This window comes from Mixophyes fleayi, chromosome 5 (genome assembly GCF_038048845.1).
Source record: "Mixophyes fleayi isolate aMixFle1 chromosome 5, aMixFle1.hap1, whole genome shotgun sequence".
Lineage (NCBI taxonomy): Eukaryota > Metazoa > Chordata > Amphibia > Anura > Limnodynastidae > Mixophyes > Mixophyes fleayi.
In genome coordinates this window covers 2,710,119-2,782,207 of record NC_134406.1, presented here as the reverse complement: position 1 = coordinate 2,782,207, position 72,089 = coordinate 2,710,119, and the positions used below count along the sequence as shown (strand labels likewise).

At 44.2% G+C, this 72,089-nt stretch overlaps 2 protein-coding genes and 1 long non-coding RNA gene across 5 annotated transcripts; 2 read left to right on the top strand and 1 right to left on the bottom strand.

Annotated features, from left to right (window-relative positions):
• Positions 1-20,536: 20,536 nt before the first annotated feature.
• LOC142158032 (uncharacterized) lies at positions 20,537-32,801 on the bottom strand. Its single transcript, XR_012692711.1, has 2 exons — positions 32,079-32,801; positions 20,537-23,393 (listed from the first exon to the last, which is right to left on the bottom strand). It is a non-coding gene; the product is annotated as an uncharacterized LOC142158032 (long non-coding RNA).
• A 450-nt stretch (positions 32,802-33,251) lies between these two features.
• LOC142158021 (uncharacterized) lies at positions 33,252-57,774 on the top strand. 3 transcript variants are annotated; one of them, XR_012692710.1, is made up of 3 exons: positions 33,252-33,421; positions 56,976-57,084; positions 57,759-57,774. XR_012692710.1 is itself a non-coding variant. In XM_075211598.1 (2 exons), exon 2 carries the CDS (start codon positions 35,732-35,734, stop codon positions 36,926-36,928), a length of 1,197 nt encoding a protein of 398 aa, XP_075067699.1. In that variant the 5' UTR covers positions 33,253-33,410; positions 35,662-35,731; the 3' UTR covers positions 36,929-37,739. The 3 variants fall into 3 exon arrangements, 2 of the variants coding, with proteins under 2 accessions (XP_075067699.1, XP_075067698.1); XM_075211598.1 differs by lacking the exons at positions 56,976-57,084; positions 57,759-57,774 and adding an exon at positions 35,662-37,739 and having other exon boundaries at positions 33,253-33,410; XM_075211597.1 differs by lacking the exons at positions 56,976-57,084; positions 57,759-57,774 and adding an exon at positions 35,662-37,739 and having other exon boundaries at positions 33,253-33,421.
• A 483-nt stretch (positions 57,775-58,257) lies between these two features.
• On the top strand, positions 58,258-66,573 carry LOC142157960 (fucolectin-1-like). The gene is made up of 4 exons (XM_075211462.1): positions 58,258-58,284; positions 59,269-59,377; positions 63,926-64,211; positions 66,308-66,573. Exons 1-4 carry the CDS (start codon positions 58,258-58,260, stop codon positions 66,492-66,494), a joined length of 609 nt encoding a protein of 202 aa, XP_075067563.1. The 3' UTR covers positions 66,495-66,573.
• The last annotated feature ends 5,516 nt before the right edge of the window (positions 66,574-72,089 follow it).

Here is a 72,089-nt window from a genome sequence, read left to right as displayed (position 1 = left end):
GATACGTGAGAACAGGAACTCTCAGAAAGTTCCTCATGAAATTCTTTGCTGCATTTACAGACAAAGGAAAAATTCTACTGGTACTTTCTGTCGTACACTTTGTATGTTATATGTGACTCTATGGCCTTCTCTTCTGTTGTCCTATAATTAATGTGTATATAACAAGTGTGAAGAGCACTCCTGCTTACAAGTAAGAGGCAGCGTAACTCAATATGGAACATAAGGAGTTTAGTCTTCTCCTGATGCGGATCCAATTTTTCTCTTTTTTTCTGCATATTATCTGTGACATCAGACCTGAAACAAATGGAACAGGAATAGTGAGCGGCTAAATGGTTTATTGGAGTGTTGTCTGGTAAAGATACAAGACGCCTCCACCCTGCGCTGTGTATCTGAGGCTCATTCCCCGCAGCCTCTCAGCTATGTCTGTAATGTGATTTGACTCTCATCCAGTAATCAGAGATGGTGCCTCTCAATCTCCATTTCATTTGTCCAATTGATGTTATTGCTTTGTGGCTGGAAGACTCACTTGAGAAAAGAGGCGTCGTGTGAACGCTCTGCCAGAAATATAGTAAGCTGATTTACATGGTGATATAATGTGCTTTACGGCTTAGCTCTGCAGAGCTTTTCTCTAATGCATCAGTTCACAAGATCGGAATCTTAACAAGGTTCTGGGTGTAGCCAGAAGTTCCTCATCCACGGATGTAGCAAGTGTTATAAGAACACAACTATCGCCTTGCCAAGTTCATGAGGTTTGCGTATTGTTACCATGCTGATAGCGCAGTAATACATTAACGTTAGTGTTGTAGTACCACCACCTGCCACTTGATGGACTCTTTACTAGAGATGCTCAGGCTCAGTTCCCCGAGAACCGAACATAATAGATCCGAGCTCGGCTCGGTACTGAAATGCGCCGGATTTGAAAACGAGGCAAAACCTCATCATTACATCATCGGATCTTGCGAGTTTTGGAATCCTTTTTAAGATCCAACATAGCGTTCCCCTCCAGGCAACTTGTATTATAAAACAGAGCAGGAGCCTGAGCACAGTTCAGACTGTATTCCAATGTAAGCGGATCTCAAGATGTGCTATTCAGGGTAATAATAATGTAGGAACAAAAAAAGAGCAAAGTTATGTGATTTTAGCATATTTTAGGATTTTTTCTAAAAAATTTAAAACCAAAACACAAAGCTAATCCAGATCCAAAATCAAAACCAAAACCAGTTCACGGGGGTCAGTGAACATCTCTACTCTAGTCTTTACGCACAATGCAAAATGGAATTCCGCACTATTTGCATGGAATCTAATATACCTCGTTCCATAATGAATATAGAAACATAAAAACATAGATTTTAACTGCAGATAAGAACCACTTGGCCCATCTAGTCTGCTCATATTGTAACCTATGGTAACCACAAACTCTATTTGATCCTTTGTTCTTTGTAAGGATATTCGTATGTCTATCCCAAGCATATTTAAATGGCTCTACTGTATTAGCCTCTCCCACAATATGAGTTTCCCAGTTATACTGGGATTCAGTCATGACTATTTACTCTGGTGCTAGTTTCTACTCATCTGGGGGGGGCGCTGGCTCATTGACCCTGTGTTAGATGAAACCTGCTCTGGCTTTAACTCTACAACAAATACATTTATTCGATTCCTTTCAAAATGATTTCCATTGCACACAGAGATAGATTGCCACAATATGACATCTGGTGGTAGGGATAGGGTACTGCATGTAAATAAAAGGTAACTGAAGCTTAGGCCAGCGATTCCCAAAGTCTGCGCCGCGGCTCCCAGGGGTGCAAATTAATGAAGGATAGGGCAGAGTGTGTGTGCGGATGAAGGAGGGCACAGAGTGTGAATGAAGGATAGGGCAGAGTGTGTGTGCGGATGAAGGAGGGCACAGAGTGTGTGGAGATGAAGGAGGGCACAGAGTGTGTGGATGAAGGAGGGCACAGAGTGTGCGGATGAAGGAGGACACAGAGTGTGTGGATGAAGGGGGCACAGAGTGTGAATGAAGGAGGGCACAGAGTGTGTGCGGATGAAGGAGGGCACAGAGTGTGTGGATGAAGAAGGGCACAGAGTGTGAATGAAGGAGGGCACAGAGTGTGTGCGGATGAAGGAAGGCACAGAGTGTGTGGAGATGAAGGAGGGCGCAGAGTGTGCGGATGAAGAGGGCACAGAGTGTGCGGATGAAGGAGGGCACAGAGTGTGCGGATGAAGAGGGCACAGTGTGCGGATGAAGGAGGGCACAGAGTGTGTGCGGATGAAGAAGGGCACAGAGTGTGTGGATGAAGGAGGGCACAGAGTGTGTGGATGAAGGAGGGCACAGAGTGTGTGGATGAAGGAGGGCACAGAGTGTGTGGATGAAGGGGCACAGAGTGTGTGCGGATGAAGGAGGGCACAGAGTGTGTGGATGAAGGAGGGCACAGAGTGTGTGGATGAAGGAGGGCACAGAGTGTGTGGATGAAGGAGGGCACAGAGTGTGTGGATGAAGGAGGGCACAGAGTGTGTGGATGAAGGAGGGCACAGAGTGTGTGGATGAAGGAGGGCACAGAGTGTGTGGATGAAGGGGCACAGAGTGTGTGCGGATGAAGAAGGGCACAGAGTGTGTGGATGAAGGAGGGCACAGAGTGTGTGGATGCAGGGGGCACAGAGTGTGTGGATGAAGGAGGGCACAGAGTGTGTGGATGAAGGAGGGCACAGTGTGCGGATGAAGGAGGGCACAGTGTGCGGATGAAGGAGGGCACAGAGTGTGTGGATGAAGGAGGGCACAGAGTGTGTGGATGAAGGAGGGCACAGAGTGTGTGGATGAAGGAGGGCACAGAGTGTGTGGATGAAGGAGGGCACAGAGTGTGTGGAGATGAAGGAGGGCACAGAGTGTGTGGAGATGCAGGGGGCACAGAGTGTGTGGATGAAGGGGGGCACAGAGTGTGTGGATGAAGGAGGGCACAGAGTGTGTGGATGAAGGAGAGCACAGAGTGTGTGGATGAAGGGGGCACAGAGTGTGTGGATGAAGAAGGGCACAGAGTGTGTGGATGAAGGAGGGCACAGAGTGTGTGGATGAAGGGGGCACAGAGTGTGTGGATGAAGGAGGGCACAGAGTGTGTGGATGAAGAAGGGCACAGAGTGTGTGCGGATGAAGAAGGGCACAGAGTGTGTGGATGAAGGAGGGCACAGAGTGTGTGGATGCAGGGGGCACAGAGTGTGTGGATGAAGGAGGGCACAGAGTGTGTGGAGATGAAGGAGGGCACAGAGTGTGTGGATGAAGGAGGGCACAGAGTGTGTGGATGAAGGAGGGCACAGTGTGCGGATGAAGGAGGGCACAGTGTGCGGATGAAGGAGGGCACAGAGTGTGTGCGGATGAAGGAGGGCACAGAGTGTGAATGAAGGAGGACACAGAGTGTGTGCGGATGAAGGAGAGCACAGAGTGTGTGGATGAAGGAGGGCACAGAGTGTGTGGATGAAGGAGGGCACAGAGTGTGTGGATGAAGGAGGGCACAGAGTGTGTGGATGAAGGAGGGCACAGAGTGTGCGGATGAAGGAGGGCACAGTGTGCGGATGAAGGAGGGCACAGAGTGTGTGCGGATGAAGAAGGGCACAGAGTGTGCGGATGAAGAAGGGCACAGAGTGTGTGCGGATGAAGGAGAGCACAGAGTGTGTGCGGATGAAGGAGGGCACAGAGTGTGTGCGGATGAAGGAGGGCACAGAGTGTGTGCGGATGAAGAAGGGCACAGAGTGTGCGGATGAAGAAGGGCACAGAGTGTGTGCGGATGAAGGAGAGCACAGAGTGTGTGCGGATGAAGGAGGGCACAGAGTGTGTGCGGATGAAGGAGGGCACAGAGTGTGTGCGGATGAAGAAGGGCACAGAGTGTGTGCGGATGAAGGAGGGCACAGAGTGTGTGCGGATGAAGAAGGGCACAGAGTGTGGATGAAGGAGGACACAGAGTGTGTGGATGAAGGGGGGCACAGAGTGTGTGGATGAAGGAGGGCACAGAGTGTGTGGATGAAGGAGGGCACAGAGTGTGTGGATGAAGGAGGGCACAGAGTGTGTGGATGAAGGAGGGCACAGAGTGTGTGGATGAAGGAGGGCACAGAGTGTGTGGATGAAGGGGCACAGAGTGTGTGCGGATGAAGAAGGGCACAGAGTGTGTGGATGAAGGAGGGCACAGAGTGTGTGGATGCAGGGGGCACAGAGTGTGTGGATGAAGGAGGGCACAGAGTGTGTGGATGAAGGAGGGCACAGTGTGCGGATGAAGGAGGGCACAGTGTGCGGATGAAGGAGGGCACAGAGTGTGTGGATGAAGGAGGGCACAGAGTGTGTGGATGAAGGAGGGCACAGAGTGTGTGGATGAAGGAGGGCACAGAGTGTGTGGATGAAGGAGGGCACAGAGTGTGTGGAGATGAAGGAGGGCACAGAGTGTGTGGATGAAGGGGGCACAGAGTGTGTGGATGAAGGGGGGCACAGAGTGTGTGGATGAAGGAGGGCACAGAGTGTGTGGATGAAGGAGAGCACAGAGTGTGTGGATGAAGGGGGCACAGAGTGTGTGGATGAAGAAGGGCACAGAGTGTGTGGATGAAGGAGGGCACAGAGTGTGTGGATGAAGGGGGCACAGAGTGTGTGGATGAAGAAGGGCACAGAGTGTGTGCGGATGAAGAAGGGCACAGAGTGTGTGGATGAAGGAGGGCACAGAGTGTGTGGATGCAGGGGGCACAGAGTGTGTGGATGAAGGAGGGCACAGAGTGTGTGGAGATGAAGGAGGGCACAGAGTGTGTGGATGAAGGAGGGCACAGAGTGTGTGGATGAAGGAGGGCACAGTGTGCGGATGAAGGAGGGCACAGTGTGCGGATGAAGGAGGGCACAGAGTGTGTGCGGATGAAGGAGGGCACAGAGTGTGAATGAAGGAGGACACAGAGTGTGTGCGGATGAAGGAGAGCACAGAGTGTGTGGATGAAGGAGGGCACAGAGTGTGTGGATGAAGGAGGGCACAGAGTGTGTGGATGAAGGAGGGCACAGAGTGTGTGGATGAAGGAGGGCACAGAGTGTGCGGATGAAGGAGGGCACAGTGTGCGGATGAAGGAGGGCACAGAGTGTGTGCGGATGAAGAAGGGCACAGAGTGTGCGGATGAAGAAGGGCACAGAGTGTGTGCGGATGAAGGAGAGCACAGAGTGTGTGCGGATGAAGGAGGGCACAGAGTGTGTGCGGATGAAGGAGGGCACAGAGTGTGTGCGGATGAAGAAGGGCACAGAGTGTGCGGATGAAGAAGGGCACAGAGTGTGTGCGGATGAAGGAGAGCACAGAGTGTGTGCGGATGAAGGAGGGCACAGAGTGTGTGCGGATGAAGGAGGGCACAGAGTGTGTGCGGATGAAGAAGGGCACAGAGTGTGTGCGGATGAAGGAGGGCACAGAGTGTGTGCGGATGAAGAAGGGCACAGAGTGTGCGGATGAAGAAGGGCACAGAGTGTGTGCGGATGAAGGAGAGCACAGAGTGTGTGCGGATGAAGGAGGACACAGAGTGTGTGCGGATGAAGGAGGGCACAGAGTGTGTGCGGATGAAGGAGGGCACAGTGTGATAATTTTTGTACATGTTGGTGTTTTATTTTTTGATCTTATTCCTCTTAGTATTAGCTGTAAATTATTATTTGACACAAATGAAGGAGGGCACAGAGTGTGCGGATGAAGGAAGGCACAGAGTGTGTGTGGATGAAGGAGGGCACAGAGTGTGTGGAGATGAAGGAAGGCACAGAGTGTGTGTGGATGAAGGAGGGCACAGAGTGTGTGGATGAAGGATTGCACAGAGTGTGTGCGGATGAAGAAGGGCACAGTGTGCGGATGAAGGAGGGCACAGAGTGTGAATGAAGGAGGGCACAGAGTGTGTGCGGATGAAGGAGGGCACAGAGTGTGTGCGGATGAAGGGGGCACAGAGTGTGCGGACAAAATAGGGCACAGAGTGTGCGGATGAAGGAGGGCACAGTGTGATCATTTTTGTACATGTTGCTGTTCTATTTTTTGATCTTATTCCTTTTAGTATTAGCTGTAAATTATTATTTGACACAAATGAAGGAGGACAAAGAGTGTGCGGATGAAGGAAGGCACAGAGTGTGTGCGGATGAAGGAGGGCACAGAGTATGTGGATGAAGGATTGCACAGAGTGTGTGCGGATGAAGAAGGGCACAGTGTGCGGATGAAGGAGGGCACAGAGTGTGAATGAAGGAGGGCACAGAGTGTGTGTGAATGAAGGAAGGCACAGAGTGTGTGCGGATGAAGAAGGGCACAGTGTGCGGATGAAGGAGGGCACAGAGTGTGAATGAAGGAGGGCACAGAGTGTGTGTGAATGAAGGAGGGCACAGAGTGTGTGTGAATGAAGGAAGGCACAGAGTGTGTGCGGATGAAGGAGAGCACAGAGTGTGTGTGGATGAAGAAGGGCACAGTGTGCGGATGAAGGAGGGCACAGAGTGTGAATGAAGGAGGGCACAGAGTGTGTGTGAATGAAGGAAGGCACAGAGTGTGTGCGGATGAAGAAGGGCACAGTGTGCGGATGAAGGAGGGCACAGAGTGTGAATGAAGGAGGGCACAGAGTGTGTGTGAATGAAGGAAGGCACAGAGTGTGTGCGGATGAAGGAGAGCACAGAGTGTGTGTGGATGAAGGAGGGCACAGAGTGTGTGCGGATGAAGAAGGGCACAGTGTGCGGATGAAGGAGGGCACAGAGTGTGTGCATGAAGGGGGCACAGAGTGTGTGCGGATGAAGGAGGGCACAGAGTGTGTGCGGATGAAGGAGAGCACAGAGTGTGTGCGGATGAAGGGGGCACAGAGTGTGCGGACAAAATAGGGCACAGAGTGTGTGCGGACGAAGGAGGGCACAGTGTGATCATTTTTGTACATGTTGCTGTTTTATTTTTTGATCTTATTCCTTTTAGTATTAGCTGTAAATCATTCTTTGACACAAATATAATTGAAAAATATATATGAAAATATTATTTTCCCTTGGATTTATGTGTATTATTTTTGCAAACAACTTACTAAGTAACTGTCCTGACCTAAATATTTATTACGTTATTTTGACTCAACTACTTATAAAACGGGACTGCTCTGTAATTATTTTGGAGGGGTGTCTTGAAAAAATTATGGAGACTCTAAGGGTGCTGCCAACTGAAAAAGTTTGGCAACCACTGGTTTAGGTCCTTTTCTCCCTTGATAAACCTGATATTTTATTATCATGATAATCTGTTATCACCGTAATTTATCAAAAGATATCACCAGGGAAACTGAACGGTACTGGCCCGGAGCAGTAAGAGGTAACTTAGCGGGCCAGTCTCAGCAGATACGCTTGCTGTGGAACTGGAAGGCTTTCAGTTTAAATAGTTTAAAAAAATAAATAATTCTAATAGATATAATTATGGAAAAAAATATATATTTAAAACTTTTTTCACATAAAAAAATGCTTTACTCAAAGGATAAATTATGTTTTAAAATGACCTGTTATTGCCATCCTGAGGTGCCACTGCCATACTTGGTAGCTGTGGTACAGACCTGGTAAAGTTAGGAAGCTGCACAAGACAGGGACCTCCCGACTTCCCACGACTATGGACAAACGCTAATGAACATGGGTGAAGCGCTGGGCTCCACCTCAGCACGGACTGTGCACCTAGTTCTCAGGCTGATCCTGACCTGCAGCATGTGGTATGCTGTAGGTATAATCCCAAGGAACCATCTCCTTTGTGTGTGAGTTCTTCTAAATACTTCATGGAGGGATGGTGCAGGATTGTCCCTTATCTCATGTTATGGGGCGGATCGGCAGATTGGTGACTCCATGGTATAATCACATAGTCACATCCCTCAAAGTGTGCTCCAGCTCTGAGTAGTGGACAACACCTCTCCTGCCACTCCTTGTAGGAGGGTGAGCTCCTTACCCACCGGGCATCGCACTAGGTGTATGCATCAGTCTATGTTTGGTGAAACTGGCCCTTTGTCTACAGACGCCGACGATCCTTCCCTCTCTCCATCATCACCAGTAAAGAGAAGCGACGGTAAGAGTTAGAGGGAGGACGTTTTACTTGCTCTCATGCCATCAATACACTGGTATACACAGGTTGCTTTATCTGTGACAGTGATGAAAGTGGGGGATATACAGGGGCATGTCATACCGCCACTTCTACTGCTACATTGTAACACTATCACATTCCAGTCACTTACATTGTGTGTGTGTGTATATATATATATATATATATATATATATATATATATATCAGTGGTGGAGGAGGGGTATACTGGGTGTGTCATACGGCCACTTCTCCTACTGCTACATTGTGACACTATCACACTCCAGTCACTTACAGTATGTATACAGAGGTATGTCATACGGCCACTTCTCCTACTGCTACATTGTGACATTATCCCATTACAGTCACTTACATTATGTATACAGAGGTATGTCATACGGCCACTTCTCCTACTGCTACATTGTGACATTATCCCATTACAGTCACTTACATTATGTATACAGAGGTATGTCATACGGCCACTTCTCCTATTGCTACATTGTGACATTATCCCATTACAGTCACTTACATTCCCATTACATTTTTCATACTGTAACATCTAAATTTCAACTTTGACCGATGGATTCTGTGACACAATGTTGCCCGGAGCAGACTGACTCTTTTACCAGCATTTGTACATATAACAACTTAATAGTCACAGTTGGTCACTAAGCACCTGAATAGCTTTTTTTTATCTGCGCCTTCTGCTCCTGAATGTTCATCCAATAGAGATTCACCTTGTGGGCGACCTTAAATTTCACCTCAAGTTCTTTGTCCTTCTTTCCCTCCCTCATCCTGTTGTCAACATGGACAATCAGGAGTTCATAACGGTTGGGCGACGAGGCCTCTGTTAATTTGCTGCTGGAAAGACCTCAGTTTGGCCCACGCTTCTGTTACTTCCCCATTAATCCTTTGTTCCAACTAGTTTCAATATCTCCGTATTTGCTCTTCTCCTCGGATTCTGTTACACCATCAGGTGAAGTTAAACTCCTTTCTCGATCTACCAACTAATTTGCCAATTACCCTGTTGTTGTCATTTTAAAATATTTAGTTCATTTACCTGTACATCATTTCCATTCCAATACAGATGATCATTGTGGTTGGATCTTCAACACTGACCCCAGAGGAAGGTGAGAGCTAACACTAAACATTCATTTATGAATTTTAAAACTGTAGTGATTTTCAAAATGTCCATTTATTCTGCATAATGAAATCTAGAATCCAGCTGTATTTATTTGCCATTGTCTAGATATCAATGTCAGTAGGTTTCATCCATCCGGGTTGCATGTGACAATGATGAAGTTGTCGATGGCTCGTTGTTGTTCATGAGGCCCCACAACCGAGTATAATGAAAGTGCTATATACCATATGGTTCAACTTGTACATTGGTGGTGTTTTCCTAAAGTACCATGTGACTGGCCGGACCTTTTGCCTGTGTAGGATCAATTAAAGCGGAAACTAATTTTATAAACCAGCAACAAAAATGGATCGCACATCTGAAGCTCTGTATACTGGGGGTGGTGGTGGTGGTGGGGGGGCGGTTAGGGGACTGTAAACTAATATGATCCATTATCACATTAACACCAACCCCTCAATGGAACTCATTAAGAAAAAGCTGTACTTGCTTCATTAAGTTTATAAAGGATTTTCCCTGAATTGATAGATTAATCCAGTTTAATCCAATCATGTAGAAAACAAAAATGTTAAAAATGACAAAGGAGTGAAGACTTCTTTATAGGTACTGTAGGGTATATGTATATATATATATATATATATATATATACAAGTTAACCCGTGCATGATACTCATGCATTCTAGTCAAATCAAGCTACTTAAGGTGTTAAAAAGGTTCTTGTCATGCATTTGGGCCTAGCCCAGGTCTCCTCAGGGGAAGAGCGTTACTTCCCGACGCAAGCGCCCTTTTTAACGTGGTTTTGTCCACATGTCACCACCTCATCATTTTTCTCCATCACCTCATCCTTCATCTTCATCGCCACATCCTTTATCAAGCTACTTAAGGTGTTAAAAACTCCCCACTGTCACCCCCGGCAACCACCAACCACTCCCAACTGTCACTTCTCCTTCAAGAAATATATAGGTCAGTGTATAACTCTGCCCAGCAGGTGGCGCTGCAGCTTGGGGTTTTTTTTCCACACACGCCACTAGGCATTTATATAGTAGACAAGTTAACCGGTGCATGATACTCATGTATTCTAGTCAAATCAAGCTACTTAAGGTGTTAAAAAGGTTCTTGTCATGCATTTGGGCCATAGCCCAGGCCTCCTCAGGGGAAGAGCGTTACTCCCCGACGCAAGCGCCCTTTTTTAACGTGGTTTTGTCCACATGTCACCACCTCATCATTTTTCTCCATCACCTCATCCTTCATCTTCATCGCCACATCCTTCATCAAGCTACTTAAGGTGTTAAAAACTCCCCACTGTCACCCCCGGCAACCACCAACCACTCCCAACTGTCACTTCTCCTTCAAGAAATATATAGGTCAGTGTATAACTCTGCCCAGCAGGTGGCGCTGCAGCTTATTTTATTTTTTTTCACACACGCCACTAGGCATTTATATAGTAGATATATATATATATATATATATATCTATCATGATTGATAATTTCACAGAACATATATATTGTAAATTTGTACCAGTTATACTGCAAAAAAAATGAATTCAGACAATTCCATTTATACATCAGAACCCACTATACCCACAGCACCCTCCAATAAACAACTTTACTATTGATTTGGATTTGGAAGTGCTTCCTTACTTTGTGAAACACATTGTTGCATGTACTTTCTAGGCTCTTGTTTTAACAACATTCTTTGCAGAAGTTGCAGCTACAACAGAACTATTTCTTGGCTGATCTCATCCCATCCTACCATCAAACAAGATGCCAACCATCACTGTATCATCGCCATTATTTGACACGATTAAGTCTGACTCTTCATCAGCACCATTAATATAATGACCAATTTTAAGGTTCGCTAATTCATCATTGTCATCGTCACTAGCGGCACTGGCAGGCAAGACTACAGCAGTAATAATATAATCATCAACACCTGAAGTAGACCTGTATTGAGAGGGGAACATGTGTAAGTACTGTAGGATAGAGTAACAGGGGAGGATATCAGGCTTTGGGATAAAGACGTGGGGAAAAATTGCAAACAAACTGATCCATTATCATCACTACCACCCACCCCCATATTCATCATCATCATCATCATCATTTATATAGTGCCACTGATTATACAGCGCTATACAGAGAACTTATTCACATCAGTCACTGCCCCATTGGGGCTTACAGTCTAAATTCCCTAACATACACACACAGACAGAGAGAGAGAGAGAGAGAGAGAGAGAGAGACTAGGGTCAATTTTGATAGCAGCCAATTAACCTACTAGTATGTTTTTGGAGTGTTCAACATATTTAGCCAAATGGAAGTAAACTCTATTTGTTTCTTCTTGCTCTACCTCCCCTTGTACTTAATAATTTTAATTAATTTCAGAATCAGGACTTTACAGTAGCTCTTGCTAATTGGATTTGTTTACACTATCAGTAAATAAATATTTTTTGACCAAATGCTGCAGTTGTTGGTGCCTCTGAATTTGTGTCAACATCAATAGGAACATTACATTAGGCCCTTATGATTAGGTAAGTTTTGCCTGTAAAGACATTGCCGTTTTAAATCTTCCCTGCAAAGTCGCTGAATATCGGTGACTTGCAGAATGTGCAGATTGATACATTTACCCCCTGGTGTCATTTCCGCATGAATATTTTCCTCATCATTAACCTCATCAAGGCTGAATGGATTTATGCTACCTCTGCTTGAAGGTCCACTACAACAGCTTCATACAACTTTATATCTGACTGACATGTTGGTCAATGTCTCTTGACCATTATGTTTTGGGTCTATATGTTTATGACATTTTTTCTGTTTCTGCTTGTTTAAATAATATTATTATTATTATTATTATTATTATTATTATTATTATTATTATTAATAGAGCATACAAAAGGATATATGAGAAGAAGGTACTGAAACAGCAAAGAATGACTTTCCTATATCACATGATAATTACAAAACAGAAATAATTATCTTGAAATGTTGCAGAACAGATACAGAGCAATTTTCATAATGATAAATAAGTGATAGTAATTTCACTGGTGCACTAAATCAAACTCAATAAATATAAAATAAAATGCTTCACATCAAATCAAGATAAACAAAAAATATGGTATGAATTTCAGTAGCAATCCCGCTGCCCTAATGTGGCAGTAACTACTTCTCAACAACAGTACTCTGCATCCACAGTCTGAGTGACAAAGACCACACCACCAAGTGCAAAAACCATTTCTTAGTTTCTGAAAGAAAATGACTAAATGCAACAGGATAGAACGATTCTCACACATTGATCACATATGTGCTAGCTAGGCAGAGGGCCACAGTCTTTTTTTATATAGTAATAGAATATTGATTGTAGTACACCAAATCAAGATCAAAATAAATTGTATGATTTTCAGCTGCTCTACACTTCTTCAGTTGCGCTGCAGCGGTACCTATGGTGACCTGAACTATCAGTAATTGCACAGTGCACACACAGTCAGAGACAGTGGTGATTTCATTTTTGAGAAGTATGTGTGATTGACCAACAACTCACAAGTGGGGTAGATCCTATTAATAAGAGAGAATTATTATGTGCAACAATGTGATGAAATGAGCAAGTACTGTTTGTAGCCCTTGCTTTTATTCCTCAGCTCAACAGAGTACAACTGCAGTGTCTAATTACATGTGGATAAGGGGACATTGTAGTTCATTGTAAATATGTTTATTGGTTATTGTTTATTTGTTGATGTGGCAGTGAGGTTGTTATCCATTGTGCTTAAAGTGAAGCCAGGTGGGTTATGGGTAGGGATCAGGTTGCAAGATGCTTGTGAGGGGAAAGGCTAATTAGTATCCAGGGTGGCTGGTGGCTCTACCAGTGAAATACATCCGCAGATCCACAGGTCGTCAAGTCAGGACAGCCAGGTTACTGTAACTCCTTAAGCTACTGGTATAAGTGAGAGATTATGTGTTAAACCTGCCTGGCATTTATTTACTGTGTGTACATTATATTCTAGTGTTGTTTTCATTACAATAAATGTACTGTTTTATTTTCTAACTTCATTTGCCTGAGTGACTAATAAGAACCTTAGATGGTACTGGGTAGACTTCCCTGGCCTAGGAAGGCACCCATGGGTGGCCAGGCAAAGGGAAGTGGGTAGAATTGAGCCAAAAAAGCTGTATCTTCACAAACAAGACAGGGCATTTATTGTACAGTGATCAATAGATGTGTTAGCCACTAGCCAGTGGGCAAAGAAAATGAATAACCGGTCAGCTTGTAATCTTAATCCTGCTACACCAAATCAACATCAATTTAATTGTATGAATTTCAGCTGCTCTAGTTATGACTCCTTATCCTCCTATCCTAATCTGGTCCTACCCCAACCACACCAGAGAACCGAATACATTGTCTTTTGTTGCCATAAACAGACCATAAATTCTAAGAAATGTGAATGTAAAAATACAGTGCGGAATGTACAGTGCGGAACAGCAAAGCTCAAGGATTCCCAGAGCGTCACAACTACTGCCAAACTTAGTTTTGCACAATTTTGATGTAACTTCACCCACCTCTAGCTAATAGACAGCTCCTTAGACCATATATTCAGGCTTTACCCGTCTCATTTCCTAGGTGTGTGTCCATGTTTCTTATTCATTTGTTCACCTTACAATAATGGAAGTGGCTCAATCAATTTATTCACAGCAGGTGTTTGAAAGGGTAGGGTTACCCTGAAAGGAAAAAACATGGAAGAAAATCCCCCAGCACTCTGCTGTGACCCAGGACAAGAGCTGCTATTCTACTGGGACATAGAATACAGACACCTCAGTTAAAGACATTTGCAAATGTATGGTAAGCCACCCGCCCTGTCAAGGCACTTCTGCTAATAGAGTGGTCCTAACTCTAAACAATGAGAGTCAATATATTGGGTCATACATTCATGTTTTTAAAATCTGAGAGCTAACTTACCAAGAGGTACCCAAGAGACTACAAATGGCAATAGAGGACCAGCACTCCTCATCAGTGTCACTCACCGGACCGTGAGTGCCTCTACACTGGTGCGTGGCTCCCTAGCCTTCCTGCCGGCACCTATCTTGAACCGCGGCCGTCTGCCATCCTGATGGACTGTGCATGCGCGCCACCCAAGAACTCTTGTGACTGTTGCTTTTAATCTAATTGGTTGATCAGGCAACTCTCCCTATTTAAGGCACCTGTGCTCATTACCTCGTTGCCTGATCTTGAGTCTCATTCCCTGTGAGTCTCTGAAGGTGTCTCCTGTGTTCTACTAGTGTCTGCAGTTTCCTGCTGATTCATGTTCTACTCATTGCTGGTCTCCATACCCGCTACAGTCTCCTGTGTACTACTAGTGTCTTCAGTTCCTGTGGATTCCCTGTGCTACTCATCGCTGGTTTCCATACCTGCTACAGTCTCCTGTTTCCTGCCTGTCTCCTCAGCTGGACTCTGATTACCGGATCTACTCACCTGTGGTTCCTACACTCGTCTCTGCCGTTCAGCGTCTCTGCAGTCCCTGCATCTTCCTGTGGACAGACTGTTCTACTGAATAGCGGTATGCCTATCTGTTATTGACTTTCTACGTTTACTCTGCATATCCGCTAGGACAAGTTTCCACTCTCAGCAGCGGTATCCATACCCGCTATAGACTGTTATTGTTACGCTGCATATCTGTTTGGAATTAACCGTACTACTCAGTGGTTATATGCCTAATTGTGATTGACTATCCTTTATTGGCCTGCATATCTGTGCTGAGCAAGTCTCTACCAAGCAGCGCCACACATACCGTTATAGACTTTGCTGGATACGCTGCATATCTATTGGGATCAAGTTCCTCTGTGCTCTCAGTGTCTGCATCCTATTATCTTTGCATGCTTCCACTCAGCTACACTTGTACACATCCTCACCTATTAAGCAGTGGTACAACTTGCTATACGCAGACCACTGACTTCCCCGCTACCTACCTGCACCTGGACAAGTCTCTTCACCATAAGCAGTGGTACAACTTGCTGTACGCAGACCACTGACTTCCCTGCACCTCCCTGCATCTGCTCACGTCCATCATGATCTCCGTGTTCAAATCTGCCTTTCCACAATACCAGCTAGTCGCTGATTCATTGACCAAGATTGCTGCAAGTCACTGACTTTCCTATTATTTATTGGCATTCTCTCTCCATCTGCTGTGATATATGTTCCGCTAGTCACCCCGCTACCAGAGGACCGTTGTGTTAACTTCACCACTCTGGTAAGCCCAGTCATCTGGTGAATTCCTGGGCAAGACTCCTAGTGCCCGTGACAATCAGCTACTAATACCAGAACATGCCTCTCATGTCTGAATTTTCATTAGAGATTGGTGAGCACAACTGTATGAAAAGTGGAAGTAAAACAACTCTGCAGACAACTACATCATAGGTCAGGAATGGAATTGTGAGTCCCTCAATTTTTACAAATGATTATGCTCACTCCTTGTAGCGGTTAATAAAAAGCTGTTTGGAGCCTTGTCAATAAGCAGTTTGTTTTTAGGTTATCTGAAGATTTTCTTCCCCCAGAATCCCACAGTATATCTCCGCTCATTTCTCCAAATGGGATATAAGAAGGGTCAGAACTGAGGCATCTCTAAAATAACAGTTAACCAACAAATACATTATTATGGGGAAGAAAAGAAAATGTCTGTGTTTGGTTTTGTAATTGAGGTGACAGTCACAGATGGTAAAAGTAATTTCTAACAGCTCTGCGGCGGACAAAATGACAACATTTATGTCAGGGTTTAAAAGCGTTTTTTAATGTTCGTTGAGATGTATTATAAATGTATCTGTGCAGATTACACGCAGGTAACAGATGTAAAAACCACTTGGAAACTGTCTCAAAAAAGGCAGCGTGTGTGAACTCTTACTGACTAATTTTTTATCCTACAATGTGTTACTGATCCCCTCACCAATGACATTTACGGAATCTGTGACATTTCAGAAACTGGAACTTTTGTTCATCAAAAGAATATTCTCTGTATAATCCTAGCCACAGTAATAGAATAAGTAAAATAAGAATTTCCTCTGCACTGTGTAATCATGTATGGAGGCGCCAACAAAGAACCGACAGTCCCTTCACAATAATCACTTAATAACAAGCTATGATGAGCGCAATTCTGCCACTAAATTGAAATAATGACCAGACGTACACAAAGAAGAGGAAGAAAAAACAGGTGAATGCAAAATAAGAAATTGGAACATGGAGCATTTTAAGAGAGATTAACTGCCCACATATCAAATTAGATTCTCTTTCATATTACATAATATAAAATATAGCTATTGGTGGTTTAACCACCTTTGTGAGTTTCCAGTGTTTGCCCTGTACATCTATTCATTAACCATCTCATAGTTAGTTATTCCTGTTATCCAATTCCCTCCTCTCCAGCTACTGAAGTCTGATCATGTGGTTAAGTAACTATTATACCCATCAACATTTATTCAGACAATATAAGCCCAGCCCCCTTCCTATACAAAGCACACCCCTAATTAATACATTACCAACCATGCCCATTTTCTGTCAAATCCCCTCCTACCACCCCACAAGCCCCCAGCACTTTTCAGAGGTATGCTCTGTTGACATTTGTGTCTTCTCTTTATGCAGATAAAGGTATCTTAAATACATTTGTGAGTAATTTCCTTTATTAAGGCTTTACGTATATATATTATAAATAGAGATGTGCGCCGAACCCCCCTTTACCTCAGGTCTGGTACACAAGTAGCAGATAAGCGGAGGTATGAGGGATAGCTGAGGGCTGGTACACAAGTAGTGGATAAGCGGAGGTATGAGGTATAGCCAGGTCTGGTACACAAGTAGCGGATAAGCGGAGGTATAAGGTATAGTCAGGGCTGGTACACAAGTAGCGGATAAGCGGAGGTATGAGGTATAGCCAGGTCTGGTACACAAGTAGCGGATAAGTGGTGGTATAAGGTATAGCCAGGTCTGGTACACAAGTAGTGGATAAGCGGTGGTATGAGGTATAGCCAGGTCTGGTACACAAGTAGCGGATAAGCGGAGGTATGAGGTATAGCCAGGTCTGGTACACAAGTAGCGGATAAGCGGAGGTATGAGGTATAGCCAGGTCTGGGACACAAGTAGCGGATAAGCGGAGGTATGAGGTATAGCCAGGTCTGGTACACAAGTAGCGGATAAGCGGAGGTATGAGGTATAGCCAGGTCTGGTACACAAGTAGCGGATAAGCGGAGGTATGAGGTATAGCCAGGTCTGGGACACAAGTAGCGGATAAGCGGAGGTATGAGGGATAGTCAGGTCTGGTACACAAGTAGCGGATAAGCGGTGGTATGAGGTATAGCCAGGTCTGGTACACAAGTAGCGGATAAACGGAGGTATGAGGTATAGCCAGGTCTGGTACACAAGTAGCGGATAAGTGGTGGTATGAGGGATGGTCAGGTCTGGTACACAAGTAGTGGATAAGCGGAGGTATGAGGTATAGCTGAGGGCTGGTACACAAGTAGCGGATAAGCGGAGGTATGAGGTATAGCTGAGGGCTGGTACACAAGTAGCGGATAAGCGGAGGAATGAGGTATAGCCAGGTCTGGTACACAAGTAGTGGATAAGCGGAGGTATGAGGTATAGCCAGGTCTGGTACACAAGTAGTGGATAAGCGGAGGTATGAGGGATAGCTGAGGGCTGGTACACAGATAGCATGAGAAACACACTGTCTGGAATGCTGGCTTCTGGTCATATGAGTAATCTGGCAACTGTAACCTACTGTTGCCAGATACTTAGTTGTGCGACCGGTAGTGATGACTTCACCGCTCATTCAGGAAAACATTGCCTCTGAGACCCACCTCTATGTTACAGACTTCTGATTGGTGCAGACAATGTCACTCACTACTCCTCCTGCTTCATTGCTCCAGCCTGGACGCCAGTCATGACTCAGTTGTACAAACTAGCCTTTATCACATAAGTAGCTCTATGCCACCGGACACGAATAGAAGCCACCAATGCCATATCTTGTGACACCAGAGAGACTTAGCCAGTCTTTCAAGAAGAAACAGAAGACTTCGTGCAATCAATCATATTATTCTGTTGCTGTCAGAACAGAGCAACCAAATCCTCTGACACGGAGAAACTGGCACAATCTACAGTTGTCATGGATATCGAAATTACTCTCGCCCTAAATTGTTATATTTATTTAGGCTATTGTCATCATTCATGTGCTATCCAAAAATGCTACATTCAAAGACATATTCGGAACATGATATGGTATCCTTAGGAAACCAAGGATAAGAAAGAGGTCATTGACAATTGGTTTTAGGTTAGGAGATTTGGAAACCAAACCTGCTCTTACAAGTCAGAAATGGATTTCTCTGGAACATAATTCAGCATCTAAATCTTTTCAATGTTCACTGAGAGGTGTGGTGCATTGATTGGTCAGCTACTACCGCGCTACATACAGCAATATTAATCTGCTAAACTGGCACAATATTAATCTGCTAAACTGGCACTGAAAGAGTTAATCCTAGGAAATTAAAGTTTTGTCAAAACAAGTTGATTCGATTGGCAAACTAGTACTTACAGACCTAGGTAAATTAGATGGTGTTGCAGCATAATTAAAGTCTAATATTCTAAATGATCTTGATAAGTCCCACGTAGGGAAGTTATTCTTAGATGTTGTCACAGTAGATGTTCCTGAATAACAGTTTCTTTTCTTTTGATATTCTCTAGATCTTCTCTGCTGAGCGTATACTGCATGAAACCACTCTGTGCATGCCCAGAAAGAGGACGCAAGTGAATGCGCCAATGCAGACTGGTGCTATTCTGGCACCAGTCTGAGTTCTAATGTTGGCCGAGTAAAGACTCAGAAGCGGCTCATGCGGACCGGAGGAAACGCACATATATGGCTGTCAGGAGGCCTCTCTTATGCCCCTTGTGGGGAAAGGAGGTGACTGCAGACTATAAAACATTTACTTTTTCTAGCCCTCTGGTCCCCCATTTGTCAGTCATATTTAAGCTTGTGTATATTCTATTTTGAAAGTAGTTAAATAACTGCCAGCTTGTATTGTTATCTTGCAGACTAGTCCATTGTTTCAGTCTAGGCAAAAAGGATTATTGTCCACCAGTCCTGTATGAATGTACATCACACTAGGGGGTCTTTTATCTTTGTTTAGCGGGGGGTCTATGTCTGCTAGCATAGGAAAAGGGTCCACAGACAGAGCTCTATGTTTAATTACAGAGGAAGGCATTGTGGATTCAAAGTAAGTGTGTCTGGAGGGTGATCTTTCCTGTTTACGCTAAATCTGCTCTATACAATACCTGTTCCTAATTAAATCAGGAGTGACTAATCTGCTATCCCTTTGTCTGTTTGTTTACCTGTGAAAAGGTAAACACAGGAAAGGACCAATCAGTCCGGTCCTGGAATGCTGATGAGGACATTTCTGGGCTTAAAAGACACCTAGGGAGGACAGCAAATTGGCATTCGCTTAAGAGTGATAGCTGAGGTCAGGCTGGCGTTGAGATATATTAATCTCTGCCCCTGAAAGGAAAGGGACAATCGGTCCCTGGAGTACTGCCGTGCCCTGATCTACCTCTCCAGGTCTTGGGGAGCTGTGTGTCCGCCGAAAGCGGAGTGACGGTTACTTAGGGCCGCTACTTTTGCTGGTAGTCTTAAAGGAGAGAAGCAGTAACAAGGATATTGGTGAGGTGTTTTATTATACCCTGTATGTTGTCTATGCCAGACTGCAGTGATATTGGATGCAAGTTATTATTATTTACATCTGTTGTTGCTGTTTTGTGCTACCAGTTTGTTAAATAAACTTATACGTGTTATTTTGGATATTTGCCTGGGTGATTTTGAACCTTGGGTAGGTATCGGGTAGGCCAACTGTGCGGCACAGAAGGTTACGTTAAACCCGGTATCCTCACACACCTGCATTAGGGCCGATGCAAATACCCTCTGATGATGATGATGACTTGTCTTAAACCAGGCGCCTATACTGCTGATGTGGAGCCACATGCATCTCCCGAGGAATATACTCTCTGCATCAGCCCCAAAGTGATAAACCAGGGGGGGAGTGAGTGTTTTCTTTCAATACAAGAAATATTAGCTTCTTTGTCAATATTTCCCATATATAGTTATACTATATTAAGGTGAATCGTCCAGCGTTAAGGGACTTCTGTAAATTAACAAGATAATCTGTGTAGAAGATACAACATAAAAATAATTTATGTATCATCATCATCATTACTATGTGTAATTGTAAATTATATATTTGGTTTAAAAGTTGACGCAATAGTTAGAACTGTACAACCAAAAAACAAGAGAGGAGCAGAAATGACCAGAGACTGAACGTACAAAGCCAGCAAACCAACAGACCAGTCCAGTCAATAAAATGTGATTTAGTTTAATAAAACAAAGGCAACAGATCAACTTGCATACATGGTATGTTCAAAAGAAGTACGAGATACCTCAAGTAGATTAATAATAACAGGAAAAAAGATAATTTGACATTTAAATGCCACTAAGCATATTTTTGCCTATGGATAAGTATTTCTGGAACATCATATACTCCAAATCCCCTTGAACTTGGAGAATTTTTTTTTTCCACCAACATGTTCTTGTTGTAAAATATCTGGACTCCTTCACAGCACATTTCCAAGAGGTTGGACCCAACATGCTCATGGTGCTTACTTCAATGTAGTCGCAGATTTTATCTTTCACTGCTCCTGGATAAATCTCTCCCCCAGATTCTACAGGAACATTGTCGTTCACATATAAAGTATCGACTGTGTGTATTGCTCCACCTACATTCTCTTCAATAGAGTTCTCACTTAAATTCTCATGGTCACCACTGGAATCATCCGGTGATAATTCATCGGAGTCAGTTGATGTTTCAGGTTCAACAGTTTGACGTTCCTTAGAAACTTGGATTTCTGAGCTTGCCTTTGACACCGTTTTGCCTTCTCTTTTTTTTCTACTGTCGTCTCAATACACTTTTATTTTGCTTGCTTTTGCTTACGCTTTTTTTCGGCTTTTATTTATTTATTTTTCCTGTGCATGAAAATCATAAGATTTCCATTTTGCAGTTATAATGGCAAATACTCTTGACTGACATTGTCCACAAGATTGAGGCTGAGAGTACGATTAGCAGTTGAGGATCCGGTTGTTTATTCTGGCTGATGATCGACCCTCTCAGTCCTTGCTGCTGGCACTTTACCCAAACACGGCACAAGCCTGGCATCTCAGCAGAAACTGATGCACCACTGTTGCTTCTAAAAAGTTTTAAACTGTAAAGATGATCAGGAATGGGCCCAGAGACCTCTGATACACTCTTATCCTCAAATAGTTCACGCCGCCTTTGTGAGACGCAGTTTGATAAATCAACTGCTTCAATGTTGAATGGAAACAGTCCACACTCCTTGAAGCCATTTTGGCATTTTGGATTGTTTCAGGAGTGATCTAATTGTTAAAGTGGTGTGAAATTGGTATTTGTTACCGACTTAGAGGTGTTTTGATTAAACGCTCCTAAAGTCTTTATCCATTAGACCTTAAGTGGTCTAAAGTTGGACACATCACACGGCTGCAAAATGTGGGTCACATTAGGTAAAAGACAAACTAATAGTATTCTTTCCTTGAACGCAAAAAGTAATAAAGTTCTTCATTGATGTGCTATTTATGACCATCTACAATACTAAAACCGGGAACTTGCATCGTTCTTAACTAGCGAGTTGTAAAAAATATTTGCAATATATTAATAGAAGGTTGCAGACACCATCCAACCATTATCACTGCGCTAACCCCACAGCTGTCAGTTATAGAGGTAGAGGACGGGATACACTGATATGCAACTACCACCATTAGTGGCACAGTAACTCCAGCTCCTGAAGCATTACACAAGACTGATTTGTGTTAGGGCTATCGGTCTTATCATAAACTTGTAGAACAAGATGGAGAGGTCTTCACCTATAGCAGCCGCCTTTCCCGTAGAGTTTGTTATGCTTACAGGTACTCGGATGCCCCCGGGTCTTATACTCAGAGTAGTACAAGTTTATGAAACGTACCGTAGCGCAGAGTAGCAGGAAATAGTGTATCAAGCGTGGTCAGGAAACAGGCCGAGGTCTTAGGTCCGAAGCAGGTACCGTGGTAAGAAACAGGCAAGATGTCAGGGCGGGCAGCAAACGAGGAAGGTCCAGAATCGAAGCAGAGGTCAGGGCAACAGGCAAAGAATCAAAGTACAATAAACAAGGCCAAGGGCCATACACAAGCAATCCAAAACAGCAAACAGGTTCAAGGCACAGGAGCAGGTTAACAAACAGCAACAGAGAACTGTAACCGGCAGGGAGGCTAAGCCCTCCCTGCCTAATATACAGAAACTGGCCAATGGCAGCAGAGGAGGCCCATCATGGAGTAATCAGCCCCAGGGGCTGTTTAACTAATAGAATTAAATAAACTAGTTGTGCACGCGCCCGGCTGCCCCTAATGCCGGGACCCGGCACTAGCAACTACAGCGTCCCGACCGTTGCTTAGGAAACGGCCGGGGTGAAAACAGGAAGTGACTTCCCGGTCGTCACGGAGACGGCCGGATTGAGGCACTGCCGCAACTCGTGACAATTTGTATTCCTTTTCAGTTCCTCTTGCAATCTCATATATTTTTTTTGTAAATTTTAGGCTCTAACAGTTTTCCAGTCATCTTTCCTGTTTCATCAAAATTAAAAATACGACCACCATCCAACAAAATGTCTGCACATCTTTCTTCATTTTTATATAACCTGTAACCTCCTGAAATCAATTCTGAATGGCTTTCTTTTGTAATAGCTGTCCTCGCTTTACATATTATTTCCATATTTCTTTTAGCAACAACTGGTCTTCTTTTTAAAAAGTGATAACTATATATCAGCTGGGCGGTCATCAGTAAGTGATTTTCTTTATTCACACTTTTTAAAATTCCTTGTACTGTATCTTTTACATTATGTAGGTAAATTGGAAATCCAAGTTTGGTTTTCTTTACAATCCAGGTTTGTAGCCTGGCTTCTTCAGGAAGCAGTCGTGGTCATGTCTCCATTTCTCTAACACCAGACGCTTTCCCTGTATGTTAGATGTGTACAGCGCTTTTTGGAATGTTAAATTCTTGCCTTGCTAAGATTTAGAGTGCTGGTCCTAATAGCTTCCAAAGAAGGGAAAGTGCTTCTTCGCTCTACCTAAATCACTTGTAGGCTTTGGGAAAATCTTGGTCCCCGACATCCATCTGTTTGTAGAAAAGATATAAGCCTATTGGTATTTAAAAACGGAAAATGCAATGCAGTAAATGAACAGATATTAACACAATGAAACACTGTGTTCAATTACTAACTACATTACTTATTTTATTATTTTGTGTTTTTTTTTCCCATTTTGCATAAATTAACCTAAATTGACCTTGATTTTTAGTGAATAAACAACAATAACCTATTAAAAACCAGTAAATAAACAATTTGTTCATTTACTGGAAAAATCTGCCAATAGTATAGAGTAACTGTACACCCCCCCCCACCCCCATTGCCTTATCCTATGCTATTCACATTGTTTTTTTTACCACAAAGAATGACACTTTAAAACCATTTAACCATATGCACAGAGGAACAAACACAGTTCATTATTATTTAATACAGTTTTTAGTACAAATTACGCAGTACATTACATTAGTATTTTGAAAGCAGCCCAGACTTCTTGCAACCAGAAATAGGAAGCCAATTGTAACCTAGTCATGTGATTTCAGAATCCAATGAGAATCCATCTAACACAAGAAAGACTTTAAATCATAAAATGAGACACTTGTTATGATTGGCTGAGAAGTTTAAAGTTTGTTTTAATACACTACACCTGAAAATGTTCATTCACTGGATAACTCACTCTACTATAACGCAGGCTTCTTCCGTTACTTTTAATGGTATTTTATTACAACTGCGTGCTGGGACATAAAGTACGGCGGGGGATGTAGTACACCTTACTCAGTCTTTGGATCTCCAGGAACAGTAGCTGCCACCTTGTGGAACTATAAACAATAGTAACAGTGCCAGATCCAATTTGTTCACCAATTATGACCCCAACGCATTTCGCTCTGTTCTCTGAATTTTCAAAGAATTCTTCTGCACAAATTCAAATATTGTCCTAGGGGCACGCATCTCCTCCTACATCATTTGATTCAGAGGCCACTTCTGAGCCAGCCCCCTGAGCCTAGCCTCCCCACATATTATGTTTTTTAATTTTATTTCCACTTGCATTATGTCTGTAAAAATATTAATGTAGAATTTTGTGTATTTATTTTACTGATATGTTATCGTGACACCTTTTTATGGTGACTTTCATTGCAAATGAGCAGCTTTTAGTGTTGGTGATCCACTTTGCCGGATATGATGGACTGTGATAATGAGAACGTTACTCATTCTGTAATTATATACTTTGTGTCTTAAAGAAAGTGCACAAAGGTCTCTGGAGAGGGCGAAAAGTGTTCCTTAAGAATCACTAATTTTTGGGGGCATTGTATTATCTCTTATGGTGCTTTACACCAGCGACTGCTGAGCTCAGTCATTGTTTCACACAAGCTGCACACAATCAATGTGTTCCTCCAAGAGCCACGTTGTAATATTGGTCTTATATGCTGTAATATATCGCATATGTGAACATTGTATGTACATATTTTACTTCTGATATTGAATTACAATAAAAGATTATTTGTTATATTAATGTTTATCCTGATGCTGAATATGTATTTGTTATGTACACAGCTGGCAATTTAGCGCTGGCTTTTCTGTTTGATGTCTGTTATGTTATTGTGTAACTGTAGGTTCCAGTAGGATCTGGCAGCCATGGGCATGCTGGTGATTGCAGTTCAACATGCAGAAACAAAACAAACATTTATAGAATATGGTCAGTATTAAAATAAATGTATTGACTATAATCACTGTATATAAATGTTGCATCCAATGCTGTCATTATATGGTTTTATGATCCCTACCAATTATTTGTTAGGTTGAGAAGAGCCAACAAAGGGAGAAACGTCTGTAATTACTGCAAAGTGTGAAATTTGGAGACATACAGAACGCACCAGGGAAACTGAGGCTTATTACAACCATGTTATAATGCCTAACCCGTAACTAATCTTCAATAGCTGCAGACAAACGGAGTGAAAGTAAACAAGTGATTTTCTTAGCTACTGGACAATAGTATTATATGTAATTTTATAGACGTGTATCACAGGTAAATGCTACATACTGAAACGTATATATACTAAGGTTACTTATTTATTACAGAGTTTTCCCATTTGTGAAGATACCGGGTTTATCTGGCCCAATGCTACCAACTTCACGCTGGCTGGCCACCCACGGGTGCCTTCCTATACCAGGGAAGTCTACCCAGTACCTTCTAGGATTCGTATGGTCACTCAGGCAAATGTAGTTATAAAAATACAACAGTACATTAATTTTCATACAAACAACACTAGAATATTATGTACACACAATAAATAAATGCCAGGCAGGTTTACAAAATCATCTGCCCCCACACCAATAGCTTAAGGATTTACAGTGACCTGGCTGTCCAGACTTCACGACCCATGGATCTCTCTCAGCTGCATATATAGACTAGTAGAGAATGACAACTCAAAAACTAGATCTTGCAGTCTTCATGAATGAAATCTCAGAATGAACACCCTTCCCCCCCCCCTGGAGTCGTTCCTTATATCTCAGGTCTAATTTCCAGTCTTTCCCCTCCCTGGGTCTATACTTCTTAACCATTGGTCAGTGCAGAACTAAGGGGTTTGGACAGGGCAGTGAAGATGAGCTGTTCTTTCACAGAAGCCTCCTGCTGGGATGCAGACACAATGTCTGGACTAGTCCTAAGGAGAACAGTTGATGCTAATTGGCTTCCCCTACTTCCAAGGATAAGGTAGCAGTGAGCCCCTCCTAAAATTAACCCCTTACACTACTTTGTGATGTCACAGGGTCACCAGCTGTTCCATGCTTCCTGTAGAGGAAGGAGGGAGGAGAATGACTGCAGCTCCAGCCCTCTCATCTGTATTGTGGACACTACCTGATCTTTACCCATAACCCTCCTGGCTTCAGTTTAAGGACAATGAATAACATTACTGCAAGTCATCAATATATAATACACAATATACATATTTACATTGAACTACAATGTCCCCTTAACCACATGTAATTTGACAATGCAGTTGTAGTCTGGTGAGCTGGGGAACAAAAGCAAGGGCTATAAAAAGATCTCTCTTTAGTTTCTTCAGAACCCGCAACAGCAATGGAATTGGTGGAAACAGATACACGAGTCTGAACCGCCATGGAATGGCCATGGCGTCGGAGGTGTGAGCCAGAGGGTGGCGGGATCTGGCGCAGTACAGGGGAACCTGATGATTCAGCCTGGAAGCCATGAGGTCTATTTCAGGCATTCCCCATCGTTGAACCAGGAGAGCAAAGGTCTCCTTGCATAGGGACCATTCCCCTGGATGAACTTTTTGTCTGCTCAGAAAATCGGCTTCCCAATTTTCTACGCCTGCAATGTATACGGCCAAAATCTGAGGAACATGGCTCTCTGCCCATAACATGATCTTGACTGTTTCCTGCATGGCCCTCGCGCTGAAAGTTCCTCCTTGATGGTTTATGTATGCCACGGCCGTGGCATTGTCCGATTGAATCTGAAGAGGCTTCCCTACAAGGAACCTCTGAGCCTCCATCAAGGTCCTGAGAACTGCCCTGAGATTCAATACATTGTTTGGCAGAACAGCTTCCTGGGGAGACCAGAGACCCTGAAACCTTAAGGGTCCCGTGACTCCCCCCCAGCCTAACAAACTTGCGTCTGTGGTAACTAAGGTCCAGAGGCCCGATTGGAGGGACGGACCCTTGTCCAGATTTTTCGTAGACAACCACCACGTCAGAGAAAGCCGAGTCGGTCTCGACAGGAGGATGATCTGCCTGTTTAGCTGATCGGGAGACCCCGACCACTTCCGAAGAATCTCCAGCTGGAGAGAACGGGAATGGAACTGTGTGAATGGGACCGCCTCGTACACTGACACCATAGTCCCCAGCAGCTTAATGCAGCTGAGCATGGACACCTGAGGACGAGCCAACAGATCCCTGGTTTTGCGCTGGAGGGCGCTGATCTTGTCCTGAGGTAGAAAGACTCTCTGTGACACTGTGTCGAACAGTAAACCCAGAAAGCACATGCGCTTCGCTGGGATGAGGGAGGATTTTGGAACATTTAGGATCCACCCATGGGCTTCCAAAAACTCCATCGTGGTCTGCACCTGCAAGACAATATTTCCGCTGACGGAGCCTTCAGCAGGAGATCGTCCAGATAGGGAACTACAGTGATTCCCTTCTGGCTTAGCTTGCTCGCCATGATCTTGGTGAATACTCAAGAAGCTGACGCCAGGCCAAAGGGAAGGGCCCTGAACTGAAAATGGTCCTGGCCGACCGCAAAACGAAGCAGGTGATGATGGCGACTCCATATGGGAACATGGAAATACGCATCCTTTATGCCGATGGAAGCCAGGAATTCTCCCTGTTCCATGCCCGCGATGACTGTTCTGAGGGACTCCATCTTGAATCGCTGGGCAATTACCAGTTTGTTTAGGGACTTTAGGTTCAATATAGGACGAAAAGTTCCGTCCGGTTTGGGTAGCAGAAAAAGAGTGGAGTAAAACCCCTGACCTCTTTCCTGCATCGGAACCGGAACAATAACACCCGACTCCTGAAGCTTTATTACCGCCTTCAGAAGAGCCTGATGTCTGAGAGGGCAACCAGGTACCGGAGATGACAGGAACCTGGGTGGGGGAGGATGGTGTAGGTCTATAATGTATCCTCTTGACACGACCCCCCGCGTCCAAGCGTCCATCATGGCTGACCACAACTGACGCCTGAAGCGAAGCAGACGTGCCCCGATACCCGAGTGGGGGCGTAGAAGTCATGCCGAGGGGTTATCACTAGGACGTGAAGCTCCTCTTCTGGCAACATCCCTGCCTCTACTGCTCCCTCCTCTAGGGGCTGGAGGCTGGCTCTTGGGAATACCACTCCGGGCTCGGGAGAAGGGGCAAAAGGAACGAAACTGAGCCTGCAGAGGTCTGCGGGAACCCATGGGGAGAACATTACTTTTTCCACTGGTGGTCACCTCAATTACCTTCTCCAACTCCGCACCGAACAGAGTGACTCCATCAAAAGGCAAAACCTCTAACGACCTTTTGAACTCTGCGTCTGTCGTCTACAAATGTAACCATAAGGAACGTCGAGATGCAATAATTAAACTGCCTTTCTGGCATTCACAGCTATTGTATCCATGGAGGCCTGACCCACATAATCCGAACTCTCCTGAATATGCTGAGCTAGGGAGAGGAGGTCTGCCCACGGATTGTTATTTTGAATTGCCTCAATTAACTGCTCCGCCCACATCTGAACTGCTTTATTTGCCCAAGCAATGGACATCATGGGCCTAAACAAGCTACCCGAAGCTGTATAAGCAGAACGGAGAGCGTGGTTGCACTTTTTATCCGTAGGATCTCTCAAAGACACCCGCTCTTGTGTAGGGATGGCTGAGGATGAGGATAAACAGGCAATAGGTGTGTCCACCCTAGGAGACGCTTCCCATTTAATTGAGTCTTCCGCTGGAAGAGGATAAAGACTCTTGAATCTAGCTGGCATCACAAACTGTTTCCCTGGTCTTACCCAGGCGTCCGTTACCATTTCCACCATCTGAGAAGAGGTAGGAAAGGATGTCAATTGAGACTTAGGGGCATATTCAATTAGCTTTCCGGTTCGCGGTAACGCGCGTTACCGCGAATCCTGCGCACTATTGCCGTTAATACGGTACCGCTTTAGCGCGGATTTTCGTACGCAACCCTATGGGCTGCGAACGAAAATATACGTTATTGCGGTAACATGGATTACATTTCGCGGCTGTTCCGGCGCGATCCCGCGGACCGGAAAGCTATTTGAATATGCCCCTTAGACCTTTTAAAAATGGAAAAACCTGCAGGAGCCGAAGGTTCAGGCTCTGGAAACCCTAAGGTATGTCTAATACCTAGGATAAGGCTGTCCACATTACTGGCCGAGGCCATACTAAATGAGTCTTCCTCCAGCTCTAAATCCACTTCCTCATCTGAGAATGCACCCTAATATCATCCCTTGTGCCCCGTTTGGACCCGCGGGAGACTGCAAGCAGACGTTCCTCACTCCAAGTTGCAGAACAAAATGAGATGATGTGCCTGCACTGACTATAGGGATGCCCTGTAAGGCCTCTATACATGCAGCCCACTGCTCTGCTGAATTTTGAGCTATGCTGATTACCTGTGTTTTCGCTGCATTGTGTTCACGTACCTCAGCGGCTTTCAACATCACATCGGTAAACCTTTCCATGGTGGCAGCAAAGGATTTCACCCAGAGCGGCTCTTCCATGACTGCCGGTGACTGTACCGGGGCGGGACGCTCGAGTGCTGCGGTCTCGCATGCTGCACAAAGGGCATTTTTATCATGCTGTCCAGATGGAAGCTTAGCTCTACATTTGGCACAAACAAAATACATCACAGACACACCCTAGTGGTGCCAGAGGCATATCTAATATATAAATGCTTAGTGGCGTCTGTGTGTGTGTGTGAAAAAAAAACAAACAAGTTGCAGCGCCACCTGCTGGGCAGAGTTATACACTGACCTACTAAATTCTTAGTGTGTGTGGGAAAAAAAATTCAAAAAGGGCTGAAATTTGGTAGGGCTCAAACTCATTTTCGTGAGGTAATTTTACCTCATGAACACACATGTGTAGAGGCGTGCGTTAGTGTGTGTGTGTGTGTGGGAAAAACTATTTTCTCAGAAAGGGCTCATCCAATTGACCTGAAATTTGGTATACTGACATTATTTGACAAAAAAATTAGAATAATCAAGTCAGTTAACTTCCATTATCCCCCCTTCCCCCTGTGGGAGGGGTAGTAAAGGCTAAATTTACGAGTTGAGGGGTCAAACTCATGTTTGTGAGGTAATTTTACCTCATGAACACACCTTAAAAAGGGCGCTTGCGTCGGGAAGTAACGATCTTCCCCCGAGAAGGCCTGGGCTAGGCCCAAATGCATGACAAGAACCTTTTTAAGACCTTAAGTATCTTGATTTGACTAGAATGCATGAGTATCATGCACGGGTTAACTTATATATATATATATATATATATATATATATATATAGATCTATATATAGATCAAACACAAAATATTTGAAAAACTAAATACAAAAGCAGTTCTGATCCCAAGCAGTGCTTACACCTGGCATGCCAATCTAGCCAGAGAACACGGAGCTGGCTCGTGTGGCTCGGCCTGTACACGTCCATCACACACTAATATATATATATATATATATATATACACACACATATACATATGCCCTGAGAAGCAGATTCCATTGGTCAGCATGCAGCTGACCGCCGATTAGAGCCGGAGGAAGCGACCCATTACTAGACAACAGGACATGAGCACCAAAGGGAGACAGGCAGCCATCCCGCCACGTAGAGTAAGTGTGGGGACGGCGCCTGGCAGTACCCCTCTCCTCCCCCATCTCTGAGGAGCAGCAGCTTGTCTTCTCTAGCCAGCAAGCAAGGAGTATGAATATTTCTCTTCGGGGCCGCAGCCCATCCAGTGGACTAGGAACTGAACCTTGCCTTCGGCGGATACGAGAACTTAGAACACGTTCTACTTCGTATTCATCACCCTGGACAGATTTAATAGGAGGAGACGATCTATTAAGAATAAGAGGTTTCAGTAAAGAAATATTAAAGGCGTTATACATTCCCGAGACAACGGGGAAGCCCGGGTTTATAAGCGACGGCACTGACTGCGTGGGAGATGGAAAAGGGGCCGATATAACGAGGTGCGAATTTCATGGCTGGTACTTTGAGCTTCAAAATTGCGAGTGGAATGCCGTACCTTGTCACATGGAGGCCAGGCAGATTTTTATGGTGGTGATCCGCAAAATGCTTATACCGATCGGAAGTCTGCTGGAGTTTGATTCATACTGGAGACCAAATCTGGGAGAAGTTATGGATCATATTCTGAATGGCTGGTATCGAGGATTCAAGTAAATCAGAAAGAGTAGGTAACACAGGATGTCTATGAAGATGATGAGGAAAAGAGAACTTCCAGTGGACTCCTGCTGGTGATTATTGTGGATGATCTCCACCCAGGGAAAAAAATCCCTCCAGGAAAATTGTTGTTCTGAGCAGTAACAGCCCTACTGCGCATACGCGTGCAGTACAACGGCCCAAACAAAGGGAAAAGCATCCTGATGCAGGTAGCCGTCCCTGGCACGTAGATCAAGAGTGGGGACGGCGCCTGACACATGCTACTCTACCACTCAATCTCTAGTCCATCCTCACCCTTTCTTTACTTCCGTGCTCTCCTCCTTTAGTGTTACACCATCACATCGCTCCTGTCCAATATCCATATCACTCTTTGCCCTCATCTCCGTCCCAGATCCAGGCCATTCTCGTGCATCAGCATCCCTGCCAATCTCATCCACATTTCTGCACTTCCCTCTCTCCCGTGTTCTCTGGAATCCAAGATCTGTTCATAATAAAATGCCCTCAACCGATGACTTTCATCGCCAACTCTCTTAAACTTCTTGCCACCACCCAAACCTGGCTCTCTTCCACTGACACTGCTTCCCCAACTTCTCACTCCTATTGGGGCTTATTCTTTACCCACTCTGTGAGACCTGATGGTGGGGTGGGAATCCTACTTTCCCTCAATTGTACCTTCCTCTCCCCTGAGCCCTCCCTTTTGTTCTCCTCCTTTGAGGTCAACTCTATCCCCTCATCCTTCAAACATTCTTGTCTCACACATTCTTAAAAAAAATAATCTTGACTCCTCCTCCCTTTCTAATTATGGCCGCATCTCTCTCCTCTTCTTTACCTCCAAAACACTTGAGTGGCTTGTCTACAACTGTGTCAACAGCAACCACCTTGATCCTCTCCAAATCTGCCACTCCACTCCACAGAAGGTGCCTTGACCAAAGTCACCAATGATCTTATTTCGGCCAAATTCAAGGGCAACTTCTCCATGCATATCCTCCTGGACCTCTCTGCAGCCTTTGACATCATGGATCACCTGTTCCTACTGCACACCCTTCACACAATTTGGCCTTTGTGATACTGTTCTCTCATGGTTCACCTCCTACCTCGTTAATTGCTCTTTCTCTGTTTCCATTTCTGGGTAATACTCCCACCATTCATCCTTCCAATAGGAGTCCCTCAGGAAACTGTCCTTGGCCCTCTGCTCTATTCCCTGTAAACCACCTCCCTGAGTTCATTCATCAGTTCCTTCGACCTCCAGTATCACTTCTATGCTGAAGAAATCCAACTCTACCTTTCATATTCGGATCTCTCCCCTTCCCTCCTCTCTCAGCTGTCTAATTGCCTCTCTGCAAACTCCTGCTGGATGGCCCTACATTTTCTCAAACATGGTCAAAACTGAAATCACTGTGTTCTCTTCCTAAAGAGTCTAGCTCCCTCCCCATCACTGTAGACTATACCACTATCTCCTCTGTTTCCCAAGTCTGTTGCATGGGTGTCGTACTTAACTCCTCCCTCACCTTCGCACCTCACATCCAAAGTGGCATGGGAGGATATGCCAGGTGGGGGGCATGGGGTAATATACCATTTGGGGACATTAGATGATATACAAAGTGAGGGGTGTGATGATATATCATGTGGGGGGCATGAGAATATACCATGTGGGGGCAATAGTCCTGGTGTAATGCAGGTACAAGAGTTGGTTACCTGGGTATACAACCAGTATCCAGCATTATATAATCCTCTATCTCCTGTATCCTCAATATCCAGCTGTATATAATCCTTATCCCTACATCCCTCTGTAGCCCCAATATCCAGCTGTATATAACCCTACATCCCTCTGTATCCCTAATATCCAGCTGTATATAATCCTGGTCCCTAAATCCCCCTGAATCCCCTGTATCCAGCTGTATATAACCCCCCTCCCTCTGTAGTTCCAGTAAGAAGCAGCAATGTGTCATAGAACACAGGACATAGAGCTGAGTACCAATATGGCTGCCAGGGGACTTCCTGCGGCTTCGCCTGACTTCCGGGAGTAGTAATATGGCGGCGGTGGTCCTCTCTGCATCTGTGTGCAGCTCGCTCAGGTCTTTCTGCTGAAATTCTCCCTTTTATCTCACTGAACTTTATTGATGCGCGAGAGACACGGACAGAAGGAAGAGCTGCAGCAGCTGTGAGTGACAGGTGTGTTATACACAGAGGGCTGCTGGTTACCTGTATACTGTGTGAGTGACAGGTGTGTTATACACAAGGAGCTGCTGGTTACCTGTATACTGTGTGAGTGACAGGTGTGTTATACACAGAGGGCTGCTGGTTACCTGTATACTGTGTGAGTGACAGGTGTGTTATACACAAGGAGCTGCTGGTTACCTGTATACTGTGTGAGTGACAGGTGTGTTATACACAGAGGGCTGCTGGTTACCTGTATACTGTGTGAGTGACAGGTGTGTTATACACAGAGAGCTGCTGGTTACCTGTATACTGTGTGAGTGACAGGTGTGTTATACACAGAGAGCTGCTGGTTACCTGTATACTGTGTGAGTGACAGGTGTGTTATACACAGAGAGCTGCTGGTTACCTGTATACTGTGTGAGTGACAGGTGTGTTATACACAGAGGGCTGCTGATTACCTGTAATACTGTGTGAGTGACAGGTGTGTTATACACAGGGGGCTGCTGGTTACCTGTATACTGTGTGAGTGACAGGTGTGTTATACACAGAGGGCTGCTGGTTACCTGTATACTGTGTGAGTGACAGGTGTGTTATACACAGAGGGCTGCTGGTTACCTGTAATACTGTGTGAGTGACAGGTGTGTTATACACAGGGGGCTGCTGGTTACCTGTATACTGTGTGAGTGACAGGTGTGTTATACACAGGGAGCTGCTGGTTACCTGTATACTGTGAGTGACAGGTGTGTTATACACAGGGGGCTGCTGGTTACCTGTATACTGTAAGTGACAGGTGTGTTATACACAGGGGGCTGCTGGTTACCTGTATACTGTGAGTGACAGGTGTGTCCTTGTACAAAGTCATATGAACTGTTCCTATATACAGTGCATCCAGAAAGTATTCACAGTGATTCACTTTTTCCACATTTTGTTATGTTACATAATGAGAACGTAAAAAAAGTTTTTTTGAGATTTTTGCAAATTTATTAAAAATAGAAAACTAAGAAATCACAAAGAATTCACAGCATTTGCTCAATACTTTGTTGATGCACCTTTGGCAGCAATTACAGCCTCAAGTCTTGTTGAACATGATGCCACAAGCTTGGCACACCTATCTTTGGGAAGTTTCGCCCATTCCTCTTTGCAGCACCTCTCAAGCTCCATCAGGTTGGATGGGAAGTGTCAGTGCACAGACATTATCAGATCTCTCCAGAGATGTTCAATCGGATTCACGCCAAAGAGTTCAATTTTTGTCTCCTCAGACCAGAGAATTTTGTTTCTCATGGTCTAAGAGTCCTTCGGGTGCATTTTGGCAGACTTCAGGTGGCCTGCCATGTGCTTTTTACTAAGGAGTGGCTTCCGTCTGGCCCTCTACCATACAGGTCTGATTGGTGGATTGCCGCAGAGATAGTTGCCCTTCTGGAAGGTTCTCCTCTCTCCACAGAGGAATGCTGTAGCTCTGACAGAGTGACCATCGGGTTCTTGGTCACCTCCCTGACTAGGGCCCTTTCTTCCCTGATCGGGGGATAAGGCTGTAACATAACAAAATGTGGAAAAAGTGAAGCGCTGTGAATACTTTCTGTATGCACTGTACATTCTGGAACAGCAAACGCTCCATAGAGCCAGAGACACGTAACTGATCAGGGATAAACTCTACACATTTGGTGGAGATACAGGACAACATATATATCTGTCTGTGTTATCGGTAATAAACCACATGACATTACTGTTCTATGATTATAACATCACCTCTGGTTCATAGTTTATAGTTGCTCGGTGGGCACTGCCATCTTTCGGTGACAGTCACTGAAGGTTGTCTTGTCCCCAGGCTGCCTGGTGTTGGGTTTCGTGGGGCTGGAGACCTACCGTTACCTCGCTATGTGCTCTATGTGATAGGACATTATAGTGATAGGACATTAAGCACTGCCACAGATTATACCCACATGGAAGCTCTGTGCTGAACATAAGGGCACAGTGTTTTCATAATGTTGGAATCTCTGGTGGGTAATTAGGAAAGAAGTATCTTTATGAGGGAGAGTAATTCATTCTGTACACAGTAACCCGTCTAAGCTGATCTAATTCTCTGTGAGGCAAAAGACACCTGTTTTTCTTTATGTGAGATGAACAATAACAAAATTATGAGTACTCATCTTTGCGCCCTGTCGTACCCTTTAATTGTGGTACAACTAATATAGTGATGAATAATAAACTGAATCAGTTGGTTGAAAACTGTTTTTCTTAACCCTCCTTTTCAGGTGTGAATCCAACCGGTTCTTGGTGGGTTTCGGTCCTCTGTAATATGTAAAGTATCTGGAGGGAATAAAAATGTCTCGGGAAAGAAAGCTGATGCGGCAGGACTCTTCTTCAGGGCCGGAATGTTCACCGGACACCAGTGTATCATCCTCTCCAGAAGTTTCCTACTCTTCTGCTAAATCAGGACAAAAAGGCCCAAGGACTAAGAACCAGGGTCCTTTTCCATTCAGTCTTCTACCAGTGGACTGTCAGCTATACATCTTCTCTTTTCTTTCCGAAGTAGAGAAGTGCACAGCTGCCTTAGTGTGCGCAGACTGGAGCAAGCTGATGCGCACGCCAAGGCTCTGGAGAGTGGCGGATTTCATGAGACTCGGGGCCATCCTGTCGGGCATGGATGGAGTGCTTGTGTCCGTGAGAGAATTTGAGAGGTGGAAGGAGTGGGTACACCAGTATGCTTACCACCTCACTTCACGTGGGGCCAGCCTCTTGGTTCTTCGTGCTAGTTTTGATTTGGGAGACCAAAGGACCAAGTGGGCTGACTTTCTTCTCCAGTTTCTCGATGGCGTTCACTGTGGAGAGCTGCAGGAGTTGGAACTGAACTGGACGTTGACTCACTTAGAGCCTCTTGATTTTTATCCTCCGGGTAGCATGGCACAGATATGTCTGGCTAAGACAGATCAGTTCAACAGCTTTCAGACTCTTTTTGAACGCCTCACCCGTACCTCCCCCAAACTGAGCCGTATGAAACTACCGTTTGATTGGTCTGAGCATTCGGTGTCGCTTCTAACACACTTTCAACATCTCAGCAAACTAGAATTGAACTATTTCTGGGTCTTTAAGAGTGTTCAACCAGAAACCATGGAAGAACTTACAAGATCGCTTCCAAAGCTGAAGACTTTGATCCTTCAGGTTCTGGTCCCAGTGAAGGACTTGGGAGTCTCTTACCCTCTAGTGTCCAAGTCCTTGGAGTTTTTAGATGTGTCTCAGAGTCGTGGACTGGTGTTCAGCCATCTGGATTTGCCTTCTTTGAAAGAGCTCAAAGTTAAGAAAACTATCAGAGGCATTATCTTAAATCGTAGGACCCGGGTAGCACTTCAAACCCGCTGGTCCTGTTTGTATGACCTCCTTAAAGTAGGCACCCCTAAACTACAGGTGTTCAACTTGCACACATTGCTTCCCAACTGGCAGACACAGAGTTACTTGGAGCTCAGCGAGGTCCTACTACAGTCCTGTTACTGCATCCAACACACAGACACGTGGTTACTCTAACCAGAAAGATGTGGTTCGGCACGTAACGTGGTCTAATGTTCTTCAATAGGCCAGAATTATCCATCTACTTATCTCAGGAGCTTGATACATGACCAAACTCATTACAACATTTAAAAATGTGATCCTCGCATGCTCCCGATGTCCACTGACATATAAGTCACAGGAAGTTCTCTAGACTCTATTTAACATTTTTTAAACTTTTCTTTAGTAAAATAAACCATGGTCTCCTGAGTGTGATTTGCCAACATTACAAAGATCTCAATTCACAATGTGTGGAATGAAGTATCCAGCTTGGGACACCAAGAGATTGCTTGAATACCGCGAGCACCGGCGCGGACTGTAGAAGTGATGACTATTACTTTGGATCTTTCCTCATTTCTGCTCTAGTTACATTGGATTCAGAATAAGTTCTGTCGCTGTAGACCAAGGCTGTCCAGCTGTGGCCCTCCAAGGCTCCGTGTGTAAACCGCAGGTCATATTTAAATGCTGGAAACGGTCTCGTGCTGCCAGCGGAATCATCATTGTGCTTCTTGTTACACCCGGGATACAGTGTGTATAAATCCTGTAACAGAGCTCATGTGAACTAGGCCTAATGTCATTAACTCTTGTAATGATTTCATATGAACTGTTCTCTGATATATTTGACTTTTGTCACAATTCAAATAGTTTCTTTCTCACCATGGTATAAGGTAAAGACATGTTCTCTTGAGTCGGGTGAAGCTATGACGTCTAGCGGTGATATCTGTGGATAAGGATGACAACTAATGTAAATATTGTTTTATTAAAGGCATCGGTGCTTTTCTTAATCATTGCTGTCTGGTATATAACTGTCGGTCAAATGTTTTATTGTTGTCTCTTCTTATGTTAATGATTTTCTCCCCTTTGTCTTCCAATTAGTGTTTATTCATTTATTACACAGGTATCATCCCTCTAATACAGAGTCAAATTAAGAAAAAAAAATATATAGTATCCGCTTTGGATTCCTCACTTCTGACCTCTGTGCCCCAACACTTGACACCAGCCGTGCCTAATAATATTATTACCAAATATATATACCAGCCAGTAGAGGTGCACGCTGTACCCCAGCAGGGGACTGTTCCCCCCTCCTTATTGTTGCTGACAGTGGTCCAGTAGGGATGGCCGACTGCTAGTTGGCTTTCATGCGCGGGAACAGAAGGAATGGATGTGTGCCAGGTCCTGTGATGTTACTTCCACCCTCTAAGTAATTCCAGACGTCTGAAACCTAATACATAGTATATAACAGTCATGGGAAGTAATGTCTAACTCACAGTCTCTATGATGTGTAAAAATTAGGCTGAAACGTGGGGTAAACCCTTCAGAGCTTTTTCAACTTTCTAATGTCACGAGCACAATCTTGTTTGCATTTGGGGACACTATTGTGGCTTGCTGGTGTTTTGGGAGGAACCCCCCACCCAGGAGCTAATTGTTTGCCCCCCCGAGCACTTACCCAGACAACGGGTGGAACGTTAATGACAGTTCCTGGGTCTACATTCAGACGTGCGATGGACACAGGTGGTGGTTGGTGTCTGAGATCTAAACATCATAATACAACTTACACGCTGAGAGGTCATTTACAAATCACAAAATCTGTGCACCTGCAAGTCTCCTTTATGTGTATAAGTACGCCTATATGTCTGCCAAAGTGCACGCTCGCCTTGGAGTCCTTGGTAAAAGCAATTTGTGCCTGGTTTTGCGTGTTGGTGGTTACTCCATATAGTGTAAATTTCACGTCGAACTCCAGCCTACTCTTATCTCCGTATAAATGAGTCGAGAGAGAGATTGTCCTTATTACATGCGGCACTTTGTTGTGTTTGTAGCTTATCATTACATCAAGGTGCGACTGGAAACGCAACTGGGAGGTGCAAAGTGCGCCCCATTATACATAAATTGTAATCTCGTGTACGTAGAAGTAAGTTCGCCTCCGCAACTAATTCTCACTTAGGAAGCAACGTTTTGTACCCCCACAGTTGACAACATCTTGACCCACAACCCCAAAATACTAGGCGCACTGGCACAAATGTGGGCACGATGCATCACAAAGAGTTTTTGCACCTCGGTTTGCACATATGTGCTTCTGACACTCGTACGCGGACCAGGAATTATCACCGGATTGAACATGTCATGACCCAGACAGATATCAAAAAACATTTCCTACATCTAAACAGATGAAGTTTCTCTGTACAACAGTCGGATTCTCAGTAATTCCCGTATTCCGGGCACGCTCCTCTTTTCACTTTCTTCAGATGAAGGAATGAATGTCTGCTTCTGATTTATGAAAGAACATTACATTGTATTAGTCTCTAACCCCAGATCTTGAGCTTTGTCGGTTATACAGAAAAAGTTATATAAATTCATCTGTTTCCATGGTAAAGTAGCTGATGTTTCAGCAGCCAAACCTGCAGCTCTCACCTAATTTATCTGTTCTAATAACCAATCTCGGCTCCTCCAGAGACGCTCAGCTCTGATGTATTCTCTCATACAGCAATGTAATGTCTGATATTACACATCTCAAGCGTTTCATTACAGTAAAGCTGCACATAAAATAAGATAGATCAATATGAGAAGTCGTCTTGTAACTTTCATTAATACACATGTAATGGTTTAGGAACGGCGTTCTCCAACAAAGAACGTTAAGTGTGAAAAGACCTTTTCTGGCAGACACCTAATTCTCCTCCTCCCTGTCTGATCCACAGATATTTACAGCTTCAACTCTGTGATTGTAAGAATTCAAGCTTAGGGTAAATTCTGTTGTAAAATAGATTCTCCATTGATTTATTTTCATTCTTTAGAAATCTGGCTATTTCTAAGAAGCCAACTATATAATACATTGTTATTTCAATGCAAGCAAGATTGTTTCAGTCTAGATTAGCAGCAGTTAAAGAGTTTTCAAAGTTGCTTTTTCAGAGGTGGCTACTTAGGTGTATCGGAGGCCAGTGTCGGACTGGGGCATAAAGGACCCACCGGGGGAATGCAGTGATAGGGGCCCACTACATTGGGGTGTGGCCAACTGTAAGAGTGGGTGGGGCCAGTCAAGGGGGTGTGGTCAGCCCATGGAGGGCAACTTACAACGTAAAGAACAAGGACACCTGGTAAATATATATATATATATGGTAAATAAGTCTTTATTTTTACTTGGGATCCATCTTATAAGGCTTTAGTGTGTTTAAGCTACACAAGTAAAACTTGCTGTTAAACAAAAAGCTTCCATTGCCTACATTTTTCATAGATTGTATAATTTATTGTTAATAAAATAGAATTAAAACCATCAGCTATAACAAGCAAATGAATTGAACAATAAAAACACCACAATTCAAAATATTTCAGTAAAAAGCTACATCATATAGACCACTACTCCTGTGATATGGAAGCACGTACTAATAGACAATAAAAAACACAATAAACACACAATATTCACTCCTAAGGAGTGAAGATCTCCAGCCGATTACGTGATACAGGTATTACTGTTGTTAAAGAAAAAAGCAAATAATGTCCACCCTGGGGGGGGGGTGGGGGGGTATAGTCCTCAATTAGAGGGGTGGTTATGCAGCGTTGCTGTCTATATCTAACATATAGTTCCAGTGGCCGTTAAGACCTGATAAAGAAAGCGGTGTCCATCCGGAATGTACCAAACACTAATAGGAGAAAATTCCACTTAATACAGCAGCGTTAAGAAATACTTGCTGTTGTTCAGCCGCGCGGCAGTCCCGGAAATGGATCTGGATCTGTGTTAGCCTGCGTGTCAGCTGGAATGCACGCTAGTGTTGCTAGGCGCTTGACTAGAGATCCTCGTCGATAGTGATGAGACCAATGAACATTGACATGTAGTGGGCATGTTCGCTGCCATGCTGCTGTATGCCGACATCTGAACTCCGGTGTTCCCCGTAAGCTCCGCCCCAACAGCGGAGCGGGCGGAGCTTCATCCCTGCCGGGCCTACTGGTGAATAGCCCGGATGCCCGGCAGGCCAGTCCGAGGTGTCTGCTTAGGTGCATTGGAGGCGTCTGCTTAGGTGTATCAGAGGTGTTTGCTTAGGTGTATCGGAGGTGTCTGCTTAGGTGTATCAGAGGTGTTTGCTTAGGTGTATCGGAGGTGTCTGCTTAGGTGTCCCATCTGTTGAAGCTGTTCGTCGTCGTGGGGCGCTGTGTGGAGCATCTCGATGCTCTGTAGTCAGGAGCGCCGTCACACTGGAGCCAAGAGCCCGTATGGTTGTTGTGGGGGTTTACTCGGAGGTACGAGTTCAGTCGGTAATGTCACTTATATAAGACATGGAATAGACAAGAAGCACTCTCAAGATTTCTATTTTCTTGCAAAAGAATCCACTGAGGAAGCCACAAGCTTGTGGTGAAACGCGTTAGTGTGATCCCTACATTAAATGAACCACTGCAGACACTGTTTGACGATCTATTTACTCCTATGTATATATGAATATGTGTATATATGTCTATGTGTATATATGTCTATATGTATATATGTATATGTCTATTAATGTATTTCTAAATTGCATTAATTCATTTATTTTCTTTATTCACTTTATATTTCGTTCACATTGCTAATTCTATTTTTTTAATGCTGTTATTTTAATCCGTTATGATTTCATGTACATTAACATTTATATAGTTTTGTTTCTCTATACTTCAGTCTTCTCTTCAGTGATGGGCAGCCTCATTTTTCTTTGAGGGACACATAGGGCCCCTCACCCTTCTAAAGGGCCACACAGAGGAAGGAGGGAGAGTGCACTGCACTCCCTCCTCTGTCATGTAGCGTTATCTCCTTACATTGCGCAGAGGAGGTCACGTGAGTCCCTTGGTCAGATTTATTCTCTGCATCTAGCTGGGGTGCCCGCAGGTAAAGGCTCAGTGGCCGACTGTGCTCTATGTATCCTGTTATTTCATGTATATCATTTAACACGTTATTATGTTGTTTTCTTCTTTTTGTACCATTCATATGTGTCTGATATACACTATAAATCTGATGTATTGGTACAAGAGCTTACATCTTCTGTACCTGTAACTGTTTTGATATAAAAGTCACATTATGTATCTCTTCTCCTCACCTTTACCCTAACTTCTCTCCCTTTCCACCTATTTTCTTTCTTATCTTATTCCATGTCTTCTGCTCACACCATCTCCCATATAGTTAAATAAGTGAAATTATCGATGAAACATTTTAGTCCCAGCCCACCTAGTATTTTATTCTTGTGCCTCCAACCCACCCCTCTTCCTCAATAATGAACATACAGACCCCTGGCTCCGGTATACCGGCGCTCCAGACATCAACCTACAGGGCATTACGGCTCTACACACAACGCCCCACGGTTAAGTATCACGGTCTCTAGACGTAGCAGGCGGAGGACACAGGGTTTGCGGTGTATACTGATAGAATAAAGCAGAAACCAATTCAGCTACGAATCCTCCACCAAAATCAAGATTTATTTTTTTCCCAGAATTTACAAGTTTTTGCCCTTTTGTCCTTCAACAATCGTGGTTTGTACAAATCGTGAAAAGTTTTATCCACATATTACAGTATTTGGTTGTATTGGACTAGTTCCAGTATTTGGAATGTATATTATGTATATTCTGACCTTGGTATTATCATCTGCTTGGTGTTGGTTGTTCGCCCAATAGAAGGTTGTGTTTCTGGGATGACTCAGTTGTAAATAGAAGATTTAAAGGATGTTCGGTGCTGGTGACGTAACACCATTATTTATCCATGGTGTTATTCAAGTTCTGCAGCTTATGGGATCACTAAAGCAAAGGGCGCCATATCTTATCCAGGGGCTTCCAACATTATGTTTCGCTAAAATATGCATCTTCTATGTAAGTACATACCCAACAATACCATATACAGTATATGTAACAAGTCTTCTACTTCCTACTCGGGGAGAGACTATAAGTCACACTGCAGGAAGAAGTTGAATATTTTATTTTATGATAATCCGTAGGATTTTTAGGAATAAGCCACACCCATATCATGATCTTTCCTTTGTGACCACACCCATGTTTACTTATATTATGGCTGTCCGATTAGAAGTTTGTGGTGTCCAATCTCAGTTGTCCATATTTTAATATTTGTGAGTTGATCTTAGCCTTTTATCCCCCTCACTAGCTTAGTCTGACATGTCAGGCGACTCCCTTTCCACGAGAGATGCTCAGGCTCGGTTCCTCGGGAACCGAATACACAGGAACTTAGGGGATCCGAGTACTTTCACGCTTTTTCGGAATGGAAAACGAGGCAAAACATTGTGACATCATCGGATATCGGGAGTTTTGAAATCTATAAATACCGCCCTCAGTGGCGATCTAGCGCCATTTGAGAGAGAGACACAGGAGGGGTAGCATAGAGTGTAGAGCAGTTGGGCAGGCAAATAGATAGAATTAAAAGAGGAAGGTGGTAGCAGTGTTTGACAAAGTAATCAGTGATAGTCAGGAGAGCTCCACAGCTCCAGTGTTAAATCTCATTGCAGAAAAATACAAATACTAGTGCTTACAGGGTTGGTGTAATTCTGCAGTCCAATTCTACAGTGTTATATAGGTAACACACAAAAAGGAGAGCTGCGTTGCTAATTGTCATTGCTGAAATACAAATACTAGTCCTTGCAGGCTTTTTTCCTAAATTTGCACCAAAAAGTGTAAGGTGTTCTATACACCCAAAGAGAAGTGCTCCATTGCTGAAATACAAATACTAGTCCTTGCAGGCTTTTCTTCTGAATTTGCAGTCAAAGTGTACGGTGTTATCAAAATGGATTCACAGCAATACACAGAAGAGCAGGAGCACCAAGCAGCTGCTGGCACCAGTCATGATGATGGTAATTCCTGTATGTCATCTGGTAAAGTTTATGTAAAAGTACATGGTGTATTTAAGTCAGCAAACATAAATGTAAAAAAACACCTTTTACCTTGGTCAAGAAAAACAGCTGTAATCCAGGCAAAGTTATCTGTAGAAAAAAATAAAATTGCCAACATGCCATTCTACACACACAGTGGCAAAGAAGGAATGAGGGCTTCGCCTTTATGAGTGCGAGATCTGAAACTGTCACTGAGGCATCTTCTTGTAAGGTCAGTCATGACCAAGCAAGACCTTGTCATTCGGACTCCAAAAGTGGTGTCCAAATACTTTTACGTGTAAAAGCTGAGCTGGAAGAAAATAGTAAGGCATTAGAGGAAAATGTATGTTCAGATTCAGAAAAGACACCAATCCCTGAGGAGACTCCATCCACGAGTGCTATGTGTAATCGTGACCATTCCAAGGACTATTCCATCTTTTACAACTTTTCTTTTCTGCCACTGCTGTGTGCCAATGTGTCCTAGATGTGCTAGGAACTGCCGTGTGTTTGAGTCATTGCTCTGTCGCTTACCATCCAGCCAGGTCGCTGCAGTATTTGTCCGAAAGTGTATGAAAATAATATTGTGACCTGTGAGGTGGTCAAAATTGACTGCAGATGACTTGAAATTAGTGTTATTGAGGTTAATAATAGTGTAGGATCAAAATAAGAGCAAAGTTATGTGATTTTAGCATATTTTAGCAATTTTTCGAATAAAATACAGATCCAAAACACACAAGGGTGGTTTTGCCAAAATACGAAGCTAATGCAGATCCAAAACCAAAACCACTTCACGGGGGTCAGTGAGCATCTCTGGTTTCCATCTCGGTAGCTCTGAATATTCAGCGCTCCACTCTGACCTTCGCACCTGGCAGTAGCTGAGCTCTTCTTGTCTTGGTGCAGCAAGTGGGATTAATCTAAATAAATGCAGTATCCCATTTGCTTATAGGTAGGCATGCAGAGCTGGTCAGCCATGTTTATAAATGTTGCTTGCCCTGACTTCTAGAGGGTTATGACAATGTGGAACCTCAGACAGTGATGCTGTCTTTCTGCAATCAGGATGGTTGGGAGGGTATGGTATGTAAAAGAGCTACTAATAACAGTACAGGTATATATCAATATATATATGAGATACAATAGTGATCATGGGGGTGGGGGAGGATATTTTCTCATGCACTGCAGACTTCCAATGTACGTCTTTAACCCAAAAATCGAAGATACCAGAGAACAATAGCTTACATTCTGCTGCACGGCAAATGTAAAGACGCCAATAATCTCCACCGTCTCAGGGCCTCCAAAGGATGGTAAGTGTGGAAGATACATGGAGATATCGGACATGCTGATACTGAGCTGAACAGGTCGCTCTTGTTTGGGGGCCCGTCACGTGGAAATCTCTCTTATGTAAGGTGACTTGTAGTTTAGCTTCCTTTGTTCTGTAAGGTATTGTAAGTATTATGTGTCCAATGTTTGTGTTGGTTACAGCGTATTTATAATTTTCTGCCTCCACTGTATGTTACGGCATAAACTCATAGAACCAGTAGAAGAGGTCTTCACCTTTAGCAGCCGCCTTTCCCGTAGAGACTGGTTGTGCTCACAGGTACTCGGATGCCCCCAGGTCTTATGCTCAGAGTAGTATGAGTTTATGCTCACACGGCAGCGCACAGGCACAGGATGTAGAACACGGAACAGAGGCAGGCCAGAGATCTGCGGACTGGACAGAGCACCGGAGGAGATGTCAGGAACCAGCAGGGTCACAGGCAATGGTTCAGAATCCAGGTACAGGCAGAAGGTCAGGGTCACAGGCAATTATTCAGAATCCAGGTACAGGCAAAAAATCAGGGTCACAGGCAATGGTTCAGAATCCAGGTACAGGCAAAAAATCAGGGTCACAGGCAATGGTTCAGGGTCCAGGGACAGGCAGAGGTCATACACTAATAAATCAATCCAAGGTTCAACACCAAACACGAACAGGAGCAGGCAGCAGTACTGGGACAGAACGCTATAACCGGCAGTGAGGCTCAGTCCTCACTGCCTTAAATAGTCTTAGGAGCTAATCAGGAGTAGCCCTCAAAGTATCCCCAGGTTCAGCCTAATGGGAGTAGTGGTGGCCAATAAAAATGCAGTTCTCAGCTGCATAACTCAGACTGATATATGAGTGCCTCTAAAGTAAATACCTGCTTAGCCATGATTGGCTACACCTTACGAGCCCTGTGCGCGCGCTCCCGCCTGTTAGCTAGCTGGCCGGGCACGGCGACAGTGAGCCTTGAGCGCTACGGTTGTTGCCCAGGCAACCGGGACGCAGAAACCGGAAGTGACGTCCCAGTCGTCATAGCGACAACCGGGACACCAGCAGGAGAACACAGAGAGTTGTGGCGGTGCCCGCGGCCGCCGCGACTACTAACACTGTGCATAGGTGATGGGTGCACATTAAAAGGATTTCATCCACCTGTGAATGTATCGCAAACATTAACTGGTAATGAAATATATGCATATTCTGTAGCCACGTATTGTATATTGTGCACACTTCACATTAGCTATAGAGTCATTGTTTAAACATATTGAGTCATCACTACTTAATCATGGCTTTATCTGGACTATATCCATTATAACGTGTACATTTTTGGCCCCCTGGACTTTCTGCCGGTGTCGCCTGATTATATAACCAGACCTGTTACTGAGAGAATGGAACATGTGATGTTATCATTTGCTGCCATCTAGTGTTAGAAAGAATAATGTTTGTCTCATCTTTTTCAGACGTAAGCGAGGCTTAGTGAGGTCACCTGCCTATCTGTGGGCAAATCCCCGCGTCATACAGGGAATGATATGTACAAGTGAACATGGCAGTGGTTGGGTTAGGCCCCCATGCGTCTTATTGTGCCCAAATGGAAAAATGAAGTTTAGTTTTGTGGATCAAGATATATAAATAGGCTTCGAGGGGCGGAGAGGGCACAGTCACGGGGCAGCACACAGGCCTTGATTTTTACGTTTCCTTGGAGGTGACGGAGATGAAACCGCAGCTGCTGTGTTCAATGGAAATTGCAGACACACTTTGTACAGGAAATTAGACTCCGTTCTTTTAGTGTGATCAAAACATGGAAATATGCAATGGAGACGTATGTCCTGATGTCCTCACACATGCAATGACATTCCAGGGAACCTGCTGATATTATCATGAGGTCACCAGAAAGTCTCTGAGGGGTGAGGGGCTCCGAGCCACTAAAACTTACATATAAACTGTTATTACATCCAAATAATGTTGAGTCTAATGGTGCTGATGTGTGAGGGAGATCTCTTACAGCCTCCCCTCGAAATTGGGTTTTCCAAAGTATAAATGAAAGTTAAATAAACTTTTTAATTTGTTTAAATAATAATTAATTTTAATCAGTAAATATTTTAAAATATTTAAAAACTTTCCTCCTTTCCTAACCTCACACACATCATACCTAGACCGTGAAAATAGGTCAGTCATACCACCTTCACACTGACCTAAAAAACCCAGGATATTGCCGGGGTGAGCCCCGATGACCCGGGTCATGGCTTAGTGTGAACGGGGTCCCTGCATCTACCCCGGTCTCATGAGCCGGGAACTAGACCCGGGACTGTTGCAGGGTTATTTCCAGATAGCCTCCAGTGTGAACGGTGCGAGACGGGTTTTTTAACCCGGTCTCACAGAAAGGAGCTGATTGGGGGAATGAAGGATGCTGGAACATGAAGTCTTTTTAATGCAGAGGAGAGGAGAAAGCCTGGTGCGTTGGCAGGAGGAAGAGGTTCGTGAGCTGCTTGCAATTAGAGGAGAGGAGGAAATTCAAAAACAAATAACTGGCACTGTAAAGGAGGCCACAGTGTGCTTCAATATTGCAAAAATATTGACTGACTGGGGGATCAAGCGCACCCAGCAGCAGGTAGTCAACAGGTTGAAGGCAATACTGAAAACTGCATGACCACAACTGCAGAAAGAGTGGGGCTGGCCGTATGGAATGGCTCTTTATGAGCAGTGTAACGTGGTGTTTGTCACCCACTTTGGCCTCATCTTTGTGTGCAAAAAAAAAAAAAAAGTCCCATTTAAATGACTTCATCTTTGTCAGCCAATCAAAGCTCCTCTTGTGACGACTCTTATTGCCAGGGCAGACCCGGGTTCAGTATGAACGGGGTGGTAATCCCAGGACCCGGCGCTTGACCCTAATGTTAACCCTAACCCTGCTGCTTAAAAAACGGAAACGTCGGTGTCGCCTTCTGAAGTGACGTCAATTTCAACTGCCGCCCTTTTCTGTAGTCGCAATTTATTGAAATGGTGTCAGTAATGTGTATCTGTGTGATGGTAAGACTGTGTTTGTGACATGTCGTCCTGTTGGGCTTTGGAATTTTCATGTCGCACTAAACCTTGTCGAAAATATCAGTATAGGACTAGTGACTGCCACTGCTTGGGAGGTCCTTTAGTTTACAGACTAAATCCTAGAAGTCATTCATGACGACTGTATCACTGGCATTAAATCCATAAATTTGTGATTTGTTTATGCCTTTAATATGAGTTGCAGCGTTTTTTTGAATGGATCTTGGTCCGTTTTTAGTGCAGGTAAAATGTTTTCATCTCCACACACACATTCATCTTCATGGGAGCACATTGTACACACAATACGTTGCACTTAAGCATTTTCATATGTTTGAGGTCAGCAAGTGTGTGCACATTGCAAATGCCAAGGTGAACATAACATTAGGGTTCTCCTTCAAAAACTGACAAGAGACGCACTGTTTGTGCTGTGAGCTAAGGGGACCAGAATACTGTTAGGCTGCTGGCCCTGATCCCCAACCCACAGAGCCAGATGAGGAGATCTTCGCCTATAGCAGCCGCCTTTCCCTTAGAGCTTGATGCGCTCACCGGTACTCGGATGCCCCCAGAACTTAGCTCCAAGTGTAGTGTGGGTTGGTAATACAGGACCACAGCGGCGGGCCAGGAGACTGGTAGAAAGCAACGGGTAGTCAGTACAATAGCCAAGGTCAAGGGTCACAAGCAAACAGGGTAATCGATAAACAGAGGTCGGGGTCACAGGCACGGTAGCAAGGTACAAGGTACAGGCAAGAAGGGTCAGGGTCACGAGCAAACAGGCAGAGTCCAATAATCCAAGCAGGAGTCATACACAAGAAATCAGTCCAACAGGTTTCCACTAACACAATTCAGGAGCAGGTTAACTGACAGGCAAACTAGATGATATAACCAGCAGTGAGGCTGCAGACCTCACTGCCCTAAATACTTCAGACAGCCAATCAGAGCCTAGCTCTGATATTACTCACGGGTCCCAGCTAATAAATTAATTTAAGCTTAATAGCCTCCAGGCTATTAACTAACTTTGCGCACGAGCCCGGCTGTCCCCTGTTGCCGGGACACGGCACTACAGTGCAGGACGTCAGGCACTGGTCGGGTGCTGGGCGGAAGTGACGTCCCGGTCCTCAAGGTGACGGCCGGGACGCCAGGGGGCACAGGAAACGGGCCGCCGCGGCTGTGAGTACCGCTGCGGCTCGTGACAGATGCAATCAATTTACATTTTTCTTGCACCTATATCTGTAGATCAGTGTGTGAGGTGTAAGATAAAATGTAGACACCAAGCTCACACTGGCCAATGGGTAGATTATGAGCATCCCCCTGGCTGATGAATAGGCTGCTAGTAACGTCATGGTCAATAATAATAATAGTAAAAAATTAATAGGAGTATTCCAGAGTTAGCACGGTGATGGTGGACTTAAAGCACATACGAGCCAGAGCACCTGGGAAGTGGTGAAGATTGGTACTTTTCCCGACTCTAATTGCATCTTTTTCTATGGTGATCTGGCCGTGACATATATTACACTTTATTCTGTGATATTGAAGCTACATCTTAAATACCGAAAATAGCATTTCAAAATCTCCTTCCAAATGAGTATCCCTCATTTGGAAGGAGCGATACAAAGGGATGATACACACATAGCACCCTCAATTAAGAAGCCTACTCTGGGGTATTCAGAGGCAGTGGGGTGGGAGCATGGACACAAGATATAACAATTTGTTTTATTATGCCGACAGGCAGAGAGAGATGGCAGGCGGAGGGGAGCGCCCCTCTGCCTTGCCTAACCCGCTCACCGCCGGCCCTAGGGGGGCCCTAGGCAGTTGCCTAGGTTGCCTAGTGGTAAATCCGGGCCTGGGAAGGGGTTCTTTACAGTAAGGGCAGTCAAGATATGGAATTCACTGCCAGGAAAGGTTGTGATGACAGATTCTATAGATATGTTTAAGAAAGGGTTAGACAATTTTTTTGCAGAAAACTGTATCCAGGGATACGACCGTTAATTAAAATGAAGGATAGTAGTGGATATTGGGTAAAAATAGGACTGCAATATTGAGTCTGGGGGGATGTTCCCGATTGAAACAGATTGGCGGTTGCTTACTCTGGATCAATTTCAAATATAAGAGAGGGATCGCAGGAGATCCAAAATATGGTGAATTTGATGGAGTGGTGTCTTTTTTCACCCTCATCAACTATGTTACTATGTTATTATCACTGACATACTACATTCTTCTGGACATTATACCAGATCTTACTGGACATTATACCAGATCTTACTGGGCAATATCACCGAGATACTTACTGTGCATTTTGTTTCGCATTTTACATTTTGTTTGGTATATTCATATGAATATGACATATAATATGTTACAAGCATCTCCAGGTAAAAGTAAAAGCGGCATTGAACTAAAAATAAATGTAGGTAAAACTATATTAATTATACCTGTGTGACTTTTAGGATTGTTACTTAGAAGATATTTAAATGTTGTATGATGCCGTAGATGTGGTAAGGTCACACATCACCGCAGATGATCCTGCATTAATGCTCAGATTAGATTTGGTCTGATGAAAAGAGCCAGAGGCAGAAGCATTAGCACCTGTAAATCTGTAGAACAAGGATTGGACGCGTTTCAGCAGGAACAAGAAGTCATTGTTAGGTAAATATTTTATGGAGATAGTCGTCTTTGCTAATATGATGAAAAATAAATCCTAGTTTAAAAAAAAATAAAAGAATAAATGGATGCAGCTAAATATCATTCCAGATCTTCCAATCCCTGTATGTCAGCTCTTTGTTTCCTAATGGTGCAGTAGATTATCTCTGTGTTGATTGTAATATTAGCCGGTTGCTTTTAAACACTTTTTTTAGGCTTAAACGCTCACGACTGGGCAAACTACAACTACCTATACTATGGCATAATATCAAAACATTATCTGAACTCTGAATTCTCTCTCCCTCTTCCCTTTCTCGGGACTCCTGAGTCCTAACTTTAAATCTTGAGTCCCGCAAAATATCCAGGAGCACCTTCAGACTGTCACATGGCTAATATCCGGGTCCTATGGGATGGAGTATAAACTGATGGAGATGTTAATGAAGCTTCCTTGTTTATTGCCATCAAAGAGGGAGATGATCGATCATCATTTTCACCGGTGTTACTGGGTTAGGGATAAATTACCATTTCACCGGGACACTCTTTGCAGATATAACCACGTGTGAGCCGGCCTGAGCATGCTGAGGGGAGCTGAGAGTTCACATTTGGACTTTCATCTATACTTTTTATAAAAATAAAAATAAAGTTTAAAAACGGATAAAATGTGTGAAAAAAAAATATTTAAAAAAATCTTTAGACATAAAACATGTTTTATTCAAATAATAAAACATTTTTTAGTGATTTTAATCTGTTATCACCATATAAACGTTATACAAACAGACCGAGAGGAAAGTGGGGCCTGTTGGCAACGCTTACAATCTATAGTAAAATAGGAGTTGATACAGTAACAAATTTTGCATATTGGTCCAGCCGGATAGCATCAGGAAGACAAGTTTACTGGGACTATATAACCCATACAGCAAGGTTGATTTGGGTGGGGTACCTTGTAACAATGAAAGAAACCCAGACAGTAGTATGTCTGAATTGAGCACTGTGAAGCTGACATGATCGACCAAACTATAATTGTGACTTAAAAAAATGACGTTTCATAACAGCGACTATTCGAGATCCCGGTACTAGTAAATGACGTCTCTGTACAACGCGACACCACTATTACTGATGTTAAGGGGATATACAAGTAATCAATGGTGTCACGAGTCCAGATAGTGGGAATGGTCTTAATCTCTGCTTGAGTGACAGATTAGCCCCGGAGAGGTGCGGAGTCTAACGGAGGAGAGGTGTTCACCAGGGATTCCCACAAGGGAATATGGTCTTAAGCTGCTCTCAACCGCAGGTCACGGTCCTCTAGGGGGCGCAGAGCAGATAGTGTGCGGCACCACCAGTTAGTTGTTAAGGCAGAATAGAAGTAATAGTGAAGAGATGAGCAGGAGCGCTGAGATCCACACAGGTGTATAACTCTGGAACAGGACCGATGATGAGCGATGCTTTGCAGTGAATCTACAGGTCTTGACTGTGAGGTAGGCTGAACCAATAAGGCGGTGAAGTGATGAGCTGCAGGTAGCAATAGCACTGAGATCCACACAGGTGTTATAACGCTGGAACAGGACCAATGATGAGCGTTGCTCTGCAGTGATAAGCTGGGAAGCAATGCCCTGCGCATGTAAGTGCTGGGAAGCGATAGTCTGCACAGCTAATGCTGAGAAACGATGAGCTGTACAGGTAAGTGCTGGGAAGCGATAGTCTGCACAGGTAAAGCTGTGAAGCGATGAGCTGTACAGGTAAGTGCTGGGAAGCGATAGTCTGCACAGGTAAAGCTGTGAAGCGATGAGCTGTAGAAGTATAGCTGAGTAACGAAATGCTGCACCATCCACGATGTCAGGAACAACAGGAGTCAGAGGAGATGCTTCCTTTCAGGTGGAGAGACCTGATGATCTGACACCCATTAAATGGAGGAGGGCCCTTATAAAGGGATCTGGCAGCAGATGACCAATCACTGCGGAGCAGAGGTTTTGAAGGTTTCGGGGATAGTGCCTACTAGGCTAGATGGCGTCTGATGATAGAGGAACGCCAAGCTGAGCAGCAGATTGCGGTAACCAAGGGAAACCAAAGCACAGAAGGAACCACACGGAGCTAAACTGGTGAGATGCGTGATAGACGGCTGTGGAATGTTCTTTTTAGAAACACTTCTACATTGTACAGCCGGCGCTTTTTTGTATACCTCCTTAACAGCAGTAATATGAGTGTCGCGTTGTACAGTGACGTCATTTACTAGTATCGGGATCTCACATAATCAGCTTCGGAGTGTTTAAGTTGGGGTTAGTCTCATTGTGATAGTGAGTATCACTGATTGATTTGAAGTTTGTTTGAGCATAGAGAGAGAATGAAGGTACTGTAACCCCCCACTCACCCGGTGGGTAGTGTAATCCCCCTCTCACCCGGTGGGTAGTGTAACCCCCCTCTCACCCGGTGGGTAGTGTAACCCATCTCTCACCCGGTGGGTAGTGTAACCTCCCTCTCACCTGGTGGGTAGTGTAACCCCCCTCTCACCCGGTGGGTAGTGTAACCCCCCTCTCACCCGGTGGGTAGTGTAACCCACCTCTCACCCGGTGGGTAGTGTAACCCACCTTTCACCCAGTTGGTAGTGTAACACCCCTCTCATCCGGTGGGTAGTGTAACCCCCCTCTCACCCGGTGGGTAGTGTAACCCACCTCTCACCCGGTGGGTAGTGTAACCCACCTTTCACCCAGTTGGTAGTGTAACACCCCTCTCACCCGGTGGGTAGTGTAACCTCCCTCTCACCTGGTGGGTAGTGTAACCCCCCTCTCACCCGGTGGGTAGTGTAACTCCCCTCTCACCCGGTGGGTAGTGTAACCCCCTCTCACCCGGTGGGTAGTGTAACCCCCTCTCACCCGGTGGGTAGTGTAACCCCCTCTCACCCGGTGGGTAGTGTAACCCCCCTCTCACCCGGTGGGTAGTGTAACCCACCTCTCACCCGGTGGGTAGTGTAACCCCCCTCTCACCCGGTGGGTAGTGTAACCCACTTCTCAGCCGGTGGGTAGTGTAACCCCCTCTCACCCGGTGGGTAGTGTAGCCATCCTCTCACCCGGTGGGTAGTGTAACCCACCTCTCACCCGGTGGGTAGTGTAACCCACCTCTCACCCGGTGGGTAGTGTAACCCACATCTCACCCGATGGGTAGTGTAACCCCCCTCTAACCCGGTGGGTAGTGTAACCTCCCTTTCACCTGGTGGGTAGTGTAACCCCCCTCTCACCCGGTGGGTAGTGTAACCCCCCTCTCACCCGGTGGGTAGTGTAACCCACCTCTCACCCGGTGGGTAGTGTAACCCCCTCTCACCCGGTGGGTAGTGTAACCCCCCTCTCATCCGGTGGGTAGTGTAACCCCCCTCTCACCCGGTGGGTAGTGTAACCCCCCTCTCACCCGGTGGGTAGTGTAACCCCCTCTCACCCGGTGGGTAGTGTAACCCCCCTCTCACCCGGTGGGTAGTGTAACCCACTTCTCACCCGGTGGGTATTGTAACCCCCTCTCACCCGGTGGGTAGTGTAACCCCCCTCTCACCCGGTGGGTAGTGTAACCTCCCTCTCACCCGGTGGGTAGTGTAACCCACCTCTCACCCGGTGGGTAGTGTAACCCCCCTCTCACCCGGTGGGTAGTGTAACCCCCCTCTCACCCGGTGGGTAGTGTAACCCCCCTCTCACCCGGTGGGTAGTGTAACCCACTTCTCACCCGGTGGGTATTGTAACCCCTTCTCACCTGGTGGGTAGTGTAACCCACTTCTCACCTGGTGGGTATTGTAACCCCCTCTCACCCGGTGGGTAGTGTAACCCCCCTCTCATCCGGTGGGTAGTGTAACCTCCCTCTCACCCGGTGGGTAGTGTAACCCACCTCTCACCCGGTGGGTAGTGTAACCCACCTCTCACCCGGTGGGTAGTGTAACCCACCTCTCACCCGGTGGGTAGTGTAACCCCCCTCTCACCCGGTGGGTAGTGTAACCCCCCTCTCACCCGGTGGGTAGTGTAACCCCCCTCTCACCCGGTGGGTAGTGTAACCCCCTCTCACCCGGTGGGTAGTGTAACCCCCCTTTCACCTGGTGGGTAGTGTAACCCCCCTTTCACCTGGTGGGTAGTGTAACCCCCCTCTCACCCGGTGGGTAGTGTAACCCCCTCTCACCCGGTGGGTCTACTGTACATAAAATACATTTTTACAGTTGCTCCTGATTGTAACATGTATACACAGCCGTCATCACTAGTACTTGGCAAATACACCCGACCTGTAGCTGGTGCAAGTGGTATGACAGACAATCACTTACCTTAGAGATGCCCACAGCTTGAATCGGACTATGCTGCATATGCTTGTGATTGGCATGCCCTTACTGTGCAGTGACTATGGACAAAAGCCCCTTACCTGCCTCGTTCCCTCCCTAAATCATAAGCTGTAGTCCATGTCCTTGCACCCGAAGATGAATTCAACGTGGCTGCGTTCTGTGGCGTATGAGCAGGTTCTGGGCATGTTCAGAGGGATTTTATGGATTGTACGCACAAAATCTCTGTTGATTAATCAGCTCCACTATGTTGTTTCGTATCTCTTAGCAGTTAACATCATCCATATTCACAATCCCAGTCCTTCTCCTCACCAACCCCTTCCGGACCCTTGGACTGTGCGTCTCACCATTCCGGACATCTATTGTCCTGACAATCAGTTACACGCAACGTCTGATGATTACTGGACATAGGAGCTGGCACTCTCACATGATGGGTTGTTCCTCCTGTCTCACCTCTGCCTCTAACACGGTTGTGACCAGACCAGATTCCCTCTTATACAGGGCACCGATACATCGCTCTCTTTTCCTGGCGACACATTTCCCAATCTGGCTCTAACCTGCTGGTGAAACTGGATTGGGACAAGTCCGGTCGTCTAGAGGGGAAGGCATGAGCACTAACCATCAGATGTTGGGTAACCTGTGCTGTTAGAGAAGGCTTTTTCTTTTTACTTAAATTATTTTTTTATTTCACATTTTGACAGACAAGATCACTCAAACTGCGCGCAGGACGGCTGTTCCAAACAATTTAAAATATGTGATTTTATGTGCAGCTTGGTCTTTAGTAAGACTGCACTTTATTAAAAAATTTAAAACGTTTTTTGTTCTACATTATGTATATTTATGGGGTCTTCATAACCCAATAAAGTACTTTATATGTGGAATAGTCATGAAAGTGGTGATTTGTTAACTTATTTCAACATCAAAGAATTAAGTTGTTTATTTTCTTGCACAAACATATTGATAATTGTAAAAATTATTATTTTCCGTTATACTCTGTAAAATGGGGAAATATAATTGTTACACTGTCTGATAATAATATTGAATAGAAATAAAGTTTTTTTAATGCTTTACTGTAATAAAATTCTTATCACCACTTCTGAGAATGTCTATCAATGTGTTTAGTGCATCTGTTAGAGATAAGCTCTGTGTAAACAAATATTCCATACAAGATATCTATTGATCCGAGGACACAGCTCCCTCCAGGACATAGGGGGTTAACACAGGGCCCTCTTTCCCATTGGGCACAATGGACAGGTGCCCGGGGGCCCTGGAGCCTGGGCGGGCCCGTCGGAGGCAGCAAAAAAAAAACAACCTGAAAAAAAAGAAGAAAATACTTACCTTGCGGTCAGCTGGCGATCAGGCTCCCTCCCTGGTCTCCTCCTCCGTGCGGCGCTCGCAGTGCATGTCGGGCGTGATGACGTCACGCCCGCCCGACATCCATTGCGGAGTGCGATGGAGGAGGAGACCATGGAGGGAGCCGGATCGCCAGCTGACCGCAAGGTAAGTATTTTCTTCTTTTTTTTCAGGTTGTTTTTTTTTTTGCTGCCTCCGACGGGCCCGCCCAGGCTCCAGGGCCCATATATATATAATCCTTTTTTTTTTTTTTTTTTGTATATAATGGGGCCCCGGTGCACTGCTGTGCCCGGGGGCCCAAAATGTTCTTAAGAGGGCCCTGGGTTAACAAGACCGATACACTGGCACCCACAGGGTTAATGACTGGTGATGTTGACCTTGGAATCCTGTAGAAGTTATCACAGTATTTATCAAGCTGGATTGTGGCACAAATTGTGTGTAATTATACAAAGCTGCTGCCATTTCATCCTGTCAGCTCCCTGATCTCAATACGTCTCATTATCCTCATCCTGCACAGAATAAAATCTCTTTCTTACACATTGTTAAGTCCTAAATGTAATAATCACTGTGTGTAAAACAAATATGTGTTGACAGACGAGGACGAGGATTGGATGAGCGAGTGATGGGCAGAGCGAGCTGAGCGTATCCAGGTTATATAACCGTAGTTGTTATTCAGCTGCTGTCAGTAGAAGCGCAGATTCAGGTAAGACTCTAACCGTAAATTAATTAATGGTTTATTGGTTAATGTTTGTCTAAGAGACATAGGGGTCTATTTATCATTGGGGCGAGTGAGGTGGGTTTAATTATCATTATGTATCGCTGTCTAATGCTGCCCGCAAGCGGAACAAGCGCTGTTGCCCATGTACGGCTAACATCCACGTATACGTATAGTGATTTGCTCCAGCGGAGGATCCAGTGAAGCCTCTCTGACGGAACTGAACCCCGTTAATCTGGTAAACTTAATCTTTCTAAAACAGAGTTAATAATATTCCCACCCACCAACAAGAGCATACCTGACATTTATATCTCTGTTGATAACATGACCATAAATCCCACCCCACAAGCTCGCTGCCTAGGTGTAATCCTTGACTCACACCTATCCTTTGTTCCCCACATTGACTCTATATCTAAATCATGTTACATACATCTAAAAAACATTTCCAGAATTCGCACATATCTCACACAAGACACCTTAATTCATGCACTTATCATCTCCCGCATTGACTATTGCAATTCCCTCCTTACTGGCCTTCCCCAAAACAGACTCAAACCCCTACAATCTATTTTGCACGCTGCAGCAAGATTGATTTTCCTTGCAAATCGTTATTCCTCTGTTGAATCACTCTGTTAACTGAATCATTTTTCTGTTATCCACAGACAGAGAAGTATCTGGTAAGTAAGTTTTGTTGACTGGTGGGAATATTATTATAGTTTTTTAAACATTAAGTTTATGGTGGCGAGAGGACATCCAAGTTAAAATGTAACACGGGTCAGACACATGGTGAGATATCCAGAGAGGATAGATATATTTGGGTATCATCTACATAGAGATAATACTGAAATCTAAAGGAGCTTATTAGTTTTCTAAGAGAAGTAATTTAGATAGAGAATAGTATAGGCTTGTGGTATTCCTCTACTGATAGAGGAAGCCGAGAGGAGGTGGGTCCAGAGAAACAAATACTAAAGGAGAGGTTTGATAAGTAGGATGAGAACCAGGATAGGACAGTGTCTTGAAGACAGAGGGAGTGTAGCGTCTGTATAAGAAGAGTGTGGTCAACAGTGTTTAATGCAGCAGAGCAGAGAATAGAAGTGAGTAACGGCCTATAGATTTAGCAGTGATTCAATGACCACTTTAGTGCAGATTCTGGGGAGTGCCATGAATGAAGACGGTTCAGCAGGCTGGGTGAGAGAGGGAGGTGTGTGAGGAGTTAAACAATTGGACAGATTACTGTCCAATGGACAAGTCTCTCCAGAAGCTTGGGAGGGCACGGGAGTTAAACAATTGGACAGTAATCTGCGAGTCAGAATGTTCAGAATAGGAATAATCACAGCGTGCTTGAATAATAATGGAAACATAGCAGTGGAGAGAGAGAGATTACAGATGTTACTTAAGGCTGGGATGAGCTCGGGGGACAGCAATCAACTGACTTGTAAGGGGATAGGGTCAAGTGGACAGGTTGCAGAGGGAGAAGAGGAGCATAGAGGTTTCATCTTTATTTAGGAGATGAAGAGAAGGTGGCACAGGGCCGAGGGACGGTATCAAGCAGGTTGCTGGCTGGGGACGAGGATAACATTTCATGTTGAATCTTGTTGGAGTTACTTTAAATGATTGTTCACCACCGAGCTGTTAGACTGAGAGATGGCACAGTATGGGTCCGAGTCATTAAGGAGAGCAAAGCATAGAAAAGGTGTAACTTTGCATCTGGGCAAAACCATGTTGCATTGGAGGCGGAGGTAAATTTAAAATGTGGGGACAGATTTATAGTTGGGGTAGGACATGTCCTAGATCAACTTTACATTTCAGTGTAAAAATAAAGCTTTCAAGTATGTGTGTAATACGTGACAAAACAGCCAGTATTTATCTTATGTGCAAAATAATAAACTAATTTGCACCCCTTGTATTGTAACATGGTTTGTCCAGGAGCAAACTTACTCCTTTTTTTTTTGCTTTGCTCTCCTTAATGACTCAATATGTGTAATTCTGGTATTTCTGGGTATTTACACTATTATATAGCCCCGGCTACGGACGTGTTACATGGAGTTACTGAGCCATATCAGGTATTATCTATTTCCAATTAAACCCGGATCCTCCATCTGTTCTACTGACAGATACTGTACCACCCTCCTACACGAGCATTGTATACGTTATGTCCATTCTTTATTTCAGGACCTCGTGGTGTCTCATTTTCCTACCAGGATGATGACTGTCCAGCTTTGTCTCTTTGCTGTATTGGCGTCAGTTGGTTGGGCGCAACTCTGTGTTTCACCAGTTGGAGGTAAGTTCGGACCACTTATATTTCTAGGTTTGCAATTCTACCCAACAGTCCATTAGTTGGTTTGTCAGCATTAAAGGGACATAAGTACGACACAGTAATCATTTCTATGCAGAGTTTGTGCTGTTTGGTGTACATTTACAATGATAATTTCCATTTTATTGTGTATACCAGCAAAAGTAATAACGTCACATGAAAGCCTAGTCTACCATCTCATAGACCTCACACTTCATTACTTGCACCTTTTTCTTTTACCTGAAATACTGTTTGGTTAGCTTTATTTATGCCTTTGTACTTCAGGGCAGTTCAGGTTCTTGGGACTGATGTTACAATTTTACATCTATCCCTATTATTTACATTAATTTATGTGTAAGGTATTTCCTGCATACATTGAATGGAGATTTCTGGCTGAAAATACCAGTGTTTACTACTATTAAAACACAACAGTGGTGATCCAGAGTTGACGTGCGCCAGTTTGTGTAGCGTGTGAAACTGTGTGAAATCTCTCTGCGCACACAGAGTGCGCACGCAAATATACCTATGCAGACTTGTGCGATTCTGGCACTTACACTGGGAGGGAAAGGGGAGTACGAGTGTTGGTCAAGTACAGTGAACATTTATTCATAGAAAATTCAGCGCAGAAAAATCTCCCCCCCAAATTACAATATAGTGCAGAGCTTTAAACATAAACAATTTGTTTCTTTATTTGGTAACTCACATAATTTAAAGGTGATATGTGCCTTTCATCCACTCTGCAATGATAAATGTGTATTGTTCATTGAAATTCAACTTTTGATCCCTACATAACATAGTAACATAGTTGATGAGGTTGAAAAAAGACACCAGTCCATCAAGTTCAACCTATTTTGGATCTCCTGCGATCCTGCACTTATATTTAAAATTGATCCAGAGTAAGCAACCGCCAATCTGTTTCAATTGTGAAAATCCCCCCAGACCCAATATTGCAGTCCTACTTTTACCCTATAGCCATTACAATCCTTCATTTTAATTAACGGTCGTATCCCTGGATCCCTGATGCGCTCAGTCAAATCTTAAAGCTTCAAAATGTATTTGTAGATGTGCTAAGGTGACTGGTTTCAAACAATGACCAGGGGGTAAATGTATCAAGGTCAGATTTTTTTTCAGCGATTTAAAATCACAGCAAATCGCGGGTGACAACCTGGGATTTTAGTGCCCAAGTCGCCAGATGTATTAAACTGCGATTTTTACTCTGAATTTCAAAATCGCTGTCATCTCTGGCGATTTGCTGCGATGTCAATCTCTGCTGTGTTTAGCTAACTCTCCCTGTGTGTCCTGTTTGTGAGATGTGTAATCACTGTTACACTGACTGTCTACACAGCCAGGGGTCCGGCAGCTGTCAAAAGTTTAAAGATAGATAAATGTTTTTTTGTTTTTTTTTAAAAAGCGTGGGGTCCCCGCCCGACCACTATTAACCCTAGTGCTGCCAGCCTACTGCTGGTTGCGTGAAAATTGGGGGGTCCCCACGCAAATTTTCTCAGATTTTCCCTGATTTTCACACAACCAGTGGTAATGCAGTGATTCTTCACATGACATTGTAATATTAAAACAGTATTATGCTTGTTTGTTTTTTTAACATTTTAGAATAAATGTTATAGTGCAGATGGCAAATGATGCGCTGATGATGATGACTTGTCGTGAACCAGACGCGTATCCACATCTCGAGCTGCCTGCGGCTCTGCGTATGGAGCAATGCGCTATTTTCCAGGATTTTCTATTTTCTTGAGTATTTTACTCCCATTTAATGACATAACTTTGCATCCGCTCCAATATACATAATCGCATACTAGATAGGAAAGCAGCACCCACATACTAACGCGCTTCATAAACAAACAAGATATAATTCCCCATGTTAGTATAAGACTGAAAGTCCTTCTGGGTTCAAATTTAGTGAAAAATGCTCAAGAAAAATGAGCAAACACCACATTTTGGAGTCATTAGTTGTTCTGTTCAGTTTCTGTTCTTAGTCATTAGGTCTGCTGTGCTGTACTACACAAGACCCTGCAGAATACGTCCAACACCTATGTGGAATATACAACACACAAAAAAATATAGAATTAATATTATCTGTTAATACTATAAGCATTAATAACAAAATAGTTAAAAGCAAAAAAATTATATTATTTTATATTCCCCCCTCCATGAAATACATTTATTATGATATTCTTAATATCTACTAAAAGTAAAATACATTTTTACAGTTGCAAACACATGTTATAACATTCACAGCCATCATCACTACTGATCAGGACTCAGACTCAGAGCCGAATTTAGAACCCATGGGGCAGGATACTGTTTTGGGGAACCCCCTCGCTGGAACAATTCATAGCACTATATTTTTGTAGCATACCATATACCCAACAAAGGAGGTGTGGCCATACCATTGGGGGCATGGCTGCATCATCGGGGGGGCATACCTAACATGTGAAAAGAGCCAGGCCACCCTCCTGCAGAAAAAGGCACCCCTAAATAATTACCGAGCAGTCCCGATTTTTAAGTAGTTGGGTCAAAACAACTTAATAAGTATTTAAGTCAGGGCAGAAATACTTATTAAGTTGTTTGCAAAAATAATACGCATAAATCCAAGTATGTGCTCTTGTCACTTTTGTCCTTCTATCATCACACTGTGCCCCTTCATTGTCACTTTTGCCCCTTCACATTATCACATGTGCCCCTTCACCATCACCACCTCTGTGCCCCATCACCACCTCTGTGCCCCTTCATCATCACCACCTCTGTGCCCCATCACCACCTCTGTGCCCCTTCACCATCACCACCTCTGTGCCCCTTCACCATCACCACCTCTGTGCCCCTTCACCATCACCACCTCTGTGCCCCATCACCACCTCTGTGCCCCTTCACCATCACCACCTTCTCTGTGCCCCTACACCGCCTCCTCTGTGCCTCCGTTGTCTTACTTACCTTTTTATCGGCTTTTTCTCTTCTGTATTCCTCTTTTCTGGTCTTCTTGTCTTCCTGTCTTCTTTCTTCTCCGCCGCGCTGCTTCTCTCTGCTCCTCAGTTAGTCCTGTGGCCGGAAACAGATTAAAAAAAACAAACAGTTACGTGATCGCGCGGTGGCTCCCGGCAGTCTCTCCTCCTCTCTGCTCTCACTATCGCGCGGCAGCTCCCGGCAGTCTCTCCTCCTCTCTGCTACCACTGAACGTCTCAGTGGGAGCAGAGAGGAGGAGAGACTGCCGGGAGCCGCCGATCACGTGACTGTTTGTTTTTGTTTTTTTAATCTGTTTCCGGCTGGCCGCAATTTTATTTATGCCGGCGGATAGAGAGGGATGGCAGGCGGAGGGGAGCGCCACTCCGCCTTGCCTAGTCCGCTCCCCGTCGGCCCTGGAAGGGCTCTCTGGGGACCGCTGGGCCCTAAATAGTTGCCTAGGTTGCCTAGCGGTAAATCCGGCCCTGCTCAGACTAACCCTGTATTTGGAGCGAGAGATACGGCAGAAAAACTAACAGAGCCTGATTCAGACGTGGCTGCGTGCGTTTGAGTGTGACATGACCTTAGTGTAAATTGGCTACGGGCGAACGCTCCTTCCCCGCCCCATTTCCTCACAGAAATCGTAGACTGTAGTAAGTGTCCTTTGCTTACGAAAATGCGGCGGTCAGGGCTGCACTCACTGGCGTATAGTCTGGTTTTAGGCATGAGCTGAGTGATTTTGCGTTCGATGCGCACAAAATCGTCAGATAGATGCCTTGATGAATCCGGCCCAACGTGTTTACTCATTTTTACAAAATAAAGTATTTAGAGTAGTTTGTTATTATCACTGGCATCTAACCCTGTTAGACAACATTGACTCTATATTTTGACTGTGGGAAATACGGATGTTGGGAGTACTCATGTTTTTGATAGATGCCGCATGGACCAATACGTGAAAAGATCACATTGTTTCCACCGTCAATAGCCCTGTAGTAAGTGGGAAGATTTCCTCCTGTATTTGTTAGTAATCTTTTACTTGTTGTGCCCCAATTCCGGTTCTGTTATCTCAGAAAGGGGAGAAGAGATTAAAATCATTTTAAAAATGCCTATAATATAAAAAGGTTTTTAAATATTTGTAAACATTTTTTCATGAGCTTAAAAAAAAATAAACATCAGACTTATCACCACGATCCAGGTGTAATGATAATTAGGCTCCTATAATTTCTTGAGGCTGTTTACTAGCAATGTGTTTGAAGTAATACAATGAAAACAAATGTCTGACCGGATACTGCATAATAGTACGTCTGAACTTTGTCAGTAAATCATATTTCCTAAAATTCATGCATGTAGAATCAGGACAAAATAAGCCCCCTGCCACCCCCTTCCCCCCCTCCCCATGATCCACCCAAACCTCGCCCTAATCCACCCCAAACATCCATATATATGGACCTGGCAAGGTCTGTGATTCGGGACTGTTGGGAGGTAAGGTAAATACCCCACATTGTCCTTATAAGTCTAACAAGCATCCAGACATAAATATATAGAAATCACCCACAGAATACACTTTGTACTTTGTCTCTGCAGTGCGGAATTATGCCAAATATTCAGAAGTCACTCAAAGTTCCACGTACGGGGGAGATGATTTTAAGGCGGTTGCAGGGCTCGCCATCGATGGAAATGACGACAACAAGTACAGTCAGCATTCTTGCTCACACACCGGTAATGACTTTGCCCCATGGTACAACATGGACATGAAAGAGAGCATTCCTGTTGGTGCAATTGTTATAACAAACAGAGGGGACTGCTGCCAGCAGCGCCTCTTGGGCGCTGAAATTCTTGTCGGTGACTCTCCAAATAGAGACAACCCAGTGTAAGTTTCATGCTGTTATTTGTGGGATTAATGTGTTCCCAGGCCAGACCCAGCCAAGCAGAGAACCCGTCTAACATTTTCAGGGGATTAATCAACGGATATTGTATATGTAACATATGTGCCCTTAACTAGGGCGGAATCATTTACTTCCGCACCAATGGGGCTTCATCTATCAAAGGGTGGAAAGAATTATAACGGCAATAGCATATTTTTTCTGCTTCATCTTATACATGAAATGGTTACATTGATAAGCCCCACCGGCGGGGAGTTTCACCAACATTTCCTGACAAAGGCTTTCCTAGTATTCTTTACACTTTTATAAACTCTAATTTATATTTTCAACTTGGGTTTTTTTTAAAAAATTTCCACACATTAGTGTAGCTGGCTCCCGCCTGCGCACATCTGCGCCGGCAAAGCCGTCAGTTAACCCTTACCCCTACAGGCCAGTATCGCTCAGCTGTCTGGCAACATATTTCTTGCAAAATTTTGGCAATAAGTGTTTTTCTATCACCGTGATAAGTGGCCGTAAGAAATCCTACTTTTCGCCAGAGCAATTCTCCTACTTGTAAATGGACCACGGAAGCTTAGAATTTAGTGCATATAAACAGTGAATACACAGCAGGATTTGTACAATACATATGTGTAATATAAAGTCCCTGCAGAACAAATAGAAAAAATAGTATTCAATTATTGTCACCTGTTAATAATATAATCATTAAGAAAGACATTGAAAAAACCAAACTTTTTCCCCCATAAAATACTTTTATCGAGATGTTCTCAATGTGTACTGTATATAAAACAACTTTTACAATTACTCCTGATTACAAACACATGTTCTAGCATGTATACACAGCAGTCATCACTAGTAATGGGCACTTAGACTAGACCTGTAGCTGGTGCAAGTGATTCGACTGAAAATCACGTATCTGAGAGATACCCAAAACTTGAATCAGACGCTGCTGTTTGCGATCGAGCTTTGCACGTCCTTAATGTACACTGACTATGGGCATATGCCCGTTCCCATCCCCATTCAGCCCCTGAAATCCTAGGCAGTTGGATGTTCAAAGATGTTTTGGATGTAGGACTGCCTGAAGCCACTTTTTTCTTACAGGACCATTCACGCTCAGAAGGGGGGCACGGGAGATGAGGGTGGAACCATACTGGACCCCTACCCAAATTTAGCTATGGGACCTAGTGGTGCCCTTTTCCGACCCTGATTCTACCACAAGTCATCATGTCCTTCAATGGGCTGAGACCCAACCTCCGGTAACGCAAAGGTCCCACTCCAGCAAGTCCCGCCTCTAACACGCTCCAATTTTACACATTTCACCATTATATTTTATTATACCATCACTGCTAATCAAGATACACCTAAAGCATCTATCTATCCTCAGACTTATCTTATGATACGTGCAACTCCAAATATGTTAGGATGCAATTCTGCAGCCATATTTTTATGTTTTCTTTCAGTCTATATGAGGCCCAAAATGTGCACCGGGATAAAAGAAACATCTATCACTTCGGCAGAGCAGTAAAGGCAAATGAGCAATTCTACTAACATTGCATTTAGGTGCAACATTTAACCAATAGAAACAATGGGTCGCAGACATTAAGGAAAGTAAGGCAATAAAGGAGTAACTTTGATCCTGGACAAAACCATGTTACAATGAAAGGGATGCAAATTAGTTTATTATTTTGCTTATAGGTAAATACTGTCTGTTTTTCATGTATCACAAAATACTTGATAATTTAACGTTTGTACTGTACTTTAAAGTTATTCTAGGACATGCCCTACCCCAACTATAAATCTGCCATCACATTTTATATTTATCTCCCCCTCCAATGCAACATGGTTTTGCCAAGGGGCAAAGTTACTCCTTTTACTTGCTTTACTTTCCTTAATGAATCGGGCACACTGTGGGGAATGTGTGCAGGGAAGACTGGTTCATATAGTGATATTATTATCAGTTACAGCACAAACTATCATACGTTTGTCATAGCAGCTCACACTCAGTGTTTGACGCTACAGAAACACTGACAGATGATGAAACCTTCCTCCCTTATCACTGACGTCTCTCTGTTTCTCTATATAACAGGTGTGACACCATCACCGATGTCTCAGATTTGACCAACGTGATTTGCTGCAATGGAATGGTTGGTCGATATGTTACAGTGCGTGTTCCTGACCGTAACGAACATCTCACCATCTGTGAATTCCAAGTTTTCAAGCACATTGAAGCACCTGACGTCAAACCCGAGGACGTCGTTGAGGAGTATAAATAAAATAAGATTTATATGTGCATTAAAAAGTATGATACATTGTAACACAGAGATATATACAGAATTAAATGTATTGCATTGACGTCTGTTCTCTCTGTAATTATTGATGTTATCTTCAGACATTTCAGCAGGGATCTCCCTTCTGCACATTTCAGGGTTATGTTGTTGTTTCATTAGGTTAACCCTTTAGTTTCTGGCTATCTCCTTTCAAGATCTTGCTTTTTAAATCTAACCTCTTGTCTGTCTATAATAAAACAACAACAGAAAGAGCAAACACCCCAAAACAATAATAAAGAGGAACCCAAAGAGCTTACAGTCTACATAGGTTAGAGGTAACATATGCAGACAGTTGAGTAAGTTAAACGTTCTTGCAAAAGGTAAAGACAATCCATGTAATTATGATTTGGATTTACACCACCGCCAGCATTACGAGAAGTAGTATTATATCCTGTCGTGGGGACAGGTGGAGAGGAGACAGTAAAGGGACTTAATATGTGAGAGTGGAGTTGGCTAGTACTGGAAGGAGAATGTTCTGTGATAGGAGAGGAAACAACGAATACAGGGTGAGATGGAGGAAAGTTCAGGTTAATGGATTACTTCAAACATAAGGGGCCGTATTCATCAAGGAACGCAAAACGAACGTGATGTGTATTTATTCTCCTCCATGGTGTCCTCTATAATAATCAGGGGTCCCTCCCAGGACTCAGCCAGGTCATCCTCAAGAAAAAGGGAGAACCAACACCTTGCAATTTCTCCCCTGGGATCTGCAAGGAGCTGGAGCTGCCTTCATCTAACGTCACTTGGACGATGGAGCATCTGCTGCCATAGCTATGGCGCAGGTTATCCTTAGCAGTCCTGCAGGCTGCATTCTTTTGCAATGAATGAGACTTTTCAGCATTCTCCTCACTGATTGGCTCTCAGGCCATGCGTGGGCGTCGGCACATCAATCGCTGATCCCTCTACATCATATCTAAATTGACTGATTTTCTCTCACCTGTCCCTAATGGAACATCTGTCATTTATTTACAATAGTGGTCTGTGACCAGGCTGGGTCGTCACAACGCCTGTCCAATCACACACAGCCAACAGCAGGGGAGGACGCCTCTGCAGACACTATATAAAGCTGGAGAGCAATCAGTGTGCCGGGAGTTTGTGATCCAGGCTCTACACTATGGGCCTCATTCATTACCAAAAGTAAGGCAAAAAAAAATAGCGAATTTTCTCCTGGATAAACCATGATACAATACAAGGGGTGCAAATTAGTTCATTATTTTGTACATAAGATAAATATTGACTGTTTTTCAAGTATCACACAGATACTTCATAGCTTTATTTTTACACTGAAATTTAGACTTGATCTACCTCAACTATAAATCTGCCCCCACATTTTACGTTTACCTCCCCCTCCAATGCAACATGGTTTTGCCCAGGTGCAAAGTTACTCTTTTTTTTTACTTTACATTCCTCAATGAATCAGGCCTTATATATATATATATATATATATATATAAATATATATATATATATATATATATATATATATATATATATTATATATTGTCTTATTTAGTGTTTCTTATTATACATTAATAGCTAGTTACCTCCAGAATCCATCCCAGGCCCCTGTGTCACATTTTCCCCTTTCAAGCCCCACTGCCATCTGCTGCTCCTCCTGCCCCATTGACATCATCTGCCCCTCCTGCCCACTGATATCTTCTGCCCCTCCTGCCCAGGGCCGCCGAGAGGGGGGGGGGAGCGGGTACAGTTTACCCGGGCCCGGCCATGCCAGGGGGCCCGGGCCGGGCCCTCGCTGCTAATTAAATTTATTTTTATTTTTTTATTATTTTTCTCTGTTGCGCTATTTTTTTTAAAACTTTTTTTATTTTTTTTTCCCGCGGGGGGGGGGGGGGGTTGGGGTTCATGGGAGCTGGAAGAAAAAAAAATAAAAATAAAAAATACTCACGTGATCGCGCGGCGCCGTGTCCCTCCTCTCCTCCATTCACACTGACTGCTGGGCGTGACGTCATCAAGTCACGCCTGTCAGTCAGTGAGGAGCGCCGCAGCCAGCAGGAAGAAAGAGGACAGAAGAGGAGACAGAAGAGCAGAAAAGAAAAGAAAGAAGTTGACAAAAGGTAAGTAAAGAAACGGAGAGGCAAGGGGAGGAAAACAGGGAGGGACAGTACTATAAAGAAAGGGGACAGAGAAACAGAGGAGGAAAAAAAGGAGAGAGCCACAGAGTAATAAAAAAAAAAGTGGGAGAGAGGAACAGAGGAGGAAAAAAAGGAGAGAGCCACAGGGGAATAAAAAAAAATTGGGGAGAGAGGAACAGAGGAGGGAAAAAAAGTGGGAGAGAGGAACAGAGGAGGAAAAAAAAGTGGGAGAGAGGAACAGAGGAGGAAAAAAAGGAGAGAGCCACAGGGGAATAAAAAAAAATTAGGGAGAGAGGAACAGAGGAGGGAAAAAAAGTGGGAGAGAGGAACAGAGGAGGAAAAAAAAGTGGGAGAGAGGAACAGAGGAGGAAAAAAAAGTGGGAGAGAGGAACAGAGGAGGAAAAAAAGGAGAGAGCCACAGGGGAATAAAAAAAAATTGGGGAGAGAGGAACAGAGGAGGGAAAAAAAGTGGGAGAGAGGAACAGAGAAGGAAAAAAAAGTGGGAGAGAGGAACAGAGGAGGAAAAAAAGGAGAGAGCCACAGGGGAATAAAAAAAAATTGGGGAGAGAGGAACAGAGGAGGGAAAAAAAGTGGGAGATAGGAACAGAGGAGGAAAAAAAAGTGGGAGAGAGGAACAGAGGAGGAAAAAAAAGTGGGAGAGAGGAACAGAGGAGGAAAAGAAGGAGAGAGCCACAGGGGAATAAAAAAAAATTGGGGAGAGAGGAACAGAGGAGGGAAAAAAAGTGGGAGAGAGGAACAGAGGAGGAAAAAAAAGTGGGAGAGAGGAACAGAGGAGGAAAAAAAGGAGAGAGCCACAGAGGAATAAAAAAAATTGGGGAGAGAGGAACAGAGGAGGGAAAAAAAGTGGGAGAGAGGAACAGAGGAGGGAAAAAAAGTGGGAGAGAGGAACAGAGGAGGAAAAAAAAGTGGGAGAGAGGAACAGAGGAGGAAAAAAAAGTGGGAGAGAGGAACAGAGGAGGAAAAAAGTGGGAGAGAGGAACAGAGGAATAAAAAAAGTGGGAGAGAGGCACAAAGTAAAAAAGAAGGGGGAAAAGCAGCATGGAGGTCACAGTGTGAGCATAAGGGGGTACAGTGTAGTTGTGATGAAGGGGCACAGTATTGTGTGTGTGATGGCACAGGGGGCTTGTTGCAATGTAGTGTGTGTGAGGTAGGTGGCGGCTAATTAATGGGCGCTATTTTGTTTGTAGGGTGATGGTGGGGCAATTTAATAGTAGGGACTATTAATTTAAGATGGGGTGGTTTGGGGGCTATTGAATCTTGGGGTGAGTTTAGGGAGAATGAGGTCTATTTATTAAATGTGACTATGAATTATTTAATGGCAGTGATGGTTGCGGGAAATAGGTATTGCTGGGGCTGTTTGCAGGAAGTGAAATAGGTTTATTTATTAAATGTAAATAGTATTATTTTAATGTTGGGGCTGGAGGAAGGCCTAATTATTAATCGTGGGTGCTATTGATTTAACGCCGGGGCTGGCTGTAATTTTCTAAATGTAGCCATTTTTTTTTCAAAATAGGTCCTTCAACATTTCTGGATCCGGACAAGCCACAACTAAAGAAACCAGCAGCCACAGGTGGAGAAAGTGAGAAGAACAGGTAGGAGAGAGCAGCACAGTGTGTGAAATGTTGTGATTCTAGTAGGGACAATACCAATTTTTGGTGAATGTTGTGCCCAATGTAAGGTGTAGGCCAAGACTGAACTGTTTGTGTACACACTGCATTGTTTGTATACTACACTGTGGTGGTAGATGTCCTGAAAGTCAGGAGTGCTTGAACATATGTGACGCTCCGGCGAATTGAGAGCCTAGTGGTTTTTATGTTAGCCACGCCCCAATGGCACGTTTGCCACGCCCCAAAATGCATGACCACACCTCCCAAAATTTTTGCACCGCCGTTTGGCTAGCTACGCCCCTGAATGCATGACCATAATTTTAAATTTTTTTGCGCCGCCGTAAGGCTTGGGGCTTATTTGACTATGAGGGGGGCCCCATGAATTTGTTGTACCCGGGCCCTGAATTCTTCTTGGCAGCCCTGCTCCTGCCCCAGTGGCATCTATTGCATGGGTGACCCATAGCAAGCTCAGATCTGGCAGCTCACCCAATGTTGGTGCTGGGGGCAAACTAGGGAGCTGAGCAAAATAACTTTCTTTTTTTCCCCGTGTTTCTCTGTGTCACTATTTTTTCTATTTGTTTCACTTAATACACAGTTTTGAAAGCAAAAACAAAACTGTTTCTTTGGTTATAACTTATTTGTCCACTTACTGTAAACGTTGTATTTTAAGCCAACCCTAACGGTGCTCACATGTAAGGTCAGATGAAGTCACATCTGCCTTGGAGGGCGAATGCTGAATATTCTTGTGGATCTGGAGGACTAGGATTGATGTCTTCTTCCTCCTGGTCACAGCCTCTTCCACCGGGATGTCGTCAGTCTGACTGTCCCTGTTTGAGTAAAGCTATAATACAGAGCACAGCTTAAATCATAATATTAAAGTGTTTGGTAAGCGCAGAGGACCCTGTGTTTCTTTATTTATACAATGTGGTCAAACCCTTCTTGCACCACCGTTTTCAGTTCTTTACATTAATTGAATGTTTGTGGTACAGCACAATACTGTATAGTTCTTTTTGTAAAAAATTGTTTTCGTGACCACACCCCTATTTTATCCCCCCCCCTATACAATTATTCAACTTATGTCCCATGATCCCTCATCTGCAACTGCTTTGGATGTACTTACCTATAAAAGTTGGGTGCAAGTAAGTCTTAACCCAAATAAAAGTATAGCAATGATCACGTTAATATTTATAGCACAGTAATGAATGTTGATAGTTATATTTAGTGTAGGACTGGCCAGAAGGGGAAGACATTGGTGTGAGCAGATCAGCTTAACACAGTGTTGGCTAATCTGTGACACTCCAAGTGTTGTGAAACTACAAGTTCCAGCATGCTTTGCCAATATATAGCAGCTTATTGCTGGAAGGGTATGCTGGGACTTGTAGTTTCACAACACTTGGAGTGTCACAGATTAGCCAACACTGGCTTAACACATGTTGCAATATGTGGAAACACAACTCTCTGCTTGTAGTGCAGAATAAGTAGATAATATGAAGTATTGTTTAAATAGTATTAGTTGCTCACTGGAATTGGAACAAGTTATCCAGTTTACATCATAGTTGCCAACATTTTTTTTTCTTTTTCCGGGAGATGCCGGCTGGGACGTGGGCGTGCAGGGGGCGGGGCAGCGAAATCGCGTCATTTTGGCCCCGCCCCCGTGACGGAATGACGCAAATCGCGTCATTTTACAGTGGGGGCGGGGCTAAACGCTGCGATTCCGGGTGAATCGCGGCGTTTAAACTAAATTTTTCCCCCTTCCTATCAGGGAGATTGCCACACTCGTCCGGGAGACTCTCGCAAAATGCGGGAGTCTCCCGGACAATC

Excerpts from the sequence above, each read along its gene's own strand:
- LOC142158021 (XM_075211598.1), top strand. The coding sequence starts at position 35,732 with ATGTCTCGGGAAAGAAAGCTGATGCGGCAGGACTCTTCTTCAGGGCCG.
- LOC142157960 (XM_075211462.1), top strand. The coding sequence starts at position 58,258 with ATGAATGAAGACGGTTCAGCAGGCTGG. Across the intron at positions 58,285-59,268 it reads AAGACGGTTCAGCAGGCTGG|GACCTCGTGGTGTCTCATTT; the intron begins GTGAGAGAGGGA and ends TCTTTATTTCAG. Across the intron at positions 59,378-63,925 it reads CTGTGTTTCACCAGTTGGAG|TGCGGAATTATGCCAAATAT; the intron begins GTAAGTTCGGAC and ends TTGTCTCTGCAG.